At 40.3% G+C, this 65,224-nt stretch overlaps 3 protein-coding genes across 3 annotated transcripts; 2 read left to right on the top strand and 1 right to left on the bottom strand.

The window, feature by feature from the left end:
• Positions 1-9,260: 9,260 nt before the first annotated feature.
• LOC148854868 (glutamine--tRNA ligase-like) lies at positions 9,261-48,296 on the top strand. The gene is made up of 15 exons (XM_088941016.1): positions 9,261-9,781; positions 9,926-10,083; positions 10,501-10,551; positions 10,656-10,857; positions 10,955-11,054; positions 30,123-30,231; positions 30,948-31,079; positions 31,184-31,320; positions 31,417-31,516; positions 31,589-31,678; positions 46,348-46,448; positions 46,527-46,632; positions 46,741-46,830; positions 46,905-47,031; positions 47,954-48,296. Exons 6-15 carry the CDS (start codon positions 30,184-30,186, stop codon positions 48,046-48,048), a joined length of 1,026 nt encoding a protein of 341 aa, XP_088797142.1. The 5' UTR covers positions 9,261-9,781; positions 9,926-10,083; positions 10,501-10,551; positions 10,656-10,857; positions 10,955-11,054; positions 30,123-30,183; the 3' UTR covers positions 48,049-48,296.
• LOC148854869 (uncharacterized) lies at positions 26,425-26,865 on the top strand. Its single transcript, XM_088984863.1, has one exon. The coding sequence runs from the start codon at positions 26,425-26,427 to the stop codon at positions 26,863-26,865; it is 441 nt and encodes a 146-aa protein (XP_088840989.1).
• A 15,043-nt stretch (positions 48,297-63,339) lies between the features above and the next one.
• LOC148854867 (transcription factor MYB62-like) lies at positions 63,340-65,000 on the bottom strand. Its single transcript, XM_088983612.1, has 3 exons — positions 64,570-65,000; positions 64,306-64,435; positions 63,340-64,149 (listed from the first exon to the last, which is right to left on the bottom strand). Exons 1-3 carry the CDS (start codon positions 64,715-64,717, stop codon positions 63,516-63,518), a joined length of 912 nt encoding a protein of 303 aa, XP_088839738.1. The 5' UTR covers positions 64,718-65,000; the 3' UTR covers positions 63,340-63,515.
• Positions 65,001-65,224: the final 224 nt, after the last annotated feature.

The following is a 65,224-nucleotide window of genomic DNA, read 5'->3' as shown; positions in this document are numbered from 1 at the left end:
TGGTTTTACTTCTTTAGTTATATATATATATATATATATATATCACCAGGAATATATGACATATATCAAAAATATATATGTACCAATCGTTTCAATTAACAATCTATCTTTTTAAGTTGATTGAAACCAAAAGCATTATAATTGGAGTTGTAAATTGGATATAGAGAGAGAGAGAGAAATTAAAAGTTATTTGATCAAATATGTTATATTAAATATATATAGAACAAATCACTACCATAGCCTTTAAAGAGGAATTGGGACTTTAAGAATTAAGAATACTTGAATGTGAAAAGAAAAAAAAATCCAAAAAGCTTTAAAAATGCTTGAATTATAAAAGCATTTGGATTTTCAGTTTTTTGAAATTACAAATTTACAATACTTGAATAGTTGAATGTGCAAAGAAAACAAAATCCAAAATAAAGCTTTAGTGTAATTATTGGACTTTTGGTCTCCTAACTCTCTCGGTACCCAACTCATGATTAATTAGTAAATAATAAAGAGTCTAAGTAAGGACTGACAAAAATAAAATAAACTATTCCATTCCACCGCACCGTGCATCCGTGCCATGTGTGGTTGTTGCTCTTCCAAGTTTCGATTTTCAAGTAAAAAACGTAAAGAAAACCCAGAAGAAGAAAATCGTGTGCGACTATTGGTTCTAGAATTTTGCTACTTCTACTTGCATACAAAACTCGTAAGAAAATAAACTATTGCTAGACACACGTTGGTTTTGCATTATTGCCATCCATCGTTTTTGGCCATCTAATATAGGTAAGTAATTTTTTTTTCTCTTTTTTTTTTTTTTTGCTACAAATATATACTAATATATAAGTATGTTTTGATTCTTATTAGAAGTTACTCCACTATATTGTATATCTTTTGGTTTTGGTATTTTGTTGCTTGCATATAAAACACAGAATAAAAGAACCGTTGTTGGATTGGACACTAGTTTTGTCTTTTCCAAGATGAAACATCTGGTTCATTGTCTTTTCCATAATTGTTAAATTTTTTGAATTGATAATGCTTATTATTGTCAAGGAAAATGACAATGTTTTCATGTTAGTATAATGAACAATAATTGTTTTCCTTAATGACTGTAATAGGCTTGTCAAAAACATAACTATTTATCAACTGAATTATTCATGAGAACAAACATATTTATATATAAAGTGAAAGCTTGTAGTTGAAAATGATTCACAAGTACAGATGAAGACCTAAGGGGTTTTAAACTTTTTATGATGGATCTTTTATGAAATTTCCTTTGCAATCTAGACGAAAAAACCTGAATGAAATTATTATTGAGCACTTGTATAGTTGTTGATTGTTATAGAAAGTCATTGCCTCAATGCATCTTTTATTTTTTTATACGGAAAGGATTTTATTAATGTTGGTTCTTGTTGAATGTTGGTTGATAATGAACATTTGAGATTTTTTTTATATACTTAATATCGAAATTGAAGAAAAGTCTAACTTGATCATATGATAATTGGGTGAGATTGGTCAGGACGGGTTTGGGATGGGATGGTTTTAAGAAATTGAAAGAAAAAGCTAAACGGGTTTAGAACGGATTTGTGATCAAGAATACGTAGGTGGGTTTGGGAACAAATAGAGCAATTTGCATGAATACCCTACCTGTTGCCATTCCTAGTTCTGATAGGCTCCCCATGAAGTGCCTCATAGGAACCCAAATTTAATCCTCACAAAATAGTGCTCATATTGTCCTTATAGTCACTTGCAACCGTATATTAAGAATATATGTGTACTTGTATGTGGAGAGATTTTTCCCAATACATAAATGTCAGTGGTTGTGAGTACAGTCTAAGAACATCTTCTTACTTATTATGAAGAGATATTCTCAATTCAGCGATAGAGATATGCTCTTCACACAATGCACCCCACATCGACCTCACAAATACATATAAGTATGGGAAATGTTCTTGATACATTGTGAGATGTACTTGTGAGTAAACCTGTTCATGGGCCGAGTGGCCCGACGAGCCGGCCCGGCCCAGTCGGACCCCCAGACGGGCTTGAACAGGCTTTTTGGCCCACGGGCTTAACCTCAAGCCAAAAAGCCTGGCCCGCATAAAATTTGAGCCGGACACGAGCTTTGCCAAAATAGCCTAGCCCAAGTTCGGCCCGGCCCGACCTATAGTTAAACCTAAGTAAAAACCCTATGTGATGTCCATTTGAATAAATTTTTTTTATTTGAGAAGGTTGTTGATTCACTTGTAGGCCCATTCTTCATTTAAATAGGGGAAAAAACACATGAATTAAAATAGATAATGTCTATTTGAATAGGGAAAGTTTTGATTTTCTTTTATTAGGTCGGACTTCAGGCTCGAGCTCGGGCTCAAGCTTCGGGCTTTTTATCAGGGCCGGGCTCGGGCCCAAGTTCTAGGCCCGTTGGTCGGGCCCAGCTCAGGCTTGGGCCTATTATTTTTCTGTTAATGAACACTAAAAGCCCGGCCTGAGCCCAACCCAGCCCAGCCCGAGCCCGACCCAGCCTGACCCATGAACAGGTCTACTTGTGAGGTTAGTGTGAAGTGCATAGTGTGAGGAGCAGATCCAGACTCCCAATTCACAAGGGTGATGGGTTATGGGGTGCTTGTGGGGTGTCTATAAATGGATGAACCCAATATCCAGCCTAACTTCATATTTGGGAGAATGATGGTCCAACTCATGGTCAGAATTTTTAGGCCCAAAGTATAGTTGGAGTAGGTGCCAACTCAGAATTGATGCCAATTCATGAGCCGACATTGGTGTATAGAGCGGGGGTATTTGAATCAAAGAGGTAACTCCATATACACCTCCTCTTGCAAATCACCATTAAGGAAGTCATTTTTTATATCCATCTAAAACAATGGCCATGAGAAATTTGCTGCAAGGTATAGTAAATCTCTAATAGTATTCATTTTGGCCGTTGGTACAAAAGTATCCAAATAGTATATGCCATATGTCTATATAAACCCATTTGCAACTAATATGGCCTTATATCTTTCAATAGAGGCATCAACATTATGTTTCACTATAAACACCCATTTGCACCCTTTCTCTCCTTTAAGTTGATCAATTAACTCCCATGTATTGTTTTTTAGAAGGGCATTCATCTCTACTTGCATTGCATCCTTCCACTTAGGTACTTACAAAGTTTACTGCATTGTTATGGGAATGAAAATAACAATAATAGAGGTCAAGAAGACTTATAGGATGGAGACAATTGATCATTAGACACAAACTGGGAAATACAATGGGCTATAGATGAGGTACAATGGCGCTTCCCTTTACAGACTGCAACTGGAAGATCAAGATCATTCAATGAAGGAGGAAAAGTCTCAACAATGGGAGGTATGGGATGTATCTCATACTGAGATAGACTCCACTTGCGCTCTTCAAGATCTCACGGAAGGCATCCCATTACTAACCCTTGAGGGCATTGCAACTGAGGCCGAACCAAACGTTCGAACATCTTGGCCAATGATCAGCCTCAGACTATTTAGGGTACCGAACCAGGGATCATGACCCGCATGAACCTCTCGCTCCCTTCAGCACCACCCTCATTACCCCTTCTTCAATGTAGACCAGTTGCAGATTTCCCATTTTCTAAACCGACCACCATTGCACTCCTAGCTTCTCCAACCATGCTTCCCGATTCCAGTCGCCTTCCACTGCCCACGTCGTGGTGAGTTCTGGTGTTAGAACCCAGACAAATCAAGGAAAGGTTGAAGCTGATGTCAATCTTTGCAACCGCCATCTCTCTCTAATGTCGGGTTCTAGAAACCAGCACCATATTATCTTCTGAATCCAACTCGGTTCGAAGGAAGAGTTTCAGAGCATAATGAGCATAAAACCTTTCACTTTTACACGGTAACAACCAAATGATATGAGATAAAAATTCCAAAACACCCCGATTCCATTTTCCATCAATAACTAAACGAAGGTCACAGTGTAAAACTAAATTTACACTTAAACACAACCTTTATCAGAAATGTGATTCTCGCCCGACCCTGTTTTTGCCACGTTAATTCGGTTTAATGAACGCATGTAACGAAATTGAGGGCACTTTAGTAATTCCCGATATTCTTAAAACACCCACTTGGAACCTTATCCCATTCCCTTATGTCTTCTTCCCCTTCTTCAACTATTCCAACCTCAATGGCTCTGTAACAGTTCTTCGGCGTCAGTCAAAATCTCATGTAAAATCTAGGTTCTTTCTCACACTTTATTCATTGTATTTCTTCTTCCCCTTCCTTCAATTATTCCTTCTTGTTTTCTAATGCTTGCTTCCTTCTTCCCATTCATTTTTTTACAAAGTTGAATATCACGACCCATCATTCAACGCCAACCTTCCGCTCATTACAGGTATGGACATCCCTACTTATTGTGCCCATCTATGCTTGTTGTATGGGTTCCAATCACAGATGTTGGGATTTTTTTTTACCAAGAATACTGACTACAATCTCGTTCTTATGCTCTTTGCCTTCTCCCGAAGTTCTTAAAGTATAGAGTTACCTTCTCAAGATGTGTTTCCATACTTAATTTTGTTTATGAAGAAAAGGCGTACCAAACGCTCACACATATATTCTTAGAATCAAGAAAATCCATAATCCGTTCTTTTATGGATGGATTCTAAGAATGAGAAATATCATAATTGATGCAAACGGAGCCTTAATAACTAAAAGAGAATATCCCTCAAAGATGGCATAAGTGAGCTAAATATGGTGCAAACTTGATACCTCCCAACACAGTTTTAGTTCCATTTCCAAAGGAGGCTTATACGCTAGAGAGCCTAAGTCCCTTGCCACAGACAAAACATCCTCCATTATCCCAATATATTGTATCAAAAGGCAAAAGCAAAGTGAGTGGAACACATGGCTTCGTCCACATTTACCTCTGTAACATTGCCAATAGATGAAATCAATCTTATAGGTCTTGGTACATCCTCAATTCTATCAATAACATTCAGTTCAAGGTCGATGCTGGTGACTAAACATGAGACTTCATGTATATGAGTTTGGGTAGAGATAAACCACTTGGTTTGGGGTTGCTTCCTTTCCACATATCATCACTTTAGATCTAAATTTTCAAGCCAATCATGCGATAAAATAATGGCAACCTTTAGAAGGAAGTTAATGTCATCTTTTTTTATGAGAAGCTGCAATTGATAACCACTCCTCTATCTAATTAATGCTTCTCAAGGTTGAGATGAATTAAATGTCATGTGGCACGATCTAAGAGACCAATGTGAACCGGTTCAAATCATGCTCTTTCCTTGAGACAATTTATGCAAGAACTTTGAGCTTATGGACCTAGGGAATGGAGAATAAAGGGAGAGACAGGTGGCAGGGGAGAGGTTAGAGGCAAAGACTTATTTCCTTGTCCCTAATTGGGTGACTTTCTCCTATTGTCCTGTGGGTAGTTGGGGTATTTATTTATAGCCCCTTTATAGGTGGACCCCATTATCCATTAGTCATTTCTCCACCCCAAATCTATGTGAAGGATCTTTGACACCATTGTAGGGGTTGTCACCATGGAGCATCATCATTTCAAGCAGTTCCACGTGGACGTGGAATTTCTTGAATGGTTAGCTATTCCCTGACTTGATGCACTTGTGTCGTATTAAATGTCCATTAATTAATGTGGCCCACCTCCATTTAAGCTCATTAAATTATCTGACTATGGGGTGGCTACGTGGCACATTTCGACATACTTACGAAGTTAATAAAGTCTCAATCTTACTGATTTTTTTTGGAATCTAGCTTGTATTTTTAAGTCTGATTTGGTTTCTAAAAAAAACGTCATAAGTCAAATTACGTACGCTAACCTTCCTTGTATCTTGTAGATGTAAAAAGAAAGAAACAAGATAAAGTGCATTTTAACAATGTTAAGTAAGTTAGCACAAATAAAATGAATTGTAAACTTGAAGAGGAAAATAAACAAAAACAAGGCATACAAGTTTTTTTTAGAGGTTTGGCTATGTCATTTACCCTAAACTGTCACTAAGGATTTTTTATTAATTGACTAAACTCCTCAAGCACTAGCCAATCATTTACAACCAATAAGACTTCATAGATATTTACAATACATTTCCAATTAGACTTACATAGTTACACTGGGCGTTAACAAGACCCAAACTTGCAAGGCTTATGGGTGCCTAGAAGACCTTATAATTGGTCTTAATAAAAGTGCCAAGACGACCTTAATGGTATCAATAGGCTAAACACCTATTTGTTCAAGGATATTTCACTAATAAGCATAGAAGTAGGTTTATAATACAAGGGTGGCCTCTCCATAAGCAGACAAAAACAATTACAACTCAAACTAATCGGTTGTTAGAGTATACACATATGCTTAGCTTAGGGAGGAGGATCCCAACAATAGGTGAGAAACAAGCTTAAAGGTTTTTTTCAAACGAAGTTTATCACTAACATTGATAAAGCTCAATGTTCTCCTCCAAAAAGACTATAGGTTTTTGTTTGCTTTATCTAAAAAACAATTATATACGACATGTACAAGTGAAAGCACGTATTGTTTTTCACAAGTTTGATTCAAAACTTGCTCTTTCTTTTATTGTTTTTGAATCAAGTTGAAAAACTCTACTTATAGAGGATTTGGGAACAAGTGACCATATTATAGTTGTTAAGGGGATTTTACCTCTTTAGAAAATAATTCAATTTTCCCATAACTCTTTCAAATATTTTCAAGTTTAATATTAGTCATTGTAACCTTAAAAAATGATCAATTTTTTTCACGGTAGACGATTGCATTGTTATGATAGTCAACTACAACATGAACAGGGGAATCTTTTTTCCCATTCAATTTACAGGTTCTTCCTTAATTATTATACAAATGGTAAAGCTTGTGAACAGAATTAAAATGAATAATCGAGACATCTTCTCAGATTAGGCATTCCACTTGTCTCAACTGTCACAATTAGTCAATACATGACTTTGAAGTAGTTAACTACTTCTCACAATCATGTTTAATTTGCTTGATAGACAATCCAAACACTTAGAAACCTTTATACTTTTTGCCTAGAGGTTTAGAAACTTTTTCCTTTGGCTATCAAATTTCTTGGCTTTTATAACATGGTTAAGCTCGTGAAAGAAAATAAACTGAACCCAAAAGGATTATGGTTTCTAAGAATGACTTATATTGAGCATGTATGAGATGCATAACCCAAAAGGATTATGATTCATAAGGATGACTAAGTTCGGTTTTATATCAACCAATAAAATGTAAACTTGCAACTTTAAATTCTTATATTTTTAGGGTAAATTACAAAGACCCTCTTCCCGTTCAAAAAGGCCATTACAATATTTTTTTTAATTCCCATACTATCCTTGCAATAACTAGACAAGAAAAACACTGTTCATATTCCCCAACCTTCCAATACTACCCTTTAGTTCTTTCACATTTATCTCTCTCCCTTAATCTCTCTTCTTGCCCTTCCCCTTAACAGCGTTGGGATTGAACCCATTTAATTCAATTCCGATATCTCTTCCTCCATTACTGCTTTTTTCATTTAAAAAAAACAACTACCATTACTATATTCTCGACAAATATTGACTTCAATTACGCGATCCCCTGGTTCAGAAACTTTAATAAGGGCGCAATTAATGAAGTCTCGTCCATATCTATCCATTCGAATGCCTACCAAAACGTTTTTCTTGTCTTCATCCTTGTTCTCTGTTACACCCTCCACGGTGGCCATCATTATTTATTCCCTTGTCAAACTTACGATTTCAAAATGTCTTTGGAAGTTTGTCATCATTAATACCAGGCTTGCTCCTTAAGATGATTTTTCCAATATCTGCAACAAAAGGTGATCATGATCATATCTTTTTGTATATTTACAAGCGTCAAATTAGAAAAATATAAGAAATTAAATCTATGACTCCACAATGCAAGACACTGAACTCTCTCCTTTCACTCTTTGTTGACTTAAATAATACTTATTAACAAAATATACAATTAACAGAAGAAAAACATCTCATTCTCTTAATGAATAAACAGAAAACAAAACTCCACATATCATCTCAAGGACAAAACAGAAAACCCGTATATTGAAAAGAGTACCAAGTAAGGAAAAGTTGAAGATGACAAACGATGCTTAACAACATAAATCTACCACCTAAAGAACTCCACATATCATCTCAATGGTGAAACGCAAAACTAGTATATTGAAAAGAGTAAGGAAAAATTGAAAAATGATAAACAATGCCTAACAACATAAATCTACCTAAAGAGTGTGTGCTTTTGTCCTTCAAGCCCCACATCCTTTTAAAAGAAATTGCCACCAAAGATCATCAGCCTATCTACTGCGACTAATATCAACACTTCAAAAAGGATTAAAAGACAAAGAGGTAGGCATCTTAATGATGACTGAGATCCATTAAACAAATGGGGTTATCAAAATAAAATTAAAAAGAAAATAAAAAAGAAGGATAGATAAGCTAATGAGAGAAAATCGAGAAAGGTAATGGAACCATTGGTAAGGCTACATACATTTGTCCCTTCCCATTGAACAAACCTTGTGCATTGGGCTGCCTTACCTATTCAAATTAACAAAAAAGGGTTAAATCTCAATAATTTATCTATAGTGTACAATGAGTATTTTGGAGGGGTCAAAGTTCAGGATGAGATTGAAGAGGAGAAGCGAAGAAAGGAAAGATGAGAAATGGGTTGCTTCTGTCATTTCATTTCCGAGAGTTGGGAGAGAAAAAGAATGAGAGATGACAGTGAGGGAGAAGAAAAGAAGAGAAGAAAAAAAAAACAATAGGTTAAATAAGTTAAAAAAAAACAAAAAAATAAAATAAAAAAGGTTTAATGAAGTCTTTTGGTAATTTAACGCATTTCATCGTCTTACTTAACGGTAAGGGAGGTGTTTGTCTCATGGTCATAGTGCAGAGGGTTTTTGTGCAACTTTATTATAAATCTCATAATACGAGGGGCTTTATATAATTTACCCTATTTTTTATTGTTTTTTATAAAGTTTGTATTGTTTTTATAAAGCAGCTTCAATAGCAAATGCATGGTAATTTGTACATTTTCATGGCTGGGAGGTAATTGCAATTACCAAAATTATAATCGAGCAAGTAGGTTGTCTTCAACCTCTCGCACCATCACCGAACCGCAGTGGCAGAAGTTCGTGGCAACCTCAGATTGAGGAGAGGCGAATCTGTTCTTTTTATCAATCACGCCTCGGATAGGTATGGCCTTCTCACCCCTCTATTATTGTCTTTCTCTACCTTAAGTTTCTCATCCTTGAATTTCTTCTTCTCTGCTTCTTCTCTTCTCACTCGCCCTCTCTCCTCCTCTGCTGCCGGTGAGCAGGTTAACCACCGAACGTGTTTGACAGCCACCTTTCTCCTCCTTCTTCCTTTTATCTCTCTCCCGTTTCAGTTCGTTTTTTTTTTCTTCCTCTCATCCCCTTTATAACGCTGCAACTAAACCAGAAACAGTGCCGCCGTCCCTTGTGTAAGACGCTTCATCCAGGTAGCTCGACCTCTGAAAAATTTGGAGGTATTTTCGGAGTTCGGAGGACACTCTCAGAGGTGCAACCGAACGACCACCGTTGCTTTTTCAGCGTTCGGAGGTCTGTTCAGCGTTACCGAATGCCACCTTTCTCCTCGAACGAGGGGAGCATGACGTTTTGCTCAAGAACCGTAGGGCTAGCCTTAGGGCCAAAGGAAAAAGATTTCTATGGTCTTACTGGTACAAGTAGTACTGAGAGCGCGTAGTAGTCTAGGTCCTGCTTTTCGTCTCTGCTTCCCCTTCCGGGGTTAGTCGCCACCTTTCCTCCTCCTCCATCAATTGGTGAATCTAGGGCTTATTCCCCGTTTTGATTATTTATTTTGTTTGACGAAATTTCTTATGTTTTTTCTGTGTGTGTGTGTGTGTTTTTCCCCGATCTGTGTTCATGCAGATTCTAAAGCTTGACCGGAAGAAAGAATGGTGGCTAAAGACGAGAGCAGTGAGAAATCATTGGAGTTGTTTTTGAAGATCGGTTTGGATGAGCGGACTGCTCGGAATACCATTGCCAATAACAAGGTTACCACCAACTTAATTGCAGTTATTCACGAGGTATGAGAATCTTTAGTGTCGACTATGCATTTTGTCATTCATGTTACTTGAATTTACTATCAGGGCTTAGATTCTTTTCTTGTGAACAGTTCCCTGTGTCTTCTGTTATATAAGTCTCTGTTTAATTTTGTCCTATATAATGATTTATTTATTTTTTATATTGGAAAATAGACGTTTTAACATAGTTATTCCACGTTGTTCTCATGTGAAAATTCTACATTGCATGTGACTATGGTGTGAAGTTCATCCATTCAACTTTATTATAAAAGAGAGACTGCACAATTGAATGCATGCATTGGTTTGTAATAATGCATATATGTTTTGGAGCTGTCTGATAAAAAGTTGTCTTTGGACTTACATCGTTTCCTAGGGTTGGAGTTTAGATGTTCGATTTACACTCTATTTTCTCTCTCTCAGGCTGGTGTTACTAATGGGTGTAGCAGGGCTATTGGGAATCTTTTATAGACGGTAAAGTTATTTGTTATTCATTACCATGATTCTGCATATATGGAAGCCTTGCATATTGATTAGTTTTCTTTTTTTTTTTTTTTTGGGTGCCTTGTGCAAGTCAGGTTGCTACCAAATTCCCAGCTAATGCACTTGTACATCGGCCCACGTTGCTTGAATACGTGGTCTCATTGAATGTTAGAGACAAGATTTCAATTTCTAACATTATAATGTGTAATGTATTGTTTGCTGGGATAATTCTAGATGATTTTCTTTTATCTACATGCAAAGTTGGGGCAATGTGTATTTACCCACTTCTTAGGACAGGTATATAAGTTATGCTGTCAATTTTGCGTGACCTTCTTTTGTTGTAGTAGAAAGTTTGAGATATACTTTTTTTGTTTGATGATCATTATTTTTGCAGATAAAAGCCCCAGCTCAGTTAGAGGCAGCTTTCTCATTTTTTACAAGCATTGGTCCAGAGAAATTTCAATTGAATGATTTTGAAGAAAGTTGTGGTGTAGGTATGGTTTCACAAGAAAATGGTTTAGTATCATGATTTGTTTCATTGCAGTAACATTTTTTTGATCAATAACAGAATCAATATCATTCATTAAGAAGAAAAATAGGGAAGAGAAAGAAGGGGGAAGGGATAAACTCTCTTAATCTCTCCCCAAGTGAAAAAATTTACACACAGCCCAAAATAAGCTATTCCTTCCCAACCCTTGTTTAGCAAGTGTATCAGCGAAGGCATTTGCATCTCTTCTGACCCAATTACAATTTACAAGTCACCTCTATCCTTTTTAACAGTTTAATGGCTTTCCTCCTCATATATATAGCACCACCATCCAGCCTCCTCTTCTTTTTGGAGCCAGCTTATAACAAGCTTCGAATAACCTTCAATTAACAATTTCCTAATGTTCAGCTCTTTAGCCTTTTGAATCCCTTCCATAACCGCCATAGTTTCAGCCCTTTGAGAGTCTCCAACTCTGATTGGACCTGAGAAGAATGCAATGACAATTTCCTCCTCATTCCTGAGCACTCCTTCAATGCTAGATGGACCTGGGTTGCCTTCGCTACTACCACCAAAATTGAGCTTAACAACACCTCTAGGAGGTGGGGACCACACAGGTCTCACCACCGCCCTAAAGGGGGAAGAACTAACTACATCTCCAATTTCTCAACATCTCACCCCCAGAAACATCCTTGAAGAGCTCCGACTACTTCACCCAATGGATCACCTTGATGATAATAGCCTCAGTAATAGATTCTCTACTTTGTTCTTTACTAAGAAATATTTGTTGGTTCATCTCATCCCAAATTGGCTAGTACACCGCTGCCCTTTTTTTTTGATAAATAGTACACCTCTGCCCTACTTTCGTAAGTTGGTCAAAAAGAAAAAGATTGCTTTGGAGGTGACTGCTGCCCTTCTGCACCTCCAAAGCAATCTTCTTCTCTTTTTTGACCAACTTACGAAAGTTGGAGCAAACAAGCTTTGTACATTAGGTGGAGGGTTCACTTGCACATGAACAAAGAAAAGGACCATTCCCAAATTGGAGAAGAATAAGGGTAGGGGATTAATAAGTGATAGCAATTCTCACCATTAGCTTTGCATAGAGAGCATTGGTGGAGGGAGAGGCACCAATTAGGTCTTTTTCTTTGCAGTAGCTCACAAGTATTAATTCTTTCCAGATACATTTCCTAGTACAAACCACCCATCCTAGGAGGTAGGGGTGAGCATGGGTTGGTTTGGTTCCATGGCAGAACCTGGAACCTACATTCTAGGTTTTTGGAACCAGAACCTACCTTGTGGAGGTCGGTTTGAGGGTTGGTTTTAGCCTTGGTGGTTCCAAGGTTTACTTGTGGAACTTGTTCTTTCTTTACTCCCCCCTTCAAAAAAAAAAAAAGAAATATGTTCTTTAAAAACTTGATCTTTAATAAACATAATATATAGTTTAAAACTTATATTATCTTTATTGATTAAATTGAGTAACTTGTGTAGATTATCATTATATGGTTCAAAATTTATAATTTGAATTTGAATTTTGTAGACATTCAAATATTAAAATGAAAACAAATGATCAAATTACTTAAGTAACTCAAAGGTCAGGAACCATGAGTGCTTGGGTTCATCTTTTTTTCGGGATCAAAGTAATGAAGGTTGAATTTAGACCCGGATTAATTACACCCCTTTCAAAAAATTCTTCAAACACCTTCAATAAGTCATCTTTTAATATCTCCCAACAATCTTGGTAGAATGACATAGCAAAACCATCAAGGCTGGGTGCTTTAGCCCTATTCATAGAAAAAATTACATCCATGAACTCTTCACTATCAAAGCTTCTCTCCAGCCATCTCTGAGTCTCCTCTGAAAGCTTAGGCCACTCCAACCCATCAATCCAAATCTGGTCATTTAGGGGCTTCCTAAAGATTGATTTGAAGTGCTCCACAAAGACTTGGGCAATCTCACTTGTTGGCAAACATTGACTCCATTCACCTCCAACTTTGAGACAAAATTCTTCTTTCTCCACCCATTTGCCAATGCATGAAAAAATTTTGTTGTTCCTATCTCCCTCGATCCACTTGCTCCTTGATTTTTGCCTCCAATTTATTTCCTTTTTCAACAAAAGATCTTCCAACTCCTTCCACTACCTTTCATTCCTCTGACCTTCCTCCAATGTGCCAAATACTTCCTTTCCATCCAACTTCTTAATTTTAGTAATTAGAGTTTGCTTTTGTTCCTTAATCATTTCATACCGCTTTAAGTTCCATTCCTTGATCTTGCCTTTGAGCTCTTTCAACTTCCAATGGAACCTCATTCTTTCCCACTTCACGCATGGATTGCTCTCCTCTCACCAAACTTTAACTCTTTAAATCCACTAGCATATAAACACATATTCTCAAATCTGAAAGGAGGTGGACCTTTACCACCCAAGCTTTCCTCGAAAATGGAAATTGGACAATGATCTGAAGTCACTCTTTGGCAAGTCTCTAGAACTATACCCCTCTAGTGATCCATCCTCCTAGTCAACTGTGAATAAAAATCTAATCTAGTTTGGAGCAAATTGGGTTGTCTTGTAGATTGGACCAAGTAAAATTATTATAATAGAGGTAGTTCCTTTAGCCCAAAAGCATCAATGACGTGATTAAGTATCCTCATGCTCAAATTTATTCTCCTCAGATTGTTAGTTTCTTTTACAAATTTTGTCACATTAAAATCCCCTTCTATACACCATGGCCCTTCCCCCAATTCCTTAATATCTTCCAATTCTTCCCAAAGCTTATTTCTTTCCTGTATTCATTGGGTCCATAATCATTTGACAACACTCACACAAATCCATCTGAAACATGTTTAAACTTAAGTAAGACCGAAAGTTTTCCCACCAGCTCCTCCATTCCAATTACAATCTCATTCTTCCACATTGTCACAATACCAGCTGCCCCGCGAAGGGCACACAACCAAACTCCAACCCTTGGCTTTCCAAATACTCCTAGCCCATTTTCTATTAAATTCCATCACCTTAGATTCTTGAATTAAAAGGATATCCAACTTCTCCTTTCTCACATCTCTTTAATAGTGGATCTTTTCCTTGCCCTCTCTAATCCTTTAACATTCCGACTTACAATTTTTATTCCTCTTCTCAAGAAGTTACCCCTTTCCAAGGTTCTCCTACTTGTTACCCCTCACCCTTTCCTTTCTTCCACTAAATTCCATATCTCCCTTTACATCCTTTTTTTAGTCTTTCCACTTCACTCAACTTCCTTTTTATAATCTTACCTCAGTGATTTAAAAGGTGCGCCATTTTGGGGTATGCGCCTTGCCAAGGTCCCAGGCGCACCTCTTTCAAAAGGCGCGCGCCTGGTGTGCTTTTTAAAATTTTGCGCTTTTTGCTCATTTTTGAGTCTAACGGTTGGGTCGGGGGCTCCGCCGGTCAATGTTGTTCGGTTCACTTGCTCATTTTTGGGTCTAACAGCCCGGTTCGCTCGCTCATTTTTGAGTCTAACAGCCCACCTCTTTCAAAACGCTCGCTTTGCTCGCTCACTGAAGCTTCGAGAACCCCCTATTTGCTTATGTTGTTCATTCATTCATTGCAATAAAATATCTTCTTAAAAGGCAATGAAAGTTGTAAAATCATTATTTTTTATGTGAGAAATAAGAATTTCAGACCCTAACATAGACTTGTTCGGGCTTGACTCGAGGGGCGTGCTACAAAGGCGACTCATAAAATCAAGAATGCAATATTTTTTTACATCACATTAACTACTTGAAGCAATGCAATTAAGGAAAAAAAGAGATTGTGGGATTTACATGCTTGAAAATGCTTTATATGTTTGCTTTTATTTTTAAAATTTCATTTGACTACACTTTACATGTTATATTTATGTATTTTAATTTTAGATGATAGGTTTTTTAAATCATTTATTTTAAAATTTAAGTTTATATTTTTATTAATATTATGTTTTAATATTTTTAAAAATTTTTGGCATTTTTTTGGAGTATTCTGACTTTTTTTTTTTTTTAATTTTTAGCATTTTTTTTGTAATTTTGTGCGCCTAGCCTTGCACCTTACGCCCCAGGCGCAAATTGGCCCTTGCGCTTTTAAAACACTGGCTTACCTCCCTCCTTGTTCTTTCTCAAATACACTTTGTTGTCATTTGTCTCTTGTAATTTATACCCTAACTTCTCCACAAATTCAGCCATTTGATTTGTATGCCCCATCCCATCATCTCTTGTCCCCATTCCCCATGTCACATTCACCTTCAAAAGTTGTAGGATGTTTATTAGGCTCACTCCTTTTTTCTCTCCCCTTAGAATATTTTCCTTCCTTTCTCCAATTCCTTTCTTTTTAACTCCTAAAAAAAAATCTTCATTCTTCTTTCATATTTTCCTACCCCTCACCTCCTCTTCAGCCTCCCTCTTGTCAGTCAGCTAAGACCTCTACTCCATCCCTCCTTCTTGCGAGTTAGGACTCTCCTTGGGATTTGGAACAATAGATACAGGTAAAAAACACAGGTTTGTATTTAAAACTGTATTGACACAAGTACCTGGACCTTGGAGAATGGAAGACGTAGTCACATCCAATGGCTTGTTTGTCTTTCTTTAGACATCAGATTGGTGTTTGCCAACATCCTTGGTTGGGGTATGGGCTAGAAAATCTTCTGTTGAGAAAACACTTCGCCGTTTACTGCAAATACTCTGTGTTTTTTTTTTTTTTTATAAATGATAATAAATTTATTAATTCAGAAGCAGATTTAAAGTGAGTTCATACAACATCCCAGGGAGAGGCGCGAGCTGCAGCCCCTCCTTGAATCTTACAAGTAAACTAGGAAAGAAAAGCAAGAATCACAACTGAGCCCAAAACAATTCTTCCCTATTTACCCCTTGCTTGGCTAACACATCTGACAAAGTATTTGCTAATCTCCCCACCCACTGTACAGTGACCAACATATTCCTTGTCAGCCAACTAAAATTCTTCATTTCATTCTTGTAACGCCACATAGCCTCTTCAGGATTTTTCAACCAACCCACCACCACTTTGGAGTCCCCCTCGATCGTTAGGTGTTGTACCCTCAGCTGGTTTGCAAATTGCACCCCTTGTACAACAGCTAAAAGTTCTGCCCTGATGGAGTCCCCAATTCCCAAGGGACCTGAGTAGAGCAACAAAATCTCTCCCTTCTCATTTCTCAAAGCACCCCCCATTTCGGATAATCCTGGATTACCCAAGCTACTTCCATCAATGTTCAACTTCAGTGAGACTTCGAATTGGAGGAGAGTAGCTTGTAATTGATTTGTCCTTTAGGGATGAGCACCTCGCTACTACTGACCAATTTCTCCAAAGGTCATTAAAGGAGAATTGATGAAAGATATCCAAGGTCTTCAGCCAAGGTATTGCCCTAATTAACACACAGTCTTTCAATTCCTGATTGCTCCTTTCCTTTTTTTGAAAAATTCTAGCATTACTCTCTTCCCAAAGAGTCCAAATCAAGGCAGCATGAGCACATCTCCACATAATTCTCCCTATTTTTGTAGGCCAATAAAAGGTAGAATGGTTGAAGAGCATGTGAACTTCTGCTGGTAGACTCCAATTGCTCCCAAACAACCAAAGTAGCCAAGACCAAAGGTCTGTAGAAAAGGGACAAGATATTAATAGGTGGTAACAATCCTCATCGTGAGCTCTACAGAGGATACACCAATTAAGAGAAATACAGAGGAAAGGTCTTCTCTTTTGTAGGTTATCTAGAGTGTTTACTTTCCCATGGAATACTTCCCAACAAAACACCATAATTTTTTTGGGAACTGGTCTGCACCAAATTTCTTTTGATGGAAAGGGTTGGTGAGTAGAAAGTTGAGAGATGGACTTGAGGAAAGAAGCACAAGTGAAGGTTCCATTGGGTCTAGGAGTCCATACCCTCTTATCTGGCTTGGAGGGATTCAAACAAACCTGATTAAGACAACCAAGCAAGACAAAAAGCGATTCAATTTCATCATCCCTAAGTCCTCTACGAAACCCAAAATCCCAAGTAGAATCTAAGGGTGTTCCCAAAGGTGAGACAAATTTTGAGACCACATCTTTTTTTTTGTACAAAGAAATAGAAAATAGTGAAGTGAACAAATCCTTTAACGGTGTGTCTCCTACCCAAATATCCTCCCAAAAATGGACAGAGTTGCCTGAACAAACTTCATACGTGATAAATGTGAGGAAGGGTGTTGAGAATAGCCTTCCAAGGTGCTGCTAGGTTAGCTTGCCTCGATACACCAGCATCCCATCCATTCTCTGACCTCCCATGAATGCTTCCCACCACCTCATGCCACAATCTCTCTCTTTCCAATGGTCATTGCCACAACCATTTCCCTAACAGAACTTGATTTTTTCTAATTACCCTCCCAAGTCCCAAACCCCCCTCTTCTTTACTTATGCACACAATTTCCCAATTAACCAAGTGATCATTTTTTTCTTGGCCCGGCTCCCATAAGAAATCTCTCATCAACTTCTCCAGTTTCCTAGCTTCCCTAAGTGGTATCCTAAATACAGACAAAAAATAGGTAGGTAAGTTAGCCAAGGTAGCTCTTATTAGAGTAATTCTCCCTCCTAAAGAGACATAATTCTTCTTCCATGAGGCTAATCTCTTCTCAAACTTTTCTATCACTGGGGTCCAAAATCTACTCTCCCTTGGATTTGCCCCTAAAGGAAGCCCTAAGTATGACATAGGCCAAGCAGAGGTGGAACACTCAAGACACTCCGCAATAGCCTCGACCTCCCCTACCTCCAAATTTATACCCACTATGCAGCTCTTTTCCAAATTAATTCTCAAATTAGAAACACTTTCAAATCCTTTGATTAGCTCCTTTAGGTTTGCTACCTTTTCGCTAAAACCTCCTTCACAAAAGATCATTAGGTCATCTGCAAACTGAAGGTGGGTGATGGGGACTTAGTGTCTCCTTATTCTCCAATCCCTAATGGCATCTTCACTGTCAGCCTTAGTAATGATCCTACTAATCACATCGGCTATTAAGGTAAAAAGGAAGGGTGAGAGTGGATCCCCTTGCTTGACACCCCTGCAAGCTGGAAAAAAGTCCCTCACCATACCATTTACCAGAATAGAGTAGTGACAAGTACTGATACACCCAAAAATCCAACTACACCACTTGTCCCCAAATCCACAGTTTCACATAACCTCTAATAGAAACTCCCAGTCCACCAAATCATAGGCCTTTTCAAGACCCAATTTACAAATGAAACCTCTCTTCCTAGACCTTTTCATTTCGTCAACACACTCATTTGCAATTAAGATCTGATTTGTTATTTGTCGCCCTTGAATGAAAGCCCCTTGGGTTTCACTAATGATAGAAGGGAGGACTGTTTTGATCCTTAATGAGAGCACTTTAGCTAGAATTTTATAGATGCTTGTCACCAGACTAATAGGCCTATAATCTTTTGGGTGGTTGGCATCATTCTTCTTAGGTATCAAGGCCAAAAAGGTGGCATTGATTCCAGGGCTTAAAATGTGATTGTCTGCAAATTCCTTAAAGACTTCAACTAAATCCTCTTTCAACACCTCCCAATAGTCTTGATAAAAACCCATTGTAAAGCCATATGGACCTGGAGCCTTGGATCTATCCATTAGAAAGATGGCTTTCTTAATCTCTTCTTCCTCGAAATCCCTTTCTAGCCACCTTGCCACTCCGTCATCAATTCTTGGCCATTCCACCCCTTCCACGACTGCTCTCTCACTCAAAGGTCTTCTATAAATCGATTTGAAGTGGTCCATAAATTTTCTGGCTATGTCATCTTGGTTGGTAATCACCTCCTCTCTTATCTCTAGCTTGGTCACAATATTCTTTCTTCGTCTCCCATTTGCCAAATCATGGAAAAATCTAGTGTTCCCATCGCCTTCCTTAATCCACTTGTGTCTAGATTTTTGTCTCCAACTGATTTCTTCCCTCAGTAACACCTCTTCCAAATCCTTTTTCAATTGTCTCCTTAATACTCTATCCTCGTCGGTCAACCCATTTTGAGATTCCTTTACATCCAAGTTTTCTATTCGAGAGATTAGGCACAATTTTTGCTCCTCAATTCTACCAAAATGATTTCTATTCCACTTTTTTATTTTGGCTCTCAACCTTTTTAATTTCTTATGAAACTTGATCCCCTTCCATCTTACCCCCTCTCCTCCTCACCCCACCATTCCTTCACTTTTTTTACAAAAATTGGATGGGTAAGCCACATATTTTCGAATCTAAAGGGTTTGGGTCCTATAGGAAAAAACTCAGTACCTATCTGGATAGGACAATGATCGGAGGTGACCCTGGGTAACGCTCTAGCGACCAAGTTCTCCAAACTATTCTCCTAGGCAAGGTTAAATAAGAACCTGTCCAACTTCGAACACAAAGGGTTTTTCTGAAGGATGGACCAAGTGTAATTGGCATGCAACAAAGGTATTTCCTTCAATTCACATTCTTCAATAAAACCTTTAAATTTCCTCATGCTTGTTGTAATTACCTGTTGGGGATTACTGGTTTCATCAGAGAATCTAATGACATTAAAATCCCCGCCTAGGCACCAAGGGCCATCCCATAGCCCCTTGATTGCATATAGTTCCTCCCACATCTCATTTCTCTCTCTATAGGAATTAGGGCCATAAACATTGGTTAAGACCCATACACACTCATCCTCTACATTCTTACACTTAATGGAAACTAAGAATCTGCCTATCGATTCTTCCACTACTTCCACCACATCCTCCCTCCATAGTGTTACGATCCCCTCCGAGGCTCCCCAAGAAGGAGACGAGCTCCAACCTAAACCTCTAGACCTCCAAAAACTCCTCACCCATCTCCCATCTAATTCCATCATTTTGGATTCTTGTAACAACACAATATCGGGTTTTTCCCTTCGGAGTAGGTCTTTGATCACCCTTCTCTTTCTTGCACTCCCTAACCCTCTTACAATCCAACTAATAATTTTCATCGAGACAAAATAGCAAAAACACCCATGAAAAGGCCATAATCTCGTCATTTTAGGCCGTTCCTAATCTCCCTCAATGTCTGAGATTAGCCTTTCCACTTCAGATCTTTTTTTCTTCTTTGTTCCTTCCCCCCCTCCTAATACAACAATCATCATCTTTCTTTTCTCCATCCTTTCTAGTCAATGTCTAAGGAAGAATTTTACCCTGCTCACACTTATTTTGGCTACGACATCTCTCTAAGAATCCTTCCTTTTTTTTAGTTCCTCCATCATTGTACAGATCAACTCTCAAATTCTGTCCACTTCCCCCTTACTACTTCCTTCCATCACCCTCTCTCCTCCTTCCACTATCACCCTCTTTCTTGCATCAGAACCTCCTAGATGGGAAGCTGGAATATTTGTTACACGCATAGCACACAAGTCAGTACCTAAAAAAGAATTGACACCCATACCTGGTAGGATGGGGGTAGGACTAGAATCACTGGAATTGAGTTGCTGACAAGTGACAAATGGTTTTAAAGCCTTTTCCCTTTTTGGACAAAGTTGTGAAGTAGACATAGTGAAGGAATCACTTCCTGACGACCTACCTACTTGGAAATCCTTTCTTTATGTTTCCAACACTGGAATACCCACATCCATCCTCACGACCAATTCTTGTCCCTCTCCACCACCATCCTGTAATTCATTAGATTCAGAGTCATCTCCCTCGACGAAGGGAAGGGGAGTTTTCATAGCTTTAGGACCATTTTCTTTACCCCCCACTTGCCTCTTCAATCTCTTCCTCTAAAAGCAACCACTCTGTATGCAAACTTTCTAATTCAAGTAAATTATTGTTGCTTTTCGGAGACAGACTTCCCAAACTTACAGTTTCGTCTCTATCAAAATCGTCACTGCTGTTTTGTTTACTCAACCAATCTTCAAACCTATTCTGTTCAAATCACTAGGCTTTAGGTATCTCGGGTTGTGCCTATCTGGTGAGAGACGGTTCGCCAGGTTGGATGGGACCCACAATAGAGAGGCTAGGCTGAATCCATGTGGCTGATGTGTAGATCAATGTTAGCGCCCCACGCCATACAAAGAGAGCCAAGTTAGCCAACATTAAAAGGAAGTGAGCCTGAAAGCTTAATGGGCCTAAAAGCCCATTTCGAATTGGGTTAATTGGATTAATTAAATAGGGGCAGATCTGGGTTTGGATCAACAGATAAGGATAAGAGGATAACTCTTATCCACTTAAAGAGTCCAGATCCAAATAAAGATTTGGATCAGGAAACTCTTAATTTGATTAGGATAAAGTTGATCCTGAACTGTAGATAAGATAAGGGATTATCCTTATCACTTAAAGAGTCCAAATCCAAATAAAGATTTGGATCAGGAAACTCCTAATCAGATTAGGAGGTTGTCTCTTTAAGGCTGTAAATAGAGAGCATGGCGGACCTGAAAAAGACACACAACACAGAGAGAAGACAACTCAGTTAGACTGATCTTTTCTTCAGTTCTTTTTCTTCCTGCTCTTGCCGCCCTACCCTGTTCGATCTCCAGTTCTTGGATCTGATCAAGATTTGATCTTGATATTGTTTCTTGCTAGAAGAAATAATTTTGAAGCTGTGCTCACTACCCCATTCGATTCTTGCTGAAGAATCACAAGTTCTTGGTGAAGAACTACCTACTGATCCTACCTCATCCTAAGCTGTGTCATCTTCAGTGGAGGGAGGATTTGGTACACTTTTTGGGCGTGAACATCTATGTTGGGAGGAGCTTTTTGCGTGGATTTCGTATCAGGTATATCCCTCCCTAAACTTGGTTTTAGATTTGGTCCGGTTTGGTTACAAGAACGAACATTGAAGATGCAGTTCTCTTAATTGGGAATAGGATTTCCGGATGGAAGTAAAGAAATTTTTGAAATTTCGCCCAACCTTCCTGCAGGGTTCGGCCATCCATATGATGGATCTTCCATCCCTTCACTGCAATACTTGGCTCTGGAGCGGTAGACGAAATTGGAGTTGGTCTGGACTGTTGATGATCGAAATCAACCTGCCTTCACCTCTTGTGGTACACCCTTAAATCCCGACATTTTTGACAACCCTCCTCACTACACTCCCCTTCAGTGATTGGGATAGGTAATGGAATTTCTGATAAATGAGACCCCATTTCACTACTCTCCCCTTGAGAAGAAACTCTATGGTAATAGGGTACATCCTCAAAGAATGTGACATCTGTAGAAACAAATTGTTTCCCAGAAATAGGTTCATAGCAGAAATATCCCTTTTGATTTTATGCATACCCAAGAAAAATACATTTTGAAGCTTTAGGATCAAATTTGGAGCGATGAGGCCCAAGAATCTGAACATAGCAAGTACTTTCAAAGATCTTAAGGGGAAGAGTAAACAACTCTTGATTGGGATATAATAGGTTAAATGGTTTTCATGTCTGGGACCCGTGAAGGTACTCGATTGATGAGGTACACAACAGTGTGGATAGCATCCCCTCAGAAACGTGTGGGAACATTGGAGTTTAGCATAATGCTTTTGGCCACCTCCAATATATGCCTATTTTTCCTCTCAACAACCCCATTTTTCTGAGGTGTATGCGGAAATGTGCTTTGATGGATAACCCCATGGCCCAAGGAAATATGAGGCCAATGGTTTTGCAAAATATTCTTTAGCATTATCGGATCTGAAAATTTTGATTTTGACCCCAAATTGGGTCAAAACCATATGATGAAAAATCCGAGTTAGGGTAGGGACCTCATCTCGAGGGCATATAAGATAAACTCATGAGAAACGAGCGTAGTCATCAATAAACAACAGAAAATATTTGTGTCCTCCCATAACAGTGGTGTGATATGGTCCCAAAACATCAGTATGCACAACTTCAAAAGGAATGCTACTGCTTTTATTGCTCAAAGAGTAGGTTGTTCTACAATGCTTTGCAAGTTCACAACTTTCACATTTTAAACTAGACATTTGAACTGATTTAAACAAACTGGGAAATAAACTCTTCAAAGACCTAAATGACAAATGACCTAATCGATTATGCCAAAGCATAACCTAGCTCACAGATTGAGAAACCAATGACCTCCCCACTTCTTTATATTCCCCATGTGAATGCCCTCCAAGCAGGTAGATTCCATTTGTCTCATGGCCAATCCCAATCACATTTCTTGTCTCCAGATCCTGAAAAATACACTGATTCAGAAGGAAAGTCACTGGACAATTTTGATTTTTAGTGATGCTACTTACTAAAAGTAGGTTAGTACTAAGTTCAGGAACATGCAAAACTGAGGACAAGGAGATGGCATTAGATAGTCTAATTTATCCCTTACCAGAAATGGGAACAAGGGAGCCATCAACAATAGACACTTTGTCTCTGCTAGAGTATAAGCAATAAGTAGTAAACAATGAGGATAAGCCAATCATATGGTTAGATGCGTTTGAATCTATAACCCAATAAGGTTCATTGTCACCTGGGGCTGAAGCTCTTGTACCTAAATGAACAAATGTTGAAGTGGAAGTAGTTGATGTTGTAGCAGGTAGCTGAGATGAAGGGGATGAAGTGCCAACTTCACTTTCCAACTGAGTTAGAGCAGCTCGGGCAACAACTAAAGTGTCTAGAGATGTGTCTCTTGTTCTCGAGGATGATACACCATTAGTAGTAATTGCTACATTGGCATTCCCCTTTTTATTTCTGAGCTTTGCTGGAATTAGATATGGATACAACTTCCAACAAGTGTCTCTGGTGTGCTTCGGTTTCTTGCAATGATCACAAACTGCCTCCCTCTTGTATTCTTTCTTCATATCCTTTTCCTTGTCACCCAAACTTTGGTTTCATTGCTATTAGGGCTGATTCTATAGGTTGATATTGTAGCATAACCTTTCTCCTACTTTCTTCATTGTGCACTAAGGAATAGGCCTGAGACAAGGTCACACTCTCTTTGGTCAGGAATTGTGGCCTCACAATATCATATATTGGATTCAGACTAGCTAGGAATTCAAAGATTCTATTGGTTTCAACTTGTTTTCTGTATGTTTGTGCATCCTTCTGACTTTCCCACTCAATTGTCTCTAGGTGATCAATTTTATGCCACATAGACTTCAAAGTGGAGAAGTAAATTGAGGATTTCTCAAAGGTTCAATGCTATGAGTGTAAAGGGTTCAACCACATTTCTTCTCATTGCAAGAAGAAAAATGTGTGTACTTATTGAAAGCAACATGATCACATTATTCCAAATTGCCCTATTCGACCAGCTAAGGCTGTTCAAAAGAAGAGCCAGCCTCTTGCATATCAGGTAATTGAGGGTCAGACTTCTAACACCACTTCCACCATGCCTGGTTTTTCTATTAAAGGTGAATCATTTGAACCTATGGCTGAAGAGAAAATTTGGCAACTAGTATCCTCTGCTAGCTCTTCTGCTTTCTTTGTTATTGGCTTATCCAACGAATCTACCAATTATTGTTCTTCCTCTTCTCCTATTTGTATTAATGATTCTATAGCTACTAATCATATGAGTGGAGCCTATGCTGAACCCTCAAGTAATTATATTGCAACCTATCATAAACTCATTTTTAATGCCAATGGTGAAAAAGCATCATTGGTAGTAACGATTTGTCCCTAAAGCTTTCACCCTCCATTTCCTTGTCCCTTATCAAGGCCTTCTTTGTCCCTAATCTCACTACAAACCTTATTTTAGTAAGTCAACTTATCAATGAGGTCACATTCTTACATTTTCTTATAATGGTTGTTTGATCCAAGACAAGTGCATTGGGAAGGTGAAAGGGAAGGGTAATAGGTTGGGCCGCCTGTTTATATTGGAGTTCAAGAAGTCTCACTCAACTGAATCATCAACTTACTTCAGTTCTTCCTCATATAGTTCTTTTTTTGGATCTAAGAAATAATGTTTGGGATTTATGGCATAAACGTTTTAGTCATCCTTATTTTGAAAAATTAAAGTTTTTGTTTGACCTTAGCTTTATAAAAAATAAAGTCCTCTCTTTGTTTGAAATTAGACATATTGATGTTTGGACTTCATCTATTACTTCCCGATTGGGATACAAGTATTTTGTACCATTCATTGATGATTGCACCAGGTGCACATGGATTTGTTTTCTTCGGCACAAATCAAAAGTCTTCCCAATATTGCAGTTGTATCATGCCACAATACGAGTTCGGTTTCAGTCTTGTGTACGGATCCTTTGCTAGATTTAGGGGGAGAGTACATTGATGGGGAATTTTTGTCTTGGAAGACAAATGGGATATGAGTTCAACAAAGCTGTTTGGGTACTCCTCAACAGAATGGTGTAGCCAAGCGCAAGAATGGACATGTTCTTAGTGTTGTGGGGACTTTGTTATAGGAGTTGCATGCACCATCTTCTTTTTGGTGGAGGTAGCTAGTACGAATGCATTCTTGATCAATTACATTCCTTCTTTTGTTCTTGCTAATGTATCTCCTTTTCAAAATCTGTTTGGTTGTCCACTGGACTTATCTACTCTTCTTGTGTTTGGTTATTTATGTTTCGTGCATCTTCTGACTTGTGAATGCTATAAATTGTCTACTCAGTCTATTATGTGTGCCTTTGTGGGCTATAGTTCTAACCACAAGGGATTTTTATGTTATGATCCATCTGTTCGTTGCATCTGTATTGCTTGTAATGTTGTTTTTCTTGAGAATATATCCTTCTTTGCAGGGGTTGCTAGATTACCTACTTCATTAGTTTCTGACTTGTATGACTTTGATTTATAGGATACCTCCTCTTAAGTGGCTGTGAAGGATCTTATTGCCTCTCTTGCAAGCTACCATGTACTCCAGTTCCTGTGCTTGCATCCTTCGTCTTGGTTCAGATTAGCCCACAACTCCTATAAGTGATGTCCTTCTTGTTTTAGTACCTCTCTTGGTTTTGCTCCTCTTCGTCATTCTACTCGCATTTTTAGACTTGCTGACCACTATGCTTTCCCTTCCAACCATTGCTCTTTGTTTGCTTTCTTATCTTCCATAAATATTCCTCTTACCTACCAACAAGCCTATAGCGTTCCTCATTGGAAAGAAGTTATGGATGTAGAGATTCATGCTTTGCATGAGAATGATGCTTGGGATCTTGTGCTTGCACCATCAAATGCCTTTATTGTTGGGAGTAGATAGGTCTACACTATCAAATTGAAATCTAATGGCTTCGTAGACCGGTACAGGGCTCGTGTTGTTGCCTAGGGGCATATAAAAGAGTATGGTATTGATTATGAAGAGTCGTTTGCCCCAATTGCCAAGATTACTATATTTCATGTTCTTTTGGCTATTCCAACTGTACACTTTTGGTCAATTTATTAGCTGGATGTGAAGAATGCTTTCCTTCATGGCCAAAGGTGACAATGTATATGAAACCTCCTTGTGGGTAGTATAATGATCCTTCTCTTGCCTACAGACTGAAGAAGTCTCTATATGGTTTGGAATAGGCTCCCCGTGCTTGGTTTGAGAAATTCTGTTATGCCATTGTTGTTGCCAGCTATATCTTCTTCTGATTATTCTCTCTTTGTTCGTATAAGACCTCAAGGTATCACAATCTTTTTCCTGTTGTTGACTAGGGATGATGAAGAGGAAATTAGAGAACTTAAAACTAAATCCCTTCTTCATAGTTATATGAAGGACCTGGGTTCTCTCACCGACTTTCTGGGACTTGAGATCCAAAGAAGTAATCGGGGATACTTTTTCTGTCAACACAAGTATGCTTTTGATCTTGTCAAGTTGGCTGGTTTTACTGATGATAAGCAGGTTGATACTCCTTTAGAGTTGAACGTCAAGTTAGCAAAACCAGAAGGTTCACTACTTCCTGATGCCAAACTCTACAATAACTTGTGGGCTCTCTCATTTACCCTTCTATGATTCATCCTAACATCTCCCATGTGGTTTAGGTTGTTAGTCACGTTGACTTTTTGCCCTCATCAACCTCACTTAATTGTTATTCTTCAGATTATTTGATATGTTCGTGGGACATTATCATATTGACTGTTCTTTTTCTCCTCTCTTGTTTTATTAAGGGTGTATATTGATGCTGATTGGGCAGGTTGCCTTGACATCGGATGTTCTACTACGAGGTGGTGTATCTTCATGGGTGATTCCCTCCTTTCCTAGAAATGCAAGAAACAACAAATGATTTCCAAATCATCTACAGATGTAGAGTATAGAGCTATGCCATTGTTTGGCTATAATCTCTCTTTGAGGATCTTGGTGTTCATCTTCCTACCCGTATTCCTCTTTATGTTGACTAGTGCTATCAAGGTTGCATCTAGTCTAGTTTTTCATAAGAGGACTAAACATATTGAAGTGCAATGTCAGTTTATTAGAGACCTGTTTCTTGCTGGTTCTATTTCACTTCCTCATGTGGACTCAGATGTGCAGATTGTTGATATTTTTACTATGGCTATGATGAGATCTAGACATCTCTTTCTTGTGGGCAAACTAATGGTTATGACTTTACCTCAGTTTGAGGAGGAGTGTGGAGATTTTTTATGTGCCCTATTATAATAATCCCTAATGTATTGCCCTATATATAGAAAGGTGCTTTGAGGGTGGGGTTGACTGATTCATGGACACCTCTGAATTCTTGTGTTCCCTTTCTTGTTCGAACTGATAAAATGATATCTTCACCATTTTGAGCTTGCCAGGTTTTCTGTGGAGATTGGCCATGCAAAGGGAAATGCTCCACCCTAGGAGTCAAATCCTATTTTTTGCATATATAGACTCAAAATGCTCAAAGCGTTTGTCACCTCAGTGACCTTTGAATCATGATTTTCATTTCTCACTTAGGGACATATTGATGAATGCACTTCCAACGGCATTAGATTTCAAGCAAGTCCTTATCCATTGAGCACGAGTTTGTATGCCACACTATAATGCAGAACAGAGGCACATGCACTAATATCCACTGCAAGCCTGCAACAGTGAAATCATCAGCTGTCTGTCCTGTTGTTTCATAAGCCAAACCAAATACATGGCCTTTGGCAAGAGCCCATCATGGATCTATCCAGCAATTGAGTTCCAAGAAACTTCATCCCTCCTCTGACACTCTAGTAAAATTTTTCTTAGTCATCCATTTTTCAAATCCCAAAGTTTCCTATAGCCATAGAGGAATGCTTTCTCAATAGAGCTTTCATTTACAAGACAATATTTAGTACTAAGTCATGAACTTGGTGGTCCAACTCATGAATTGAAAGTGCTATTATTGCTGCATGAACATATTTGTGAAAGGCACTCTTTTTGGTTTCCAATCAACTCTGCATGATATCCTAGAATACTCTGCTTGGGAATAGAAGCCTCCCTATGAACTAATGCCCCAATGATGGGATTCCATGGAATTCAATCATAAAAGAGAAAACCTTTTGGAATTCCAAGACGTACTCAGCATGATATCCATGCAGACGCCTAGGATGTCTAAGCAACCACTAGGTTGACTAGTCATCAACCACATTCATTTTACAGCTTTATTTGTTTGTCTGTATCTCTAATTATTTGAATAAATATAGAATATGTTTATGTTTTGTTATATTCATGCTGTTTCCTTGAATATTTGTGGTGGACATTATTGGATGATGGCATGTAAAGTAGAAAAAAAAATTATAAAATGAAAGAAGGCAGCGAAGGTGTTCTTTTTAAGTTTTCTTCCAATCGGTGGTATGCTGTTATAGAGTTGCCACAACCCGCAACCAAAGAGCACATCTAATAGTCAAGGTTGCATGCTTTCTTGGGAAAAAAGGCTATGATTCCTAATCCTAGTCTATTCAGCCCAACTTTTTCTTTGTTTGTAAAATGAAGAGTGTAAAGTAAATGTTCAATATCATTATTTTTTTTGCACAATTATAGTCTGTACTAACTTGTTAATGAGATTGCATCAATATCTTAAATTTAAACATATCTTTTTTTTAATTGACTAAGTCAGCGCCTAGGCACTGACTAATCGTTGTATTGATTAAGAGGCCCAAAGAAACTAGTGCTCACTTCACTACATCGATTATACTTCCTGCAAAAGCTAATCAATGCCTCATTGAAACAATGTTTTTTGTCAAGACCAGAGATTATGGGGTTTCATCACTTCATGGTACCAAATCTTTAACACTCAATTAGGTAAAAAAAAAAGCAGAAAGAAAGAAATTGCAGTAATCACCAATTTCTGAAAATTTAGCATGTAATTTAACCATCTCATTTTCAGTGGCAACATTAATGTGATTCAGCCCTGTTCTGAGTACAGATATATGCACATCTGTCTCCTTTATTCTCCCTTCTTCCGAGACTGTGAACCTTGACTTGGCATAAACACTAAGAGCTTAATAATAATTACAGGTTATACTCACCAAATCCTTTGTCATACTGAAAATGTGCTGCTACATCTCACTTTTTTTTTTGTATATCACTACCTACCATCAGACCATTATCATAGACCATCTCTCTCTCTCTCTCTCTCTCTCTCTCTCTCTCTCTCATACACATATTTGTTCAAAAGTAATTTTAGCATAACCAAGGATACCAAATATTTCAATTCCAGTAGCCAATCATACAAATTAGCCGAGTATCAATATTTTACAACATTTTTTTTTTATGTTGGTAATATGCCCATATCTCTCATGGGGCCTGTTGAGTAGCAGAGCACCCAACCCATACTCCCTCAAACTTGGTGGCAGTGGGATTCGATCCCAAGTCTCCACTGGGATTATGCAGCAACCGTACCAACCGAGCCACCCATCAGTTGGTTCCAGATTTTACAACTTGAGTAAACATCTGATCAATTAAATGCAATCTGGAAACATTGGAATTGGAATAAATGATTGTTATTAGGTTTGAATCTAATTTCCCAGTGCCAAGTCCTCCAATTGCATTCCTGAGAAAGCCCAAATGAGAAAGAAACAGAAATAATATTGATAGTGTTGGATATTGACGCTGTCTTTAACCACAGAGCAGGTGTGTGGATTCCATGAATCATTGTATGGCTATTAGAGGTTTTATTTATGATTTCCATTCTCTTTTTATTGGTTTCTGCCATGAACTCTCTTTTTTTTTTCAAATATGAATGATTTTATTTCTTTTAATCAAGTGGCTATCCCAGGTGGATTTAGGACTGATATAGAAGCCTGGTATGTGTGTGGCAGCTCAGCTGGCAGTCTAAAGGAGTCACTATGTTTGCTAAATATCATTCTATCTTGATGGGGCATGCTTCAACCAAACAGCCTGTGGAAAGCAAAGAACCAATTTTTTCAGGTCTTATTTTGTGAATTAAAATTAAATATTTGAAAGCCCTAGTGGGCTGCATCTTGTGAAAACGCCAAATACATGGTTTGTATCCACTTACAAATAAAAATTGCAAAGAACCAATTTTTAATGAATTTCATTTTTTATTTTACTTACAAAAAACAGCCAAACACATGGTGTTGGGGGGGGTACTCGCTGATATGGACTATCGGAGCATGACCAACCCGTGGTTCATCTCATGGCCTGGGTGGCCACTTTAGTCCTTTTATGGGTCTCGGTGTGTCTTCACGATTTTTGGATAAATACTTCCTTTCTAGCCACAGGGAAGGATTATATATCAATCCCAGCAGAACTCCTAGCTCGAATTCTTTTTTGGTTTTAAATGATCTAGTGATACAGTGATGGATGATGTTAGAATTTTTTTTGGTTTTAAATGATATAGTGATGGATGATGTTAAAATGAAGTTTTTTTTTGTCATTTTTCTTTGAGTTAATAAATTGGAAACAGACAGGGTATTGTTTCTAATGTTTGGAATGCCTTTGTGCTGCCAATTCAGTTGTTACAAGTAGGAGATATTCATCCTCCATATTAGCCTGCTGGAGGACCATTCAGAAAATGCATTCACCCTCTATGCCTTGGCGTGTTTTTAACATGAAATTGTCTTTAGTATTAATTTACTGATGGGGTGCATAGAAAACAATTTTTATGAGACCTTTCTTTGCAGCTATGTACTCTTGAATTTGAGACTCGCCATGCTTCATACTACTGGTTATTAGATGCATTGAGCCTTTACCGACCCTATGTGTGGGAGTATTCACGATTAAATGTCACCAACACGGTGATGTCAAAGTGGAAGGTGTGGCTGCTTGTTAAAATCTACGGAAAGTTTAGAAGTATTTTTTTGGTCATTTTTAGCTTCTTTTTTGTCCCACTCATAAAGCCTGCGATTTTCTCTTGCAGTTGAACTGCCTTGTCACAGAGAAGTGGGTTAATGGTTGGGATGACCCTCGCTTAATGACACTGGCTGGTTTACGACGTCGAGGAGTGACTACAACTGCCATCAATGCATTTATTCGAGGAATTGGAATTACTAGAAGGTTGAACTTCTTTTTTCCTGCTTGGTCTTGTCAGTGGATGCTATTATTTTGTTTTATAACTTCTCATAATAGTTGGAAATGGTACTCTTTCTATAGTGATAATAGTATGATACGTTTGGATCGCCTTGAATACCACATAAGAGAAGAGCTTAACAGAACAGCAGCTTGTACAATGGTTGTGCTGCATCCTCTCAAGGTATGCATCTTGTCAACTTTTGATTGGGAACCATTTGTGGTAGCAATTGATTGATAAACTCTCTGTCTACAGGTTGTTATCACAAATCTAGAATCAGTGATCGATCTTGATGCCAAGAAATGGCCTGATGCTCAGACAGATGATGCATCTTCTTTTTACAAGGTGAATACATGATTCTATAGTGCTAATTGGTTAAAGGAGTGCTTTGTTAGATAATTTAACAAATAATTATGTTAGCCATTAAAAAACTTAATAGTATATTGTGTGTATACTCTTAAGGTTGTCAAGTTGCTGAGGCAGGCCTAAGGGATAGTCCAGGCCAATAGCTGAACTCTTTGCTTAGGAATACAAGCGTGTAGATATACAAAATTTTGGTGTGCATTATTTTACATGCAAAGGTGTATTACATAAATAATTGCTTGAGTTACTACACTTGCTTTACACTGCTTTGCTATTTATCTACCATCTTTGGAGAGCATTTGCAGCCACCTATTGGTACACTTTGTGTGATTGGGATGGGTAGCATTGACCTTCCCATTTGGGTTGGTTGTGGGTGAGGATGGATTCAAGCCTCCAACACCAGGGTTCATAGACACACCGTCTAATCCTTTCTTAGGCCTTGCTCTGACTTAATTGGATATTTTCCTAGGGGCATCCTTAAAATGGAACCTTTCTTAGCTATTTTGGGTATAAAAATATGTTTCCCTCTATAAGATAGGTCTGTTCTAATGTTGGAAGTTGAAAGAGATGCCATTATTGGGATTTTGAGCAAGACCACCTTTTTTATTTTTTTCTTAGCAATGGTCAAGCTTATTAATATGACAGGATGTTTAAGGGAAAAAACTTCAGTAGTCAAGGGCATGAGAGAGGACAAAACTTATCTGAATTAATTTAACACTTTCTCTTATACCAAATTGATGTAGGGCTGATAGCTGTGATACCCAATTTGATGCATGATTAGAATAATGCAAGGGTGGATCCAGTTAGGAATTTATTAGCTAGAATAGGGTTATGGGTGATTTTGGGACTAAAGCCAGCGGTTAGTTAGGTTAAGAAAGGTCTAAGGCTTGATTGCAACAATTTTAGATTTGCCCCAAAATTGTGAAAAGTTTAAAATAGGGGAAAACAGGTATAGGATTGGAATTCTGAAATGATGTTTTGTACTAGATTTGTTCTAAACAGATGTAGGAGATGGATCAATACAAAAGAATGAAAATTGATGATACAAGTTTTGGGTTGTGAAGATGGGATCAATACACAAGGACGGAAATTGCCAAAACGAGACAATTTTGGGATTAACAAAGCTTGAAGAAAACATACCTGGATCACGGGATCAATACAAAAGGACGAAAATTGCCAAAATGAGACAATTTTGGGATTAACAAAGCTTGAAGAAAACATACCTGGATCAGTCCCAATCCTTAAGAGATGTTAAATGAACTTTTTTTTGGTGAACATTTTTAAATTTTACATGACTTCAAACACTTGTAGTTTTTTCTTTTTGATAAGTAATCGGAAATTTCTTGGTGTCGTTAAAGTTTAGGGTGGTGGAGGATGGATTCACTTGGGTACTAACTAATGTGTATGGACCAAGCAATTACAGAGAGAGGAATGAATTCTTGAAAGAATTATATGGGATTCAAGGGTTATGGGAAGGTCCTTGGTGTTTTGGGGGGGGCGGGGGGCGGAGGATTTTGATGTAATTCGTTTTACTAATGAATCAAACAATCCCCAGCAGACCTTTACAACCAGCATAAGGAAGTTCGATGAATTCATTAATAGCTATGAGTTGAAGGAACTCCCTCTGCTGCAAGCTCACTATACTTGAGTCCAACTTTCAGGAAATCCCAACTTGCTCAAAGTTAGACAAATTCCTTTTTAACGAAAGTTGGGAAAACCATTGAAGGGATTTGATACTAGAGCTCTACCTAGAGTAACTTTTGACCATTGTCCCATTGAGCTAGGATGGGAACCATTTAGGTGAGGACCTCGACCTTTAGGTTTGAAACATGTGGCTGACACACCCAGACTTGGTGAAGAAGATTAGGTAGAATGGTGGAGTATAGAAATAAGGGGGGTGAAGTGGAAAGGGGTAAGATTTCACAAAAAAAAATGAAAAGTTGAGGTCAAAATTGAAAGAGTGGAACAAGGATCAATTCAGGAGAATAGAAGAACTGAAATCTTCTTTTATTATCCAAATAGAGGAATTGTTTGTAAAGGAATATCAAAGAATCATGAATACACATGAAAGATAATTTATTTAGAAGTTGAAGAGGGATTTAGAAGAGTTGCAAGAAGAAATCTCTTGGAGTAAAAAATCTAGATGTAAATGGATCAAGGAAGGTGATGGAAACACTAAATTTTTTCATGAACTAGCCAATGGAAGGAGAAGGAAAACTCTGGTGACTAAACTGGAAGTGGATGGGCTAATTCATACATCCCAAGAGGAGATAGCCAATTGTTTTGCTGCTCATTTCAAATCTATTATGGGGAGGGTCCTAGGTAATAGAGTGGAACTAGAAGATGTGACTTGGTAGAGACTTTTTAAAGAAAGCGAAGGTTTTTTGGGAAGGAACATTGAGGAGGAAATTAGGCAAGGTGTTTTCTTAATGGACAGATCCAAGGCACTAGGGCTGAATGGGTTTACTATGGCCTTCTTTCAAGAGTGCTGGAACATTATCAAAGGAGACTTGTTTGAGGTTTTCAGAGAATTTAGGATAATTCCGTTATAAGTTAAAGAGTGAATGCTACTTTCGTATCCCTGATTCCAAAGAAGAAAGATGCCAAATATCCAAAAGATTTTAGACCTATTAGTCTATGACTAGCGTGTATAAGATTTTGGCTAAGGTCTTATATTTGAGGATCAAAAAGGTGCTCCCCTCCCTCATTGGTCAAACTCAAGGTGCAAAAGGAAGATAAGGGTTTCTGGATTTACGGGAATGAGAAAAATAGATTTAAATGGCTGACTAAAGATATGGAAGTGCATTTCAGCTGGGTTAAAAGGATTGCGAATGCTTTTGTTGATGTTTTAGCTAAACAAGGGGTGTGAAGGAATCATTTGTTTTGGGTTCTAATGTAATTGTGTAGTTGTTGTGGAGAGTTAAGACAATTTACATCTCCCAATCCTGTAATTTTTTTTTATAAATCTAATGAAATTCGGTTATTGATAAAAAAAGTGTGGGGGAGATGAGAAGATCGGATGATTAAGGTTTTGTTTGTAAACTAGATCTTGAAAAGGCTTATGATCTAGTGGATTGGAGCTTTTTGTTAGAGGTGCTAAGGAAGTGTGGTTTTGGGGATAGATGGTTGTTGAAGGATATATATATATACATATATATATATATATTTTAAATCCAAATGAAATTTAAATAATTTATAACCCAAATAAGTGGGTTGTGATGGAGCGCAATCCGGTCGGTCCTAGCTATCAACGATCTTGCATCTGACTGGAGCAAAAGGTGCTTGAAATGGGGAAGAAAACGAGTAGTCTCCGGGGAGGAACCTGGTGAGAGTGCTCCAAAGCTCAAGTTAGTATTTTCTCAAAGGCAAGATAAAAAACTAGATGGCGCAAAGTTATCACGTACCTCCATTCTTGAGGGGAAGAGGGCCTTTTATAACCACTTCGCGCACTCACTCCCAAGCTCCTGTCAGGTCGGGTATCATTACCTCTGCACTTCTGCCAGTTCGGATGTCATCACCTCTACTGGGGCAGACAACCGCCACTGCTCTCTTTGTCGGAGCCGTCTCTATAACTGGAGGTGGCGGTGGCAATTGGCCATTGAAGTGCGGCTATCAAGCGTTAGATCCTAAGTCAGTCAGGCGTGCCGCCTTAGGATACAGACTCCTTTGGTGTCAGGTATGGTTGTTCAGTTCAGCGGCCTGGAGACGAAGTGCCGGAGTGGTGTGCGAGGTAAAGTCTTAAGTTCGGATAGAAGTGTGGCCCGAACTGCCTTGGGGTGGGCCAGTTCGGGTTGTTGCCCTTTGCATTCCTCGTAAGGCTCGGGGTCAAAGGGAGAGTTTGGACTCCTTTTGGGGAGCTCGGACCACGGGTTCCTCTTCTCGAAGCTCGTGCCTTGAGTGCACTGCCGTGCCGAGCTGTCGCTCCTTCCAGGTCACCCCCGGTTGCTTCGACGTGTTGGGTGGCCAAGAGGTCGGGCCAAATCTTCCTCCATCAATTGCCCCCCACTCCTCGCGCTAAGGGTCTTGCCCTAGCACGGGGAGTTAGCGAGGTGACAGGTGGATTTGACCCGTACTTCAAACCGGTTGACTGGTGGCGTGAAGTGTGCGTATGTCAGGAGATTTCCGGATTCCTCGAGCGCCAAAAAGTCAGAAAACGCACCAATCCATCTTTAAATGCTGGGAGACGTGACGGCGGGCGTTATTTCAAATTCAAAAAACGCACCACTGCTGCCTTCAATGCTGGGAGACGTGTGCCGGCGCCGCTTCAGTTTCCAAAGACGTGTGGCCAGTCACGTCTCGGTCTTAGGAGGCGTGCGGTCAGCTTGATCGTGAGACGTTGGATTTGCCTCGATCAGAGCCATTGATTTTCGGTCACTGTGGGTATAAATAGTGGGGGACCCCCAGTCGCTTTCCATCGCCATTCTCCTGCGTTCGCTTCTTGAGCTCGCGTCCAAGTTTTAGCTCGCGTCAACCTTCCGTTAGCTTTTTTCGGGTGAGTCAGTACTTTCTTCCTAGTTTTCCTTTCCTCCCGATGTCTAGCTTGGACAACTCAGACAGCTTCTTGAGGGGGTCAGATGCAGGTTCCACGAACCGAGCTGCGGCCCCCGACAGCCTTAGTGAGCCCGAGGCCGAGCCCGAGGTAGAGCTTGAGGGAGAGCTCGAAAAAGAGTCCGAACCCATAGGCCGAGTCGCCTCGGGTAGTTTGGCGTCTTCCTCCCGTCGAGGTCAGACGTTAGACAAGTTCGGGTCCTCAACCATGATGCCTGAGGGGCTTTACTCCCTTATCACCCAGTTCAACCTGCCCGGGGAGTATACTTTATACCCTCGGGCGACTTCCCTTGGGAACGCGGTTCGGACGAGATCGTGATATTCCGGGAGTAGTTCGTCGTCGGGCTACGCCTACCTTTCCACCCTCTTATCGTCGAGGTTATGAACCACTTCGGCGTCACCGTCGGTCAGCTCCACCCAAACTCTATTCGTAACCTAGTTGGGACAATCTCCCTTTGTTGCGAACACATTCTGCCTTTGGACCTAGAGATCTTCTCTTCTATCCTCATGCTCAAGAAGCAAGCGGGTCCCCTTCCCGGGCGTAGGCGGGCGTACTACCTGTCTCCTTGCCCGGGGTTCAAGCTTTTACATGATCTTCCCAACAAGGTCCCGACGTGGAAACAAGACTATTTCGTAGTACGAAGTGCAACGGGGTGGCCGTTCTAAACTGGGTGGGGGTTGGCTGCCCCTGACCCCAGTGTTACGCTAGATAGGGAGACGGCGAAGGGTCTCCGGGACTGGGCCCAGCTCGGGCTAAAATGCCACCATTATCTGACGGAGACCAAGCTCATCCAGGCCAGCCTGAGTTTGGGTAGGTTCCTTGCTCAGAGGCTTGCCTTTGTTTTTGCTTTCCATTCTTTTGTTTTCCTGATGCCGAGCTCTTTTTGCAGGTGATGGACGCAGAAAAGACTCGCGGTGGGAACCTGCTTCACTTCATGAAGAGGAGGAAGCGAGTTACCAAACGGGCTCGTGTCGAACCGCCTCGAGATGCGGAGCGCGAGGTACCGAGCTCTCCGCCGATGGAGCCGCCCAGGGAGCCCGAGGTGGCCCCTCCAGTACAAGAAGCGACAGGGGCCCCTTACGCCAAGGCTGCTTATGCGGGGGCTCCTTACGCTGAGGCTGCTTATACCCGGGCTAGGCCTTCAGGCTCGGGAGGCCAAGGCGGGTTCAGGAGCGTGTTGCCGCCGAACCACACTCTTCAAAAAAGTAAGGAGGTTGTTTACCCTGAGGAGGTCGCGGTGTGGGCTGAGCTTCCTTTGAACCACGTAGCCGGGCGTGCTGCCTCTTATGCCATGGTGGTAAGTTAGTGACTTCTTGTCGGGCTCCTTGTCATTACCCTTCTCGTTATTACTCTTTTAAAATTGTCGTTATTTTCTTTTTGGCAGGTGAACTCCTCCATCCATGCTTTAACGGCCCAAGCGGAAAGGAGCTCGAGGCGGGCACGAGCTGCCGAAGAAGCTTCCCGCGCTGCCGAAGAGGCTTCTCGCGTTGCATAGGCCAGGCTGGCGAGGTCTCAGAGAGACACCGAGGCCATGGGAGTGGTGGTGAAGCACATGGCGGACCTGAGGCTGGACTTGCAGCATCTGGACGAATACCTTCAGGAGGATATTAGGGAGAGGACTGAGATCTTTTCTCAGGGCATCGAGGATGCCAAGAAGAAGGATAGCGATGACTATATCGCCTCGCCACGCTTTGATGACTTGATGGTGAACTTGTATAGGAGGGGTTTTAAAATGAGTCGGTGGATGATTAAGAACACGTACCCCAAGCTCGATATCAGCGCCATAACCACTTTGCGCATTACTCAAGAGATGGCCAACGCGGCTGACGGTGAACTAGATTATGAGGACGAGGCAGGACTTTTGGGTATCGTTGAAGTGCCTTCTGAGGGTGAGGAAGATGTACCTCCAGGCCTGTGAGCTCGCTTCTACCGTTGTTTTTTTTTTTTTTTGAAATGTAGACGGAGTATGCTGTAATGAAATGTCCTCCTTTTGGTTAAGTGTTGTTCTGTCACCCTCTCTTTTTATCGAGCTGACTATATTGCCGAACTTGGCCTCTGATGATGAGATGCCAAGGTCCTTATCAGCTTGCTGTTAGCACTTTGCCTGTCAGCTTGGCATTAGCATTTTGCCTTCGCTAACCCATGCCGAAGAGGTGACAAAGTCTTATGGTGCCGAGGTCCTTGTTAGCTTGGCATTCTAGCCCTTTGGCTCTGGTAGCGACTCCTAGTCCACTTCGCTTGGTGATTTATAGGTAGTATCGTCTTAAGTTGACGACGTTCCACGTGGTACTTGTTTGCCCTCTGGGGTTTCGAGCTCGTATGCTCCCCCGAGTGTTCTCTTTACTTGGTAGGGTCCTTCCCAGTTCGGTCCGAGTTTGCCAACGCCGGGCTCAGGTGCCATGATCTTACGGAGGACCAGGTCGTCGACGCGGAAGTTTCGTTTTTTTACTTTGGTATTGTAGTACCGAGCTACTCTTTGCTGGTAAGCTGCGGTCCAGATGTACGTGAGGTCTCTTACCTCGTCGAGTAGATCGAGGTTGGTACGTAGCTTGTCTCCGTTTGTCTGGTCGTCGTATGCCTCTAGTCGTAGTGTGGGTACTTCGATCTCTGCCGATATTACTGCTTTGGTGCCGTAGGTGAGGTTAAAGGGGGTCTCTCCCGTGGCGGTTTTCTTCGTAGTTCGGTGGGCCAATAGGACATTGGGTAGCTCATCCGCCACAACCCTTTAGCTCGGTCTAGTCGCGCTTTCAGCCCACGGAGGATAGCTCTGTTCATGACTTCTGCTTGCCCGTTTGCTTGCGGGTGCGTGACCGATGTGAAATTCTGCCGAATCCCCATACCTTGGCACCATTCCTGAGATTTGATGTCCTCGAATTGCTTGCCATTGTCGGAGATCAGTACCCGAGGTAACCCGAAGCGGCATACTATGTTCTTCCAAAAGAAGTTCTGGACGTTTCGAGTTGTGATTGTTGCGAGAGGTTCGACTTCTACCCACTTTGTGAAGTAATCCACCACCACTACTAGGAACTTCCTCCCACCTGTTCCTGGCGGGAATCTCGTCTCTGCTCCCTGCAAAATTTTACTAACATAATAGATGGGTCGTTGGACCCGATCTACTTCTTTTATTAGTACCGAACTGACCACCTCGTCGCCTGCCGAGAGGTACAGTTCTAAGACATTGCCCTCCTCGGGCCTGGTTAAGACCGACACACTAGCGAGGTATTTCTTTGAATTCGTCGAACGCGAGCTGGTAGTCAGGGGTCCATTCGAACCCTTTGCCTTTAATTGCCTTAAAGAAAGGCAAGCAACGGTCTGCCGACTTGGACATAAAGCGGCCCAACCATTTAACCTTTGGACCTCCTTCAATTTCCGGGGCAGTCTCATGTCTATGATTGCCTTAATCTTGTCCGGGTTGGCCTCAATGCCGCGCCGGTTAACGATGTGCCCTAGGAACTTGCCCGAGGTGACACCAAAGATACATTTGTTCGGATTTAGTCTCATGTTGAATTGTCTCATGATTTGAAATACAGAACACAAATCGTGTATTAATTCGTGCGAGAATTGTGTCTTGACGACCATGTCGTCTACATAGCTCTCTATCTTTGTGCCAATTAAGGGTTGAAACAACTTATTCACAAGCCTTTGAAAGGTTGCCCCAACATTTTTTAATCCGAAGGGCATAGCCCTGTAACAGTATAGGATGAACTCTGTGATGAACGAGGTATTTTCCTCGTTGGCCGAATCCATTCTGATTTGGTTGTAGCCCGAATAGGCATCTAGGAAGCTCAGCAACTCGTGCCCCGAGGTCACGTCTACCAAGCGGTCAATTCTGGGCAGTGGGAAGCAGTCTTTTGGGCAGGCCCGATTCAGGTCGGTGTAGTCGACGCACATGCGCCACTTGCCGTTGACCTTCCTTACCAGAACAGGGTTGGCTACCCAGCTCGGGTAGTGGACTTCTTTTACGAAGTCGGCTGCGAGAAGCTTCGCGACCTCGTCGACTACTTTCCATCGCTCCGGGGCTAGGTTGCATTTCTTCTGTCTAACGGGCCTAACTTCAGGATCGGTATTAAGTTTGTAAGTTATAAGGCTGGGGTCAATACCGGGCATATCGGCCGCGGACCACGCAAAAATATCTAAATTTTGAAGTAAGAAACTTACAGTTCGGATCGTAGAGGTTCCTGGACAGAAGCACCGACCTGTATCATCCGAGCTAGGTCTGTAGCTGAAGTTGGGACCGCGACCGTTTCTTCTGTGGGCGCAGCTTGTTCTTCGCCTTGCTCCGTAGGCTGCTCCAATTATGTAGGAAACTTCATTGCCCGTAGGACACGAGTGATTGGCCGCCCTATTATGGCGTTGTATGGGGAAGGGGTCGCGACCACCAGGAAATCGTGGTCGAGTCTGACCGCACAGGGCCATGTGCTGACTTCCACAGGTACTGTCACTTTCCCGAGGGGCCTGACTTGCTCTACTGAAGCCCACCAGCGGAGTGTTTGCGGGCTTCAGCTCGCTTCCCTGTAACTGAAGTTGGTTGAAGAGAATGTCCGCCGAGCTGCCTGAATCAACAAGCATGCGCCTGACTTCGAAGTCGTTGATCCTTAGTTTTATGACAAGCGCATCATCGTGGGGGTAGTGGACCCCTCGCGCATCGTCTTCCGTGAAGAAAATCGGTTCCTCCGTCTTCGGCCTCTTCGGAGGGTTCTGCTCTTCTCAGGCAGCTTCGCGAACTGACGCCCGGGCCGCTGCCGAATTACAACCCGCTACCACCGAACCTCCCACTATTGCGTGGGTGGTTCCCCGAACTGGCCTCTCTTCCGGAGGCTGTCTTTGCGACTGTTCGGCCGGCCTACTACTGGACTCGGGAGCATCCTTACCGTGCTCTCCTTTCCGACCTGTCATGTACAAAATTTCTCAAGTACCCGCGACGGATGAGTTCCTCTATCTCGTCGTAGAGATTATTACAATGTTCGGTACTATGACTGTGGTCTCTATGGAAACTGCAGTACAAGTTTTTGTTTCTCTCGTTTGGGTTCCCTTTTAGGCGAGGTGGCCACTTTATGTACGGGGCGGCGTCTTTGATCGTCATCAGGATCTCATCTCGCTTCGCGTTCAAGGGCGTGTAGTCTGTCCGACCTGCCATGGGAGCTCGGAACGGCTGGCTCGGTTTTGACTCTCGAGCTGGATCCTTCAGGCTGTCTCCTTGATTGGGGAGTTCTCTCTTTCTTTTTTCAAACCCGCCCCCAGTCCTTTGGTTGATCTCCTCCTCTGTTTGCATGAACTTGTCTGCGAGTTAAGGAACTCAGCAATGGTCACAGACTGGTTGGCCACTATGTGCCACTTGAACTCCTTGTGTGTCACCCCCATCTTGGCCACCGCGAGCTGAACTGCGGGGTCCAGGCGTGGGATCTGTAGGCATGCGTCGTTAAACCGCTTGATGTAGCTGCGGATGGGCTCTCCTTCCTTCTGGACCATGCCGAGGAGGCTTTCCTTGGTTCGGGGGCACCGCTTGCTGGTGACGAAGTGCGCGGTGAAGACTTGCACAAATTGGGCCTAGCTCCTTATTGACCCGGGGGCTAAGTTCCTGTACCGAGTGCGAGCCACTCCTCTAAAGGTGGTAGTGAAGGCTACGCACATACAGGACTTGCTGGCCCGAGCCAGGTGCATCTCGGACTGGAAGGCATCGACATGGTCGCTGGGGTTAAAGGATCCATCATACTTGTCGATTGGGGGGAGTTTGAAGTCTTCGGGCAAAGGAACTGCAAGGAGTTCTGATGACAGGGGGGAAGGGACTGAGAGGATGGGGCCAGCCTTTACCTCGTCCGAGCTCGCTTCTTCTTTACCTCGAACCTCGGGCAAGATGCGGGTTGCAGTTCGGCGGCTTCGCTGGCGGCGTCCCTGCTGCTTGGAAGGCCCGACATTTGGCACTGCTTGCCTCAGTGTTCTCAAGCTCGATGGGCCTGGACTGTTGGAGATAGTCCGCGGCTAGGGCGCTGAACCGGTTTTTGGTGTGCAGGGGCTCGTCCTGAGAGCACCGAGGTGATGCTGACTTGATGGATCGGGTTCCTGGTCCGCCGGTGCATGGCGAGGCAGAGGCAGTCGCTCTCTCTCTCCTGCCACGGGATGAGGCCTGGCTTCTAGAGGGGCTCCGAGCCTGGGAGGCTCGAGCTTGGGAAGCCTCCTGGTGGGGGTGCCCGCCTTGAGGGGAGGGCTTGGCTCGCCTAACTGTGGGGTGCCGAGGTGGGAGCTGCGGTTGACTTTGAAGCAGTTGGGGGAACTGTTGCTGGTAGTGGTATTGGGATACATGGTGCAACATCTGCTGCTGGTAGATTTGATGTTGTTGAAGCTGCTACATTTGGGCTTGGATAGCCCGCATGCCATGCACCAGGTCATCAAGCTGGTTCTGGCTAGTTGTCGGAGGAACAATGGTTGGTTCAGCAAAGGTGGTTCCAACAGAGGGAGGAAGGGGGACGTTGATGGCAGGAAGATTCACGGGTGCCACAATTCGAGGCGCATTTAGGCTGGGGATCCCATCCACCGAAGGGGGGATGGTGAACTGTCTGATGCACACCATGGGGACTTGAAGTTGTTCCCCAGTGGCGTTCATCTCCGTGCTACGTCCGACATTGCTGGAAGAAGCCATGGGTGTTGGGGTTTCTTGGAAAAAGGTGCTATGAAAGTTTTAGAGGGAGGCTTTTAGAAGCTTTCTCACAGATGATGCCAATTGATGGAGAGTAATCCGGCCGGTCCTAGCTATCAATGATCTTGCCTCTGACTGGAGCAAAAGGTGCCTGAAATGGGGAAGAAAGCGAGTAGTCTCTGGGGAGGAACCCGGTGAGAGTGCTCCAAAGCTCAAGTTAGTATTTTCTCAAAAGCAAGATAAAAAACCAGGTGACACAAAGTTATCACGTACCTCCATTCTTGGGGGGAAGAGGGCCTTTTATAACCACTTCGCGCACTCACTCCCAAGCTCCTGTCAGGTCGGGTATCATTACCTCTGCACTTTTGCCAGTTCGGATGTCATCACCTCTGTTGGGGCAGACAACCGCCACTGCTCTCTTTGTCGGAGCCGTCTCTGTAATTGGAGGTGGCGGTGGTAGTTGGCCGTTGAAGTGCGTCAGGCGCGCCGCCTCAAGATACGAACTCCTTTGGTGTCAGGTACGGTTGTTCAGTTCGGCGGCCTAGAGACGAAGTGCTGGAGTGGTGTGTGAGGTGAAGTCTTGAGTTTGGATAGAAGTGTGGCCCGAACTGCCTTGGGGTGGGCCAGTTCGGGTTGTTGCCCTTTGCGTTCCTCGTAAGGCTCGGGGTCAAAGGGAGAGTTCGAGCTACTTTTGGAGAGCTCGGACCGCGGGTTCCTCTTCTCGGAGCTCGTGCCTTGAGCGCACTGCCGTGCCAAGCTGTCGCTTCTGCCAGGTCACCCCCGGTTGCTTCCACGTGTTGGGTGGCCAAGAGGTTGGACCAAATCTTCCTCCATCAGGTTGGTTAGTCACCTAGGGGGATGGGGTAGTTGCATAACTACCCCACTCCTTATTTGAACTCTTTAAGGGGAAACTACAGCGGTCTCTCCTCTTCAAAGAAAATTGTGTCTCAGAGCATACCACTCTTTGAGATTTCTTAAGAAAAGCCAAGAGAAAGAGAAGCAAAGAGAAGTTCTTAGAGGAAGATGGGGATGAGATAAAGAAACCTCACTAATACAGGTGGGTAAAGGAAAGTCCTCTCTATGAATACTTCCTATATATGTCTTCTTCCTCTCTCTTTTGTTTTTAACTTTTAAGAAGGGAAATAGAGGGAAAGAAGCCATTTACAGTCAGGTGCTTTTATTTGGTTGATTATGGTCCCTCTATCAAGACAAATTAGGGATTAAACCATCTATAGTCTAATTCCCAAGGGCTGATTATGGTTCCCTTCAAATGAAAATGAAGAACAGAGGGATAAAAACCGTTTACAATCAAGTAATCAATTTGATTGACTATGGTTCCCTTCTTGTATACAAAATCCAGAGGATTAAGACTATCTACAGTCTGAAGTTCATCTGATTGACTACAACTAATTGTGAAGAAAGGAGTGAGAAGTCAGTCTTCTTTGTATCAAAAAGAAAAGAAAGAGAGAAATGTATTGTTGTGGAGTTTCTCAATTGTATTGTTTCTTTTTTTCTTCTCATTCTTGTACACTTGATGTAAAAGAAATGCAAATGAAAAGTTCGTTTTAAGTACTCTATTATTCTTTTCTTTTGTTCTATGCATTCATCTCTCTAAGTTAGAATCAAAAGGTGTTCTCTACTTTCTTGTGGAGATGTAATTAAGGGGAACGATCCATATGATTCCCTGAATGGGCCTTACCCAAAACAATAAAAACTCAATCATTCGATTGAGTGAATTATGTTTTATGTTAATTTCTTAAAATTTTCACACCAACAATGGTGTAAATGGATAAATGGTTGCCTTACTTCCTGCCATAACTCTATTAGTCAATGGGGTAGTCAATTGTTAATTCCCAGCCTGTAGGGGCCCAAGACAGGCTGATCCTCTGTCCCTTTGTTATTCACATTGGTTGCTGATGCTTTTAGTAGAGTCTTATCAGAAGCGGACAGCACTAGGTCAATAAAATGGAGAATAGGTTGAGACAAAGTTCCAATTACTCATCTTCAGTTTGCAGATGACATAATTTTTTGTAAGGATTGTGATTTGATGAAGGTGAGAAATCTGAAGAATCTAATAATTCTCTTCGAGAGGATCTCAAATCTGAAAACCAATTTTGAGAAGAGTTGTGTGGTGGGGATAAATCTGGGTAGAGGAGAGATGGAGTCTATTGCAGCTTGTTTAGATTGTACTTGTTCGGAGTGGCTTTTAATCCATCTAGGACTTCCCCTAGGTGCTTACCCAGAGGAAAGTTGGTTTTGGAACCCTGTAGTGGAAAAGATTCCAATGGGGTAAGTCTGAATGATCTATTAAGAGGTCGGAACATTATTGTGGATTTTAACAACAGGGTACAACAAAGGGTGGTGGAATGGAGCCCACCTGGAGTGGGAGGAGTGGTGAGAGACTTTGGTGGTAATGTAATTCTCAGTTACACAGGACCAGCGGGCTCCGGATCTCATTGAGGGCAGAATTTTTAGCATTAGTTCAAGGCATTAAACTGGTAGCCCAGCAGGGGTCTTTGACTATAATAGTTGAAGGGGAACACCAAACTGTCATTAGTTGGATGAATGCTCAGGATCAAGTACCTTGGCTATTTAGAATGCTGGTGAGATTGGCTCATCCTTGGGTACCAGCTTGAACATCTCATTAATCTGCATATCCACTACCCAGGAGAGCAAATATGTTAGAGCTGATTCTTTGACAAGGTTGGGTGTCAGAAAGGATTATTTGTATTGGGGTTGCACAGGTCTGGGCTGTAACTTGTAACTTCTTTCTTTTTTCTTTGTTTTTTCTCTGTAGAAATCTTTTTTTGGTCTATTGTAGAGGGGTATGTTGTTTTCTGCCCACCTGCTATGATTATGAGTTGGGTGACTGTTTCTCTCTTTTAATGAAATTTATTCCTGATGCTTATATAACACACACACACACACACACACACACAATAACTCCTAAACAACTTGACTAATGACTGAAATTTTAAAGACAACTGAACTATAATAGAGGAATCAAACTATTAGGTCGGATCCTATAGAGGCATAGCCATATAAAGTGACCAAAATACTGATGCTGTCTAATGGTACAAAAATGTAAAAATGTTTAGAAAGTTTCAATTTGACTTTTTGGCTCCTACATTACCTTGTCTGTATTCTCAGGGTTTCAGGCTTTTTTTGGGAACCTTTTCTACATCCCTGATTTTCTGGTCCTTCAGGCAGAGGGGAAGTGGAATCCTCTTATCTTTTCTCTCAATCCTTTTGTGCTGTATAAACCTTGTTTTTATATACAGTTTCATGTTCATGTCTATGATGGGCATCACCTCTTTGACTTTTCACATTATCCATAACTTTGCCTATATATATATATATATATATACAGATGATTTCTTGTCAGATCACATCTTTCAATTACTTGGATTTTCTCAAAAGTTATCTGGCTTTATTTTTGAGTGATTTCTTCTCCCTTCTCACCAATAGGTTCCCTTCACAAATGTTGTGTATATTGAACGCTCTTATTTTCGGGTTAAGGATTCAAAGGATTATTATGGGCTTGCTCCTGGTGAATCTGTCCTGCTTAGGTATGTATCTGAAATCTCATTTTGGCTTTATACATGTTAAATGCCTGCTGAACTACAAAATCTCCTTCATGCTTGCAGGTATGCCTTTCCCATAAAATGCAAAGAAATAATCTATGGTGAAGATAATGAGAGTGTTGTTGAGATTCGGGCAGAGTATGATTCTTCCAAAAAGACAAAGCCCAAGGTTTTTGCTCATGGTAAATGGCAATTCATTTCAATAAATATCACATAATCACAGTAGGAATTTGGTGTTAGTTTTACTGCAACTTATTTACCTTTTTTTCTCTTGCAGGGTGTTCTTCACTGGGTCGCTCAACCATCTCCAGGTGTTGATCCTTTTAAGGTGGAAGTCAGATTGTTTGACAAACTTTTCCTTTCTGAGGTTGGTAATAGATTTACTTTATTAATTTATCTAATATTACTGAGTACTTAATGGCTTTCTTATTATGGCATTAGAATCCTGCTGAACTTGATTGGCTTGCGGATCTGAATCCACATTCCAAAGAGGTAATTCCAGAGGCTCTTTCTGTAGCCTCTCTTAGCAGTGCTGCGGTTGGAGACAGGTTCCGGTTCGAAAGACTAGGTAACCCCAGTACCTGTTTTTCAGCTGTTTATCTAATTTTTTGACCACATGATAGAACGGCAATGCCTTACAATATGCCACTTAGACAGAACGTACAGGAGGCTTGGCAATTGTTTCATAATCATTCATAGGTCTTACTAATCAGCAAGTATATTTTAATACATCAAAGCTTTAAGCTTTCACACTGGTGCCTTTTGGGCTTCTTGTTAGACCTCGCTGCTTGATAGTAATTTGTTTCCACTATGCACATGAAATGTTGACAATCTTATTTGTGTGCACACTTAGGCTGCATTTGGGAACAATGCAAATAAGTGTGAATGCAAATATGTGGAGTATAAAGTGGTGCATATAAATTGCAAAATTTGGTTAGTTTTGCATTGACAAATTTACCTTCTTACCAAACAGATTTTTAGCTGTAATGGCATGCAACCAAGGTTCAGGGGGTGGAGGAGCCCTTAACCGCCCCCCCTGAACCAGTTTCAGAAAAAAAAAATAAAAAAAGCAAAAAAAATAGTATTGATTTGCCCATGCCCCTACCGGCATATCGGGCGTATCGATAATTTGAACCTTGGATGCAACCATGAATTCCAATAAATCATATGCTTTTTTTTTTTTATCAAAAGCCCACTTGAATGCAAATTTACTTCTTTTTTATTAACGTACTTTTACATCTTATTATCAATGTAAATATGCATTGGTCTGTCATTTGTTAATGCATAAATGTAATGTTGCCAAACACAGGCAAAAGCGAACCAGAGTGCAAATTTACCCTGAACCGGGATTTACACTTCAATTGCATTGTTTCCAAACACAGCCTTAGTTCCTTTCGGTGTCAACCTGTTAGGTGCATGCCAAGAATGGCATTGTTTTCAAGTGGTTGTATATCATGTTTTAATTAATTTGTTCTTTCTGGTTGTTTCAGGGTATTTTGTGGTTGATCCAGATTCTACCCCGGAAAAACTTGTGTTCAACCGAATTACTCTACGTGATTCATACGCAAAGGGAGGAAGCGAGTAAATCTGGTATTACAAGCTGTGACTGTGGAAGAGGAGAGGGGAGACAAAAAATGGCTTACATACGTACTAGTTTAGGTCAACATATAAAAATTGCTACGATTACTGTTTGCATGAATTCAATTCGTTCTGTTCCTTTTACCTAAGATCTGTATAAATCTTTGTTTTGTAGTTATATGTATACTTGTCATTTTATTCATGGCAATGGCATCATAAATATAGCTGTAACAAGTTCCAACAGGGTTCAAGGAAGGGCAAGGTTATGTAGATTAGGTTGTGGTTATAGTTATATAATATACACTAGCGCTTCGATAATTTCACTGGGCTGTAATTTGTACTTAAATACCAACTAATTTCATCGAGGGAAGTTTTGCAAAGTGATCTGTATAACTACATGTTGTGCAAAAAATGGTACACGTCAAGGTTTTAAAAACCGACCTGGAAATGGAGCTGCTCTAGTTATCGGTTTCTGGGTCAGTGGTTTGGCCGTTCAGGTCAAATGGTTCGGATGGTTTGCATTATTAGGGAAAATATTTCTCATATAAAAGTTTTACATGAGAAGGGAGAAGAGACTGGTTGTTGGTTGAGAAAGAAGAAAAGAAAGAAGAAAAGAAGGAAAAAAAGAAATGAAGGAGAGAAAGGAGAGAGAGAAAAAAAAAAAAGAAAATGAGAGAAAGGAAAGGAAGGAGGGAGGGAGAGGAGGAGGATTCAATGCTCACCGGCGATGGCAAGGTGGTGGCAACAAACATAAATCTCAAATTTGAAGAGTTCTCACAAATCGATTTCTCTCCAACCTCTGTAATCTTTTTCTTTTTCTTCTTTTCTTTTTCTTTTCGATCTCAGATTTGAATTCATGTTTCAGTTTCTCCTCTCTATCCTCTGCAATTTTCTTAAACTGTGAACTGCTATCCGAATCAACACTTCGATCACCCGGGCCAGTAGTTCTTTGACCAAATCAACAGTTTTTGACCCAAGGACGAGTTAAGGGTGAAATGGAATTTGTTGCCTAGATGGTTTCTGAGTTAAATGGTCCGACTGTCTGAGTCAATGATGGTTTAAAAACATTGGTACACTGTACACCTTGAAGTTGATTTGACAGGTGGAGCACTTGTAAATCTTCCTTTTCAGAAACTAGAAGAATGACCGCCTGGTCTGGATATATATATATATATAATCCATATTGGATCCTACATTATTTGGAACGAGTTTTTTTTTTTTTAATTTTTATTGTAGGTAACTACTACAATAAAAATCCCATTGACTAACTTTCTCCCATCTTGAAATCCAAAAAGAAAAAAAAAATGCTCCCCAAGATTTATTCTTATCTTCTCCTTGCTGAATATTTTTTGTGGTATTTGAGCGAGGAGATCCTCTCCCGTTGTCATCAAGATGACTCATTTTTGTGATCAAAATTTCTTTTTTCCATCTGCATTCGCTAATGGCTTCAAGTGAAATTACTGGCGATCAAGCTAGAGTAGAGACGATGACATATTCAGACTAGCCTTATTTTTTGCATCCTTCCGATAATCTTAGGTTCTTGTGTCATCTCCACTCAACATTGATAACTACGTAACATGGCAAATAGCAATGCTGAAGAGCTTATGGGATGATTTGGCCATCTACCTTCTTGTATCTTGGACTCTGTACTTGCGATTCCTCTAAAGATTTTCTTCTTGAACAAGAGTGAAAAAAAAAAAATCTCCATGAGTGTATGCAGTAAGTCAGACTGTTGTGGTGTTTGTTTCAAAGCTAACCAAACATGAACACCTTTTCCACTGAGTTGTATACACACTCCCTCACCAATTGAGTTACTTTCACTATGATATATGGGGTGAGTATAGAATATCTATCATAGGTACCCATTATTTCTTGACAATTATGGATGACTTCACCAGATCTACTTGGGTTTACTTGTTAAAATGCAAGTTTGATGATAGTTCATTTTTCATTATGTTTTGCAATATGGTAAGTACCCAATTTGATTTTCAAGTGAAAGGGATCATGTTTGATAATGGCAGTGATTTCATTTATGGGCCTTTAACAAAACCTATTGGATCATGGCATTAATCGCCAATGACCATGTATCGACACACCTCAACAAAATGGTGTTGTTGAACGTAAACATCACTATCTATAGCCTTATGGTTCCATGCAAGCCTTCCCATTAAGTTCTGGGGTAAATGTGTGCTTATTGTTGCCCATATCATAAATTATTTACCTACTCCCCTACTATCTGGTTGAAGTTCATATGAAGTTCTCTTTGGAAAAAGCCCATCTAATAGTCATTTAGAGTGTTTGGATGCCTCAATTACTCCCATACTGTTTGACGAATTTGTGACAAATTTGTGGCACATTCTAATCGTTGTATATTCATTTGCTATCCCCATGGAGAGAAGAGTATCATCTCTACAACTAGAAACTTGTGATATCATTGTTTCTGGAGATGTGTTTTTTGAGAACAGGCTCCCTTACCTTAAGGATTCAACATCCGCTCAAGACACAAACCAATTATCCCTCTCCTAATGGATGATACTCATGATCATTTGAGCCCATGGAGATGTCCATTACTGATGAAACAAATTATCAGTCACAACGCGGTTCAAAACATGTTATTCAACCCATTACTGATGGGGCCATTGGTCCCAACACCACTTTTGAACCTCCCCTGAATGATATACATGATTCATCGCATAACAATTTGCCACCAGGCCCAGTTCGACCCACTAGGACACACAAACCCCAAATCCACTTGTCTACTTATGATCGTCCCACCATGCCTCACCCATGCTTATTCCAGCACCTCCGCTCCACTTGAACCCACTTCACACCAATATTATGGCCAAGCTATGGAACAAGACTTTTTGCTCTTGAGACCACTAATACATGGACCCCACCAACCTACCCTTGAAAAAAGGCCCATAGGATGCAAATGGGTCTAAAAGCAAATTAAACCTAGATTTGACCATTGAGAGGTTCAAGGCTTGGTTGGTTGCCAAAGGCTACATACAATTGGAAAGGTGTTGCTTACACTGAATCATATGCTCTTGTTGTGAAGCTTGTTACAGTCAGATGCGACCTTCTTACGCTCTAGTTGTGGCCTGCAATTAGGAATTATATTAAATGGATGTTAACAATACTTTCTTACATGGAGCTTTGCATGGGGAGGTATATATACTCCCTCCCTAGGGCTTCTAGCTCAAGGTGTCAATAGAGTGTGTTTTATTAAATAAATCCATTGTGGGCTAAACAAATCCATTTATCTTCTTCTGACTTAATCTCACATTTTTTTCCCGTTCAGTAACTGAACCAAATTCATTGCATGATGTAAATAAACAAACTCATTGAATTAAAGAAAAAATTTCAATGCAGCGCAGAATAGATGACTTTTACATTACTTCCCGGAGTTAATGACCTTTTTGGCAACAACTACCTAAAGGCTAAAAGAAAAAGAGGCTTGTAGTGGATAAAATATTTAAATAATATGTCTTAGTAAGTTGTTTTTTAGTAGATGGAGAATTTAAATAATGAAAACATTTGATGGCATAGGAATCAAATTAACCCAGCTTCAGCTTCAGCCCTTAGCTCACAACCTCCTTAAAAACTAAATAAGTCATTTAATTCTCCCTGCTCCAAACTTCCAAAAGACAAAAAAATTTGTTTACAAGAATACCAAACTCTTCATACGAGATTTCAAAATCATTGTGCCAAGATGGACCTCCTAGTCCTCCTCCCTCCCTCCCTCCGTCTTGGTGATATAGAAGTAGAAGGACGACACCACAATTCAAACCGTGACTCTGACAAGTACCCTTAATTGAATGGACTATGATGCGTGTACGTGTGACTTCTCCCATGTCATCAATAGTCAGTACCAGCTCTTAATTTAATTGAAAAAAAATATCAGAAAAATACGCATTTAGTAGGTAAGGGGGGGCCAATGACTGAAGCTGATAAACCCATAAGCCTGCCCCAGTTAAACTGATTATTTTCAGGTTGAGTTTGCAGCTTCATGTCACGGGTCAGATACCGGTAACGGGCAGGCAAAATAAGACCGGACAATAATTGGGATAGTTTGATAAGACGGGGTCTGTTTCTTATTAGTCCAAAATGCAGTAGGTGTTTAATTCTGGTTTTGTAAATAAACAAACAAATCAGTTGACCGGGTTGGGTTTCAATCCGACATATTTTCAGGGTTATAAGCCAATTAAGGCTGTGTAGGGTTTGATTATTGGGTTGACAAATCCAATTACCACCCCGAATTAATGTTGTTGTGGTTTTGGGTGGGCTCTGGGCTGAACTGTGATTATTCTTACTCTCAGAAAAAAACAAGCAATCCTTCTGTGAGTAATCTAAGGATTATAATTCCCATAATGTTGTCCTTAATTTCTATCTCAAAAGAACATCTCCATTGTCCACTGAACCTAGAAAATGCATGTCCTTTATTACTGACTACTGAAACCTGACTCTGAGAAGTAGGAAGAAAGGAGCATCAAGTGCACCGGCATATCCAACTTTGTAAGAACTAAGAAGCTTATTCATTCTACAAGAGAATTGTCGTTTCCAGATGGATAAAGCACGTTTTATTCGACAATTTGTTTTTATTTCCTTTTTGTTGTTGCAGGTGACACTATAAAGATTATTAGCTTCATTAGGTTTGTGACGTACTTCAGGATAATCTCTACTCTAACAGAGTTGGTTCAGACACTTTCTTTGGTGCAGTAAAAGTGACAACGTTTTCCTCTTCTGCGCTTCAGTTCCGACTTCTGGATCCCAACAATCTATTTTACTACTTAAGCGGCATTAATGGGCATTGCTTAAATCAAGCTTTCATAAGTTATCGTAAGAGACAAAACAAAAACAATAACTACTGTAGTAGTTTTTCTTAATGAATATGTTTATTTACTGTTTGAATTGAAATACAAATCTGGTCTTTTGCAAAGTTTTTAAGTTGATGTAATTAATTAATTTTCTCTCCTCAAACTCAAACAGATCAACGTCACAGTAACGGGTTTTGGTCCAATCTGAATGAACATGCCAAGTATCGATCTATCATATTGTGGTATGCAACTGTGCAAGCCAACCCATTTCCAGCAGGGTTTAATTTCTTCCTTAAAGCATGCCTTGATTTATTCATTGAAAACAATCAGAGATAAATATCTCAAAATGCAAGTACAAATTGTTATTGGAATTTGAATTCACAAGGCATAAAAAGTGATATATATTTGACCAAGCAACTCCACCTTAGTCTTGACTCTTGAAAAAGAAAACATCAACTGTGCACAAACAGTTTGAGTGGGGCACTAGAGATTCCAATGGCGATGCATGTTATCTTTGATTTTGCTTGTTACTTTGGACTCTGCGCAAGTCTGATCGAACGCAGAAATTGGAGATTACTTAGAGGCGATTAATATGGTAATTGTAAAGATGTGGAGTCGGACGAATCTCTGTGGAATTAATGCTATTCTGCCATTCTTTTTCTTGGTAAATATCACGAATAAAACGATGATCCACCGTTATGGGTTCTCTCCGTCTCTGGTATTGGTTGGTGAATACCGGATAGGTGAGCTGATTGAATGTATGAATCTTGAAGTGGACCATTGTCACGGTCTGATACAGGTTTAGTTTTGCCTATGCTTAGTGAGTTTACATTAAGGGATGCCATCATTATTTTTGCCTGTAAGATTTTTGAGAGAATTGGTGTTATATTCAGGCAAACCTCCAAAATCTTAACGTACTCTTTGAGGAGGGGTTTTGAGGAGGGGTGATCGACCTCTTGAATGCCTGACATTGGCACTCTTAGACCAATTTCCCTTGCGGGGCGGCTCTGGTTAGTGGCTAGCATGGTTACCAAAGTTCCTCATGGGCATACATATGCTCATGGGGACAATGCATGGGCCGGCATTGCACCACTGATACTCAAGGAAGGCTTGGCATGTGGGTTTGGCCTAAGCATGACTATTCATCATGCCAGCCCCTTGCCTAAACTGAATGAGCTATCCTATTGGGCATAGAGCACGGGTGTGTTTTGGCCCAACAGTTGCTTATCATCATTGGCACAACAGGTGCCTAGCATCATCGGCATACGGGAGCCCCTTTCATCGGCACCCAGTCACCTCTCATCATGATCGTTTCCCTTTAGCACGTAAGAGGCACCTCCCATGGACCGGCCAGAGCCATTAGAGTGCCCTGGCCATGTGAACTTATGTCATAATCTAGTACTATTGAACATGGTGGAGCCATTTAATCAGACAACTTCTAGACTTAAAACACACATAAGGCTTGTCCTATCCTACCTTAGCTTAAACGCCACATGGGTTTATGTCACTACAGATCTACCCCTGTGACACCATCGCAGCGGGGTTGACGGGCTTATTAGCAAAGGTGGGTTATGACGATAAAAGAGATAATGAATATTTACATACTTTCTGGGTATGGCAAAATAGAGGCGTTGGCTACCAAACACTGTGAACAATTATTGGTGAAGATGCAGTTGGAACTCCCCAACTTCAGACCAGTCTGATGTGATTTAAGTGCTTTCCATTGCTTTGAAATGTAAAAAGAATTCAAGGGGTACCTGGGGTAAGTTTTATGTCCCCTCCATCGATCGCTTTCTTTCTTTATTGGTTGGGAACAGGCAAGTGGTCAAGGGTTTGATGTATCTGCCTATTTATCTGGCCGTCAGGTCAGGTGTAGGCCAGGTGATCCATATCCCTCCTTATAGGCTATAGCTAGGTGTGTAACCTATTTTCTAACTTTTATAATTTAAAGTGGGATTCTCAGTGATGTATTAGAATTTGGATTTAAAACAAGTGCATAAATTAATGGTTTAGATAGATTGTTTTTAAGTTGATTTTATCTTAAAGATGAAGCTTCAAAGATGGAAAAAAGGAGTGAAACCCTAATATCAGCTGTGAGAAATTAAACTAGTGAATCTTGTGCCTTCAATTCTGCATTTTTTATGTTCAGATTTCAGAACTCTAAAGAGAAATTGTCTTTTCGATTCCATGCATTCTGTTTAAGCTCCCACGATTCAATAGGAGCTTTATAGAATATTAATTAATAGAAGTTACCGGTATCAGAATTCATAAAATAAGAACCAGTAATATTAATTTGGAAGGAAAAAAAAAGATTTGAACATTTTGTTGTTGTTCTTACTAGACAACTTGGCCTAAAGGCACTGACTCCGAAGTGGGAGGGTGGTGTCATATGCATCTCTGGCTCAGGTAGGCAGATTGTAGGGCCGAGTGGCCGACCTTAACAATTTCCCACTTCAATGGTTAATTGTTGGCCCTACAGTGACAGTGAGCCCCCTACTGAGCGCTGTGGCACGCTTGCCTCCTGGGCAGCTGGTGAGTTGAACTTGGGTGCCTTGTCAAGCCCCTAAGTGGAGCTAAAAGGGAAAAAAATGGGGCAAGTAGCCTTGGGCGGAAGGAGTTTGGAGTTTGTTACAGCCAAGATCCTCTTTTTACTTGGACCTGACTTCTCTGGTTGTTAGCAATATATCCAGTTAACTAACACACACCCATTATTTGAGCGTTATGATGAAGTATCCTTTGTGTACTATTTGGATATACTTCCTCTTTAGATAAGAGACAAGAGGACTAAAGATTTTATTTAAAAGATAAAGAGAACTTGGACTACTTGGGGGGTCCTATTGGCTATTTGTATATATACTATTTTAATAACTCCAAGTGTGTGTTTCTCCCTGTCATGTCACCATCTTAATTTTGATGTGTGTCAAATTCCAGCCAAATTCATAAATAATAATTTTTCAATATTTTAGAGTAATTAAAAGCTATATATTATCCCTTTGAGAGAAGTGGAATTTCTTAGTGTAAACAATAGGAATGATGTGAACAGAGTCTCTTGAGACATGCATGGCTAATACCATAACTTTCTTATTAAATGGATGGTCTAAATATGCCATTCCAGCCCTCCACATGTTAGCAAATTTCCCTAGTTGTTTCAATTTTCAAGGTCTAGGTCTGGTGTGAATGGTGAAAAAGGCATAGAACATAATGTCGTTTGTCTATTATCATGAATTAACAATCCTTGAACATTCAAAGTAGAAGAATATTGAAATTAATTAAAAAATAAATAAAATGCTTAAATTTAACATTTCTTTTTATGTTATTCGGGTGCTTGGCCTCAGAGCTCTTAAATCATAAAAGGGCAAGACAAGATTCAAATTCACTTGATTATTCCAACAAATTAAAGAGGTGTATATTCATAAAAACCCGTTTAGCATTGCTCTAAAGGAATTTAAGTTCACATTTTACTTGCATAAGCTAAAAGAGTTTATACCCAAAATATAGAATATAATAAACGCTTCCAAAATTCATATAATAGCTTAATTGGCTGAACTGAATGATTTATTTCTGTCTTTTAATGAATAAGTTATTTAGTTGGTAGTGACTAGTGGCATGGGATTTGACTAAGCTATAAGAACTAAAATCAATTATTATAAGAAAGTCTGGCAAGTTCAACAACTTCCATCAATTCATTGGGCCCCGCCGGGTGTTTTATTGGTGAAAAAAAAAAAAGAAAACATACTGTGATCGATCAAATGATCATCATAAACGTTCAGTTTGTTTTATTCATTCAGCTAAAATTCAAACAAGCTGGTCTTGTTTTCAAATGTGATTTTCCATATATAAATGATTATCTCCATCACCCACCCATGGGCGTTTTTTGTACTAGTCAGATCGATAAAGCAAATTGCTTACTTTAGCGTATCATTCAATTCTGAAGATGGGAACAAAAGTCAGGAGCCGAAAAAATGACTTTTTAAGCCAAAAATGGGGATCAGAAAGGAGGTAACTACGAGGGCTTAACAAGGGAGTGAATGAAGAGGTTGATACGAGTTCCCTTTCACTTCAATAGTCTTCAAGACTTCGACTTCAAGGGGAGAGAGAAGGGAGTAGGGAGTAGGGTGTAGGGTGTAGGGACCCCTCCACAAAGAGAAAAGGCAAGTTTTTTCATGCAACGTGGGGACTCCGGGGTGGCTTTGATTTTGATGGCTTTAAATTGACCAATAAGAGAGGCCAAGGACTCTTTTGGAGGAAAGCACTTAAGCACAGCTTCATCTCCATTGCGCGAGAGTTCTGTCCCTTCACGGGTCTATGTGACATTGAAAGATCGATTTCGATTCGACTGAAAGGGAAAGGGGGAGAGTTTCAACTTTTGAGCTCTCATCGATGAATGCCTTTGCCGTTAGTCCTCACTCCTCACCTCGTCATGGAGTCACATGGCGTTACCAAAAATTTTTCAAGGACATGGCCACTTGACGTGACAACTTTTCATCCAGTTGCATGCCCAAGCAGCCCAACCTTAGATATTGATAAAATAAACAAATAGCCGAAACATTTTAGAATATATATATATATATATGGTAATTATCTGATTTGATTAATTAAGCAGCTCAGCTCCTGATAAAAACAGAAATCCTTTCCTTTATTATTAGTTGATCAAACAAACATGGCTCCACTCCATAGTCCTTCCCAGTTCAATTTCATCACTAAAATGGTATTACCAGGTTTGAATATTGCAATTCTAGTAATTAATAGTGTTTGTGATCAATTCTAATAAAGGGTTTGTGAATTGTGGCTAGGTTAATAGGTTCGAATTTCTTAAGAGTGATGGTTAGGTTAGGGCACATCTCTATTATATCTCTAGTGAATAGGCTTGAAACTAATAATTAAAGGTGCTTCTTTGGAAAGACACAAACATCTCATCTACTATAATTAATCAACTTTTAATTTTAATTTTAGTCTTTTCACAAAGTATGTCAAAAGTAGCGGGAGGTGCCCTCATCATCCCCCTATAATTTTACTAATGCATCTTATCGACTTGTAAGATCAAGAGTCGTTTCTTTTATACTTTATTTTTATTAACAAATAATATTTTAGCATTTTTTTTTCCTTTTTTGTCTAATCCATTAGTAATATACAATGTCCATCTAGAGCTTTAAATAACGACAATAGGATCTGGAGAGCGGGGTATAATTAATCATATTTGAGTCCAAATTTGGGTAGAGAAACATCACACCGGATCGGGTTGGATCCTCTGTGATTATCCAAATATCAGAGCAAAACCGATGAGGTCAAGCCACTCCATTTCATGCTCTGATCAGATCGGTAAACCAACCCAAATGGGTATATCAGGGCAGTGGCTCAATTTGGATTGATATTCTGGTGGGGTTAACAAAGCGGATTGATATTCAGGTTAAAAACACTCAGAGAGATTTGAGGCATGCAGACAAGTAGTTAATTAATTAGATGGTCAGTCAATTCCCCAAATGAAGATAGTATGTAAAGGGAGCTCTTGCGGTTAATAAACGCATGGAAAGAGAGCACAGCCTCGGAAGGTGATAGACAAAAACACAAAAGTAATTTGATTTGAATAAGCAAGCCAAACAGTTTAGATTCTTTCCATAACTAGCTACCTCTACAGTTGTGGCCCTTCTACGGTGGATAGGGGGTGATTTATCTTATGGATTAATTACCAGTCAACTTCTCCGCAAGTTTAGTTACAGTTAAGCTTGTTTGTTGTTTTAGGTCACAGTTCCTTGTAATCTTTTCCAACTTCTTGTGCTTTAATTTCCACTTTGGAATTCTAGATTCCCTAATTAGTGGTTTCCTCATCATCGGCCGGCCTCAAATGACCATGATTTCTATCTACCAGGCAATTAAAAGTAGATCAACTAGATTCCCTGTCGATTGTGACAAAACTGAACAAACGACGTTAGATTTCCATTAATCAAATGGAGCTTTTGACCAAGATTAATTATTATGTGTAGAATGTAGATAGAGCTTCGGTACTGACATCTCTCAGTGAAGAAACTCATGTCATGCACACGCACCGACCACCAGGAATTTTTTACAAGCACATAAATTCAACTGTGATCGATGTATGAGAGAGGCCACGAATTCCCCAGTTAATTTCCAAATGTGGGATGTGACCTACCCCCATTCTCAACATTTTCATCTTGATCAATCGGGTATCCAATATTTTGTTCCATATCGTCTCAAGTCTCAACACAGGCGCGGTATTGGCAGTTTTGGATTGTAGGAGTCTAAATATGAAATGGGTAATGGGTTGGGTAGGTGAATCTTGAAATAACTTTATGTTGTACTCACAAATGCTTGGCACAATTCCCATGGAAATTTGCTATCCAAATTGCATTGTACATTCACTGAATTCTGCAAATGGGGCCAATCCCTTCATGGTAATTTTAAGACAATCATTGCTGACTTGGAAAAACAGCTGCTAATTGTTCAATCTTCTCACCCAGATGCTGCACTGATAGCTCGAGAAAAACAGCTACGAACTGAACTTGAACAATGGCTTTCTCGTGAAGAACTTTACTGGAAACAACGAGCACAAATTGAATGGTCCACCCAAGGTGATCGTTGTACTCGATTTTTCCATATTGCAGCTAGCAACCGCCATCGAAGAAATCACATTGCTTGTCTGCGAAAACCAAATGGTTCTTGGACGACCCGTGCAGGTGAAATTTCATCATTACTAAGCTCTTACTATCAAGATTCATTTCAGTCATTACACCTGATCTCTGTAATTTTCATTTGCCTCAAATGGCTTACACTATCTCTGATTTCACAAACACCATGCTCATGCAAATCCCTGAGGAAACTGAGGTCCATGATGTTCTATTTAGTATGGGTCCATGGAAAGCCCCGGGTCCGGATGGTATGCATGCTGTATTTTTACAACAGGGTTGGCCGTTTTTCAGAGCAGAAGTTACAGCTTGGGTACAACACATTTTTTAATATCCCCAAGATATTGCTGTTGTCAATTCTACTAACTTATGTCCGATACCAAAGGTGGACAATGTAGAAACTGCTAAAGATTTCCGGCCCATTGAATTATGCAATGTGTTATATAAATTAATAGCAAAATTAACCACTCGAAGGCTGCAAACTATTCTCCCTAAATTAATATCCCCATGTCAGAGTGCTTTCACACCGGGTCACAATATTACAGATAACTAACTCGATCATCACTCAGGAAGTGCTTCACTCCATGCAAAAACAAAGGGGACGATATGGCTCATTTTTGTTGAAATTAGATCTTTCCAAGGCTTACCACAGAATTGAATGGCCTTTCTTAATATCAGTCCTTCATCATCTACGTTTTTCCTCTACTTTTTGTGATCTTATCTATTGCTGTATTTCCACCAGTCAGATCTCAGTGTTAGTCAATGGACAACCAACTTCTCTTTTAGGCCTTCTGGGGGTTTAGGACAGGGTTGCCCATTCTCCCCATATTTATTCATACTGTGTACGGAGGTCCTTTCTAGATTACTTGAGCGAAACATCCAACATGGCACACTGGCACACTGCACGGTTTCCGCTTTGGAAATTCTCGTTGCAAATGGTCTGGTCAAGAAGTTAATTTTTCAAAATCAGCAATTTTTTTGTCCTAATACTCATCGACGAGTGCGAACTCAACTGGCTAATCGTTTTGCTGTGAATATTATGAATCATACAAAGAAATATCTTGGAGGCCCACTATTCTTGGGTAGATCAAAAACTACTGAATGGAATTATTTGGTTGATAGATTGAAGTCCAAACTTAGTTCTTGGAAGAAACACACTTTGAGCCATGTGGGTCGCACAACTTTAATCAAATCCACTCTACAAGCTATACCTCAGTACATCATGCAGTCTTATCCCTTACCTAAAGTTATTTGTACTGATCTTAATAATATTTGTAGGAATTTTTGGTGGACTGATTCAGATAAGCATGGTCTTCATATGCGTTCTTGGGATACATTCTTGAGATCAAAAGATGAGGGAGGACTTGGACTCCGTGATGCATCAACTCTTAATGAAGCCCTGATTCTCAAACTTGGTTGGCGTTTTCTTTCCAACCCATCAGTACTTTGGGTGAAGGTGTTAAGGGCAAAATATATTAAGACTAAAAATTTCTGGTTCGTACCACTATTACCCTCTAGATCATACATTTGGCGAGGCATTTTAAAGCTAAGAGATATCTTGCGCCAAGGTTGCCATTGGTTTATTGGGGATGGGTGGACTATTGATGCATTGCACAACCCTTGGCTACCAAATGGGGTTCTTCCCTCTACCATGGCTCCCACACCAAGCCACAACATCAAAGTTGCAGAGTTTATTGAGCACTCCTCTACGACTTGGTGCAACAATCAGATTGCAGCCTCCTATGATTCACTTACTACTCAATCTATTGTCTCCATTCGACTTCCTTTACAACTGACACAATGCCAGACAAACTAGTTTGGAAGCTGACACCTCATGGATGTTATACTACAGCATCAGGTTACAAACTTCTAATCTCTATGCATCCCACTTCTTCAATACAGCAATTTCTGTCTTCTAACATTACTTGGCGTCAATTCTGGAGCCTCAAGAATGCCAGTCCTAAATTACTCCTCTTCACTCGGAGGTTGCTCCAAATTGCTCTTCCCACTGGAAGTAAACTCCACAAAATTCTTCATTTTTGTAACGACATATGTCCTTTTTGTGAGTCAGCTACAGAGACAATGGACCACTTATTTCTGCATTGCCAATTTTCTAGATTGGTTTGGTTTGGTTTGGTTCCTCTATGAGCTTTAGTCCTGATTCATACCCAGCAAGAAGCTTACCAGAATGGATTTATCTTGATTTGAGTAACGGTCAATCTTATGGTTTGATTTATGGTCAATACTTCAATATCCTTTGGCACATTTGGCTTGCTCGGAATGCCCTCATATTCAATCATCAACACCAATACCCAAATTTCATTATAGAAGAGGCTCGAGTGGATCGGCAGTTGCATTCTGATGTTATTCATCACTCTTTAGTGGTACCTAATGAGAATGTTTCTTTGGTCCCAACTACAACAATCCATTGGCTTCCACCACCAAGAGGTAGTGTCAAAATCAATTTCGATGGTGCCACTGCTACTGATAAATCTAGCATTGGTATTATTATTCGAAATGATAACGGATCATTTCTTTTTACATGTGTTATTCCGATAGCACCTCAGCCTGCACTCTTCAGTGAAGCCTTAGCTCTTTTGGAAAGCTTCTGGTTTGCTTCTTCTCTTGGTATTTCTTCTGCTGTAATTGAAGGTGATGCACAACTCTTGATTAATCTCTTGTTGGAGGATACCTTTACACCTCCACGGAGTATCTACACTCTCCTTATGGATTGCAAGAGATTCCTATCCCACCTTCAAGACTATTCAGTTACTTTTGCTCCACGGATTTGTAATCAATTGCCCATAAACTCGCTAAACATGCATTGTCTTGTTTTACAGCGCACACTTGGTATGTGGCACCCACTTTCTTCATTATTTCTTTGGAATCTGATGTAACTAAGTAATTATTAATTGGATCAGCCTTGGGACATTTAAAATAGAAATCTTGAAATAACTGACATATCTCTTGTTTGGAATTGCGTTAAAGCTTAATTATAATTCTTCTGTGTTTTTATTAAAAAAAGTTGTATTCCAATCAGAGAACATGACAATTCGGAAAAGTGGGTTTGCTTTTACATTTTCCAATGGGCCAAATCAGTGCGTTGTTGCAAATAATAATATTATTTTAGTTTTTACATCAAACCTTAAATCCTAAACTCTAATTTTCAAATTTAACTGTTAAAAAGTATTTGGTGGGACGAATGTTCTCCGATCGGGTGGGAATCGAAGTATTTAGGCATACGCTGATATGACTAATAACACCACAATGCCCATACGCTCCTAAGTCACACCAATATGATTAACATTTCACTGTTGATTTTTCGTCGAGAATAGAAATATTAGTCTGCACTTTGAAAGCATCCACAATTAATTATACGTCCAAAGGCTCACTACATTTTATAGGTGGGCTCCTTCCCCTAAGAGGAAGTCTAAAATCAAAATCATGATGCGAGGAAAGCTAATTAGTCAATTAGAAAACAAAGAAAAGAAAAAGGAAAGAAGAGATTGCTTCCTTGAAGTGGTTCAATAGGCTTGGTTGCTAGGAATTTAGCTCTCGTGGTTTTGAATGTCAATAGCATTCTTCCGAGGGGTAAACAAATATTAAAGAATATATATCAAAGATTCAATTAAAACTCACTTAGTCCATCTCCGATCTCTCTCTCTCTCTCCTGTGTCTGTGTATATGATAGATGAATTGACCACACAGGCACATATATATAATATTGATGCTCATAGTTGGGGTTGAGCCTTTTAGTCAAGAGGCAAATAATGTCATCGCCGGCGCCTTCTTCACCCCCCCCCCCCCCCCCTACTTGAAATTAGTGAAGCCAAAAAAATAAAAAAATAAAGAAAACGATAATGAAGAGATAAATACATCAAACAGTTCCCAACTTTAATCAGCTTTGGAGCAGAACTAGAAAAATTCCTTTCCCACCACTAAACCTGAACTTGCTACAGAAGACCTATCTATATCACAGACTGGATCAACAATGGATTATCAGATGATGAGAAACACTAAATGCCCCTGTCTTGTAACTTTCTGAACTGCCATAACTCATCTATGCTCCATATGCTTTCGGCCACGTCGTTGCCAACCCAATTACTTTCAGCCATGTGGCAATCAGAGGCCTCATATCCTCCCTGTAGTGACATAACAGACGTGTTGAAGTCGTCCATGTCATAGCTGCTGTTGTCGACATATGGGTTGTAGACAATGTTACCAAAGTCATGGAGAAGAAGACTTGAAGTTGTTGGGTATTCTGAAAATTCAGGGAATTTGGAGATGTTCATGGAGTCTGAAGAAGATATGCTTGGACTGGTGCAATTCTTCTCTTGAAGATTGATACTGTCAGTCGGTTCACTGACGCTAAGAGACACCTCTGGAGGTGGTGGGAGAGGTGATGGCTGAGGGATCTGCAGGTTGAGTGGTATAGGACTCGATGATGAATTTTGATCTATCATGGCTAAAGAAGAGTCTTCTATCTTCTGAAGCAATCTAGGCATCCAAAAGCATCTGATCGCATCACGAAACCTGGCGCTATTGGCGTCAATCTTGAGATGCCGCGCTTGTTTCTGCACCCTTGTTCTCCAGTAATTCTTGATCTCATTGTCTGTTCTTCCTGGTAGATGTTGTGCAATCTTAGACCATCTAAATTCACCAAATTTAGAAAATCGTCAATATAACAAGGGGAGATATTGATGAATCGAAATCAAAACATGGTGCTGGATATATATCTAATTAGAACAGTCTAATTAATAGAAAACCAGAGCTCTAAAACTTCGCCATGCATGATTGAATAACCACCTGTTTCCCCATCTCGAATGAAGTTCAAGAATCAAGAGCTGTTCTTCAGGAGTAAGGTTTCCTCGTTTGACATCTGGTTTCAAATAATTCAACCATCTCAATCTGCAACTCTTGCCAGTCCTCTTCAATCCTAAAATCAGAAAAATTTCAAAGCTAAAAGAGAATCAATGGTGGTGAACAGACAATGATCGATATGATCTATCATGTGAGGAATGATCAGTATGTTACATTAATTAAATGGGCTAAGAGTATATGGGTTGTTACCTGAAGACTTGGCTAACAGATTCCAACGACCTTCACCATGACAAGCAATGTAATGGATGAGAAGAGTGTCTTCTTCAAGAGTCCATGGTCCTCTTCTTAGTTCAACATCTTCTTCACCATACGAGTATAAACTCCTTGGAGTAGACATAGCTACTCTCGTGGAGCGAGAGACCCACAAAACTAGAAGATAGCTGACAAAAGCAAACAAAGAGGTCGGGAGAATTGCAGCTAGCTAAAGCAGTGAAACTCCGCCCAACCCAGCTTTATAGAGTCCAATAAGGTCGAGGCTTTTACTTGGAAAACTACAAGATAAGGACCCCCCAACCCCCAAGTGTTTAAAACCAGCACGAGAGTCGTCTATTATCTTCCACAACATGATTTCAGTTCCCTATATAAAACAAATCAAAATGGGCTTTAATTAAAGAAATGGCTCGGCCGCTAATGTGCGTTTAGTAACTTAATTAGCTAGATGATGACAGTCTGTCTAATGTCAGTGACTATCTTGCCATCATCCAATGCTCCACGTGTCATATTATCGTGTCAGTACAATCAATTATTAACATCACACGTGGCATGTTGTCATGTCAATGTACAACCCACAATTAGATGGTTCCCGCCTAGGTAATCTGCTCAGTCAAGACTCAAGATTAAGACT

This window comes from Nelumbo lutea, chromosome 4, assembly GCF_056320005.1.
Source record: "Nelumbo lutea isolate HS-2025 chromosome 4, American lotus-T2T, whole genome shotgun sequence".
Taxonomy (NCBI): Eukaryota; Viridiplantae; Streptophyta; class Magnoliopsida; order Proteales; family Nelumbonaceae; genus Nelumbo; species Nelumbo lutea.
This window is presented reverse-complemented; position numbering and strand designations above follow the sequence as displayed.

Excerpts from the sequence above, each read along its gene's own strand:
- LOC148854868 (XM_088941016.1), top strand. The coding sequence starts at position 30,184 with ATGCTTCAACCAAACAGCCTGTGGAAAGCAAAGAACCAATTTTTTCAG. Across the intron at positions 31,080-31,183 it reads CGGTGATGTCAAAGTGGAAG|TTGAACTGCCTTGTCACAGA; the intron begins GTGTGGCTGCTT and ends TTTCTCTTGCAG. Across the intron at positions 46,449-46,526 it reads GGTGAATCTGTCCTGCTTAG|GTATGCCTTTCCCATAAAAT; the intron begins GTATGTATCTGA and ends TCATGCTTGCAG.
- LOC148854867 (XM_088983612.1), bottom strand. The coding sequence starts at position 64,717 with ATGTCTACTCCAAGGAGTTTATACTCGTATGGTGAAGAAGATGTTGAA. Across the intron at positions 64,436-64,569 it reads TCTGTTAGCCAAGTCTTCAG|GATTGAAGAGGACTGGCAAG; the intron begins GTAACAACCCAT and ends TTCTGATTTTAG. Across the intron at positions 64,150-64,305 it reads CATTCGAGATGGGGAAACAG|ATGGTCTAAGATTGCACAAC; the intron begins GTGGTTATTCAA and ends TGGTGAATTTAG.
- LOC148854869 (XM_088984863.1), top strand. The coding sequence starts at position 26,425 with ATGGTTTGGAATAGGCTCCCCGTGCTTGGTTTGAGAAATTCTGTTATG.